At 40.6% G+C, this 72,089-nt stretch overlaps 1 protein-coding gene and 1 pseudogene across 1 annotated transcript; one reads left to right on the forward strand and one right to left on the reverse strand.

Annotated features, from left to right (window-relative positions):
• The first annotated feature begins 13,860 nt into the window (after positions 1 to 13,860).
• On the forward strand, positions 13,861 to 14,349 carry LOC140245860 (uncharacterized). Its single transcript, XM_072325348.1, has one exon. The coding sequence runs from the start codon at positions 13,861 to 13,863 to the stop codon at positions 14,347 to 14,349; it is 489 nt and encodes a 162-aa protein (XP_072181449.1).
• An 18,412-nt stretch (positions 14,350 to 32,761) lies between these two features.
• On the reverse strand, positions 32,762 to 33,747 carry LOC140245862 (uncharacterized; annotated as a pseudogene).
• Between the last annotated feature and the right edge of the window lie 38,342 nt (positions 33,748 to 72,089).

Here is a 72,089-nt window from a genome sequence, read left to right on the forward strand (position 1 = left end):
TTGTTTTGCTTGTCAGCCAACTTTCGGAGGAGAATCAGACCTTAAAAGAGTGAAGACTTTTTTGTTGTTGTTTCTCTTGTCTTTTGATGTTCTTTCTTCTTGACTGACAGGCGATTTTGATACCCCCCCTTTCAAAAACGTTTCGCAGCCCTGAAGATTGCCCAAATAAATTCAATAAAATGGTTATATAGATATCCATTTCTTTGTATGTAATAACGTAGTAGATATTTACCTGTAGCTATTAATTGTATTCTTCATTTTTTTTTTTTTTTTTGCTTGAAGTCAATAAAGCAATCATCCCATGGGCATCGTTCCGTTTTAATGATGGTGGGGTGGGGGAGGGACTTGGAGTTTCAATATCTCTGCGAAGGAGCGGAGCGACATAGCGGGGGGGGGGAAGGTGTGGGAGGGGGTATCCCCCCTCCCACACGAGGAAGATTTTGCATTTTCAGACCTGAAATTCAGCGATCTGGTGCACACTTTTGGTGAAATTTTGGATTTTTTTCCTATCAAATAAAAAGTAAGAAAAAGAAATATTTAAAGATAGTTGAATGACTACATCGTGGTATTTCAGCTCTTGCTCCGCCTGTGCGACATCACTGTGAAGATCTACTAAATATTGGGGCCTATCACCGGCGTGGCGAGGATTTGATCTTAAAAAGAGCGGTTAGATGCGAGGGAGAGAAGCGAGCGAGGGGGTGGGTGTGGGAAGGAGGTTTCCCCCTCCCACAGTGAGAACTTTTTGTTTTGCATATTGATGTTGTAAATGGTGCAAATTGATGTATCCTTTTGCGTGTTTTATCGACTTGAAACAGTCCTACATGTTTAAGGTAGCAGTACATTTTATGTTGATTGTTATTGAACAATTTTGCCTTTAGAATGGTATCATTTAAATAAACTTCTTGTATTAATTCTTACCCTGAAGATCATGAACGCGACCGAGCCCGAGCATTTTGATGTTGTACATGGTGCAATATGATGCATTTATTTCGAAACAGTCCCACTTGTTTAAGGTAGCAATATATTTTGACGTCGATGATAATTATACAATTTAGGTATAGAATGGTATCATTTGAATAAACTTCCTTTATTAATTTTAACACTTAATATCATAAACGCGACCGAGCCCGAGCGAGCGGAGCGAGCGAGGGAGGGGGGGGGGGTGGAGGGGGAAGGTGTGTTCCCCTCCCACGGTGAGAACTTCTTGCATTTTGATGTTGATGTACATGGTGCAATTTGATGCATGTTTTTGCGCCTTTTGTCAACTTGAAACAGTCCCACTTGTTTAAGGTAGCGATACATCTTAATGTCGATTATTTTAAAACAATTCGCCTATAAAATGGTATTATTAGGTGAATTAACTTCTTTGATTAATTCTTACACTTAATATCATGAACGTGACCGAATCCGAGCGAGGGGAGCGAGCAAGGCAGGGAGAGGGAGGATGTGGGAGGGGAATGTTTCCCCTCCCATGGTGAGAACTTTTAGCAATTTGATGTTGTAAATGGTGCAATTTGATGTATGATTTTGCGTGTTTTATCGACTTGAAACAATACCACTTTTTTAAGGTAGCAGAATATTTTCGATGTAGATTATTACTGAACAATTTGCCTTAAATGGTATCATCTAAATAAACTTCTTGTATTAATTCTAACACTGAATATCATAAACATAACCGAGCCCGAGCGAGCGGAGCGAGCGAGAGGGGGGGGGGGTGGGTGGAGGGGAAGGGTGTGTCCCTCCCCCCCCCCTCCCACGGTGAGAACTTTTTGCATTTTGATGTTGTACATAGTGCAATTTGATGCATGATTTTGCGCGTTTTGTCGACTTGAAACAGCCCCACTTGTTTAAAGTAGCAGTATATTTCGATGTCGATTATTATCAAACAATTTAACTATAAAATGGTATTATTTAAATAAACTTCTTGTATTAATTCTACACTTGATATCACGAACGCGACCGAACCCGAGCGAGCGGAGAGACAGAGAGAGAGAGAGAGAGGGGGGGGGGAGGAGGATGTGGGAGGCGATGTTCCTCCCACGGTAAGAACGTTTTGCATTTTGATGTTGTAAATGATGCAATTTGATGTATGTTTTTACATGCTTCATCGACTTGAAACAGTCCTACTTGTTTGTGGTAGCAGAATATTTTGATGTCAGTTATTTCGAGTGTGAATCATCTTTGTGTTACATGTACAAAGTCTAGTGAGGTAGAGCTTAGGGGGAGGGTGTGGGAGGGGGAACACATGGCGGAGCTTTTGCGATATTAGAATGGAAATAAAGCAATCTGAAGCACACTTTTTGTGGAAAATTCGGATATTGTCATTCCCCAAAGTATACTAAATCTATAGAGGGGACCAAGCAATGGCAGGGTGGCAAGATACGTCTCCCATATTCGAGGGAGCTTTTTTTTTCAGTTTGAGAACCAAAATTCAACAATCTGGTGTACACTTTTTATTGGAACATCTGGAAATATGTCAATCAGAGAAGGTGGGAGGGGATAAGCCCTATTCCCTATTCCCCCTTCCTATACGAGGGAGATTCTGTATTTTCTGATTGCATTTAAACGTTTTGGTGCACACATTTTGTGGCATATTTGAAAACTGTCTATGTTCAAAGTGTAACCCCAGTCTACTTGTATGCATAGGGGCGGGGAGGGGACGGGCGAGCAGGGAGAAGGCGTGGGCGAGTGTTAACACCACCCTTCCATTTTTCTTTCGAGAATCATTGGGGATCATAATGCTGTTTGCCCCTCCTCTCTTCCCCCGTCCGCGATCCCCGTCCTCCAGGATCGACGCCCTTGCATACGAGGGTTATTTTGCATTTTGAGAATTCAGATGAAAATATCTCGTAAACACATTTATGATGTAATCGTTGAAAAATTCAATTCCAGAAGTGTATATCATTTTTTTAAGGGGGGTTGACCCTCCGTTAATTAAAAGTATCTAGATATCTCCTCCCACTACCGGAACATTTTTATCATTATTTTTTTTTTTTAATCTGAAGTAACAGACCTGGTGCACACTTTAGATGAAACATTTTAAAATATGTCAATCTAAAGTGTATTAAGTAGAAAGGACAGAACGGGGAGGGTATGGAAGGGGTTAGACCTATCCCCCTCTTACGCGAGGGAACTTTTGTACTTTCAGAATTGAAATTCAGCCATCTTTGGGTGAAATATTTAGAAAGTTTTCTATCAAAAAAGTAGAAACATTTCCACATCTCGGTAGTTGCGAGGAAGAGCAAATATGTTCGTCCCCAATACTTTTATGAGGGAACCATCCCCCTCCCCTCCATCGACGCATCTGCGTATGAGGGAGCTTCTGTAAGTGAAAGATCTGCTGCATACTCTTTGATAAAATATATATACGGAAATACGTCAATCTCAAAAGTGTACAAAGTCTATCGAAAGGGACCCAGTGGCGGAGCTTTTACATATTTATGATTGCAGTTCAACGATCTGGTGCATACTTCTGGGGGTAGCTGGACAATTTTCCATAAAGAAAGTTCGAGATTTGCCCTCATCTCGGGAATTGCTTGGCGGACAAATGATTTGTCTGCCCCAACATTTCCGTAGGGGCGGGGTAAATGCCCTTTTGCCTCCGCACCCCCCCCCCCCCCCGCCCGAGATACATTCGACGCCCCTGATTATCCCTTGGTATGCCCATAGATGCACCAGAGTCATCATCGTTTCAGGAATGATTCAGGAAATGGAGGGGGTTAAATTATGACGGTATAGTTTTTGTTATTGCTTGTTTGTTTTCGTACATAATTTGCAGATGGTCCCGAGTTGCTCGCGTCATAGCATGTTTACATGCAAGCCTATGCTATTTGACGTTGTCAACGTCTGGACCATACCTTACGTAGATATTACTTTCTTCTCGAGCGAGCGAAGCGAGCATGCGTTCGAGAATATTATGTATACATTATCCTACAAAATAGAATACTGTTCAGCTCTGTTGCCTGTCTGAAGGCGGGCGTACGAACGTTATGCAATATGCTACAATCACATTTCTGCTTTATCCATTTTTTCTCAAATTTCAGGAGGGGGATGATTGTACAGGCCATTCCCCCTCCTCCATTTCAGGGGGGGGGGGGGGGATGGGGGATATATCCCCCCCCCCGAAATGGATTTATGCCCATGGTGGTAGTCCTGCATGGTACTGCTGTTTAGTATTGTCATGTGGTATTCCTGTGGTAAATGTCCAAAAATATACCATAGGTATATCCTGTGGTATTGAGGTCATCTCGCGAGACCGACATCCCCATGTTACACAGTCCACGAGGTCGGCATAAAAAATAGGTCCATGAGTCATACAACTCACGATTTATGTGACTTACGAGTCATACAACTCACGAGTTATGTGACTTACGAGTCATACAACTCACGAGTTATGTGACTTACGAGTCATACAGCCCATGAGTTCGACACTACGCAGAAAAGGCTCATAAGACCGACACTACGCCATAAAGGCCCCTCACACCTGAGCGAATTGCCTGAAATATGACTTCGTCGGTTGAGAATAAGAAGGGCGTTAAGTTGTCACTAAACCCATAGTGTTCGAGACAACTTAACGCCCTTCTCATTCTCCACAGACTTGCTATGGCTGGCGAAAGGCATTTTTTTTGAAAAATCGTTTTCAATGGTAATTGATATAGTAAATCATATTTACCCTTCGTGTTTGGGTTCGTACACCTTCTGAACTAACAGTTGCGATTATTCAAATTCGCACGGGATTTTTGAACATGTTTAAAATTTCCCGACGAATTGAGAAATCGTCTGTCATTTGCTTGAATTTGCATCTCTTATTTAGTCTGCAGTAATCGTTCGTTTATCGTTCATGTGCTATTGTCACGCATAGTCCCTCATCGCGCTTTTGCCAAGGTGGACCGATCTCGAAAGAACCCTAAACGAAGCAACACGATGACTAAATATGACTTGCGCATAGAAACGAAGATACTATGACAAACGTCTTTTCGCTTTCCATCTTCTATGTGAAGGGAAACCAAGATTGACTTTTACTAAATTTGAATAGCGATGCATACACGAAGGCAAGTCTGTTACGACCAAAATCACTCTAAGAATGATCGCACAAAAGAAACAATCGACTAATGTTCAGGCGGTTTATTAACAGTGATATTGTGGGTACAGACTCGTAATCGGGTTTTCACGTCAGTACAATAATGATCAATAAAACAATTATAAATCGGTAATGGAATCACTTACATGCATTACAGCCAAATATGTTAAATCACATAGTCCGTGTAATTCCCTTGAAGTGTCCGGATACGATGTTCGATGCAGAGATGAATAATCCTTGATGCACCGATGAATGATTCCTCCAATGTAAATCCAGAGGCACTGGTTGCAATAATCCACGTTATAGATCCAGGGTAAAGGTCCACGATATATGTCCACGGCAAAACGTGCAGAATCCAAACGTTATGACGACCACGTCCAGTCGATGCGTTGAATGATGATTCACTTTATAATGTCCAGCAAGGAATCCAGCCCGTCACAGCTTTGCCGTAACAATGTCCGTCGACACTAAAATATGGAGTCTATCTCCAATGTAGGTAAATTAATTCTCTGCAGGCAAAATGTCTCCCAGGCCTTACCTCCACAAACACAGTTTGTATAGCAGGTCAGCAGGTAACACAGGACTGACTATAACAAGTCGCTTCAGAGCCAGAAGTGACGTAACTCTCAGAGCAGAGGTGTTGGGTACTCTGCCTACCTCAGAATTTCTCCTTGATGAGCTTCAATGGGCCCCTAACTTCATGATCGTACACCAACTCAAATGGGCTGAAACCCGTCGACTCATTTGGGGAGTCCCTCGTTGCAAACAGAAGGAAAGGGATGCCCTTATCCCAATCCTCGGGATACTCCTCACAAAATTCCCTAATCATTGTCTTTAGGGTCTGGTGGTAGCGCTCCAACGCACACCTTGGGATTGGGGATGATAAGCTGACGACTTCAGCTGCTTCACACCCAAACGATACATCACCTCTTGAAATATGCCTGACATGAAATTTGACCCTTGGTCAGACTGCACTTCCTTGGGCAACCCATACCTAGTGAAAAACTGCACTAGCGCATCTACCACAGTCTTGGCAGTGATATTTCGCAATGGGATAGCCTCTGGAAACCGTGTAGACATATCCATGATTGTCAAGAGGTATTTATGACCCGACCTAGTCCTAGGCAAAGGTCCAACACAGTCGACTAGAACCCGACTGAATGGTTCTTCAAACGCAGGTATCGGAATCAATGGCGCCGGCTTCACTGAATGCTGTGGTTTACCAGCCACCTGACATGTGTGACAAGTCTTGCAAAACTCAGCCACATCCACATTCAACCCTGGCCAATAAAAATGCCTCATGATCCGATCCTTTGTCTTTCTGACGCCTAAATGGCCGCCAACTGGTAACTCGTGAGCAATCCTCAAGATCTCACCGCGGTAACAGGGAGGGACAACAACTTGACGGACCACCGTCCAATCCTCATCAGCTGGCCTATGGGGAGGTCTCCACTTCCTCATCAAAATGCCATCTTTGACATAATAGCACTCAGGGACCTTTTCAGCCTCAGCCTCAGAGCACGCCGTCTGAGACAAGCCTTTCAACTAAGAGTCTGCCTGCTGTGCTTCAAACAAGGAAGACTTGCTAAACAGCCCATCACTGTTAGCCTCGGAGCCTAATACAGCAACCCCATCATTCAAATCCTTGAAAAAGGTTTCTGCCAACCAAACACCGGAATTCTCCTCCACATCAACAGAATCCGCATCATCTTGAACAGCTCTACGAGCCTGAGACCTAGTCACAACACAATCTGGGAAAATCCCAGGAAACTCCTCCTGCAACTGCTCAGTTTCAGCAACCACCACTGGTTTATCCGAAACAACTGAAGACGCAACCACCTTGTCCCCAGCCAAGTCATTCCCCAACAGGAAATCAATCCCTGCCATGGGCAACTCAGGAACAACTCCAACAGTCACAGAACCAGAAACTAGGTCACACTTCAAATCCACTCTATACAGTGGTACTGACATATAACTGCCATCAACAGTTTGAATCAAGACTTTTGCATTCACTATCTGGTGGAAAAGTCATATCACCATCCACCATCAACGACTGAGAGGCCCCCGTATCCCGCAGGATGACTACTGGTTTACCTGCCTCACCAGAAGTACATGGGGTCACCTCACCATCAAACAAAAAGCTACGATAGCTCTCATCCACCTGCTTAGTCCTATCTTTGAATTTGGGAGATCGACTTTCAATGGCCTGTGTTTCACTGAACGGGACACTATTTTCGGGTAGGACACTTTTTGACATGACAAATCCCATGTCTTTCTTTGTTTTGTTTTGCAACTTCCAACACTGTGACTTTACATGCCCTGTCTTGTTAAAGTGAAAACATTTGATGACATTTGCACTTGTACTGGACCCTTTGTCAGATTGAGGCTTTGGTGCCGATGAAGTTTCAGAACTCGTGCCTTTTTCAGAACCAGCATTCTTTGGATTGCTCGACTGATTTTTGTCTCTTTTATTTCCAGAGAAATTCCTGAAAGGTGGTCTGTTGTCATTTCTGTGGGTCAGCTCATACTCATCAGCCATCAAGGCTGCTTTATGCAAACTTGTCACTTTGTGATCATCCAAATGCGACCTCACACTGAAAGCAGCACTCTTTTTGAATTCTTCCAAGAGAACAACCTCACGTAGGTTATCAAAATCCTGATCCACTTTCAGGGACCTGTACCACCTATCAAACATCACTTCTTTTTCACGAGCAAAATCAACATGTGTCTGGCCTGGTTTGCGGTACGAATTTCTGAATTTGTGTCTGTACGCCTCTGGCACCAACTCATAGGCATTCAACACTGCTTTCTTGACTGTAGCATAGTCACGTGATTGCTCTTTTGAGAGAGATGAGTACACATCGACTGCTTTGCCGACAAACACACTTTGAAGGAGCATGGGCCAAAATTCCTGTGGCCAGTTCAAACTGTCAGCCACCTTCTCAAATGCATCAACTCTGTTTTCCTCAAACTTTGGCACCAATCGAATGTTCTTGGCCAAATCAAATTCAGGGGGAGCCCTTTCACGATTTCCAACAGTCGGTGCATGAGCCATTTCCATCTCACGCAATTTCACTTGTTGCTCCACTTCGAATTTCTTAATTTCCAGTTCCTTTTCTCTCAATTCCATTTCTCTAGCCCTTTGATCTCTTTCTATTTCTAATCTCATCTTCTCTTTCTCCATTTCCATTTGTTTCTCCTTCATTTGCAATTTAGCAAGCTCAAGCCGTGTTTGATCTGAAATTTGAGCTTGATCTGAAGTGTCATTTTCTTCTTTGAGCTCCATGTGACCAGCTACCAAGTCAAGAATCTCTGCCTTTCTTACACCTAGTGGAACATCAACATTTAAATGCTGTGCAATAGCAGTCAAATCATATTTGCGTAACCTTTGCAAATCTTTGAGGGACAAATCTGTCCTCTGAACAAATGCCTGAACATCCATTGTACTGATTGACATTGTCACAATGTATTACACACAATGTACAATTGAGCAATCAACTCAACTGGTATTTTGTCTGTACCAATATTCTAGGTTCCGGAACGTTCCAAATTCTAAGTTTTGGCTTTAAATTCACTTCCCGGACAAGCCCCCAATTTTGTTACGACCAAAATCACTCTAAGAATGATCGCACAAAAGACACAATCGACTAATGTTCAGGCGGTTTATTAATAGTGATATTGTGGGTACAGACTCGTAATCGGGTTTTCACATCAGTACAATAATGATCAATAAAACAATTATAAATCGGTAATGGAATCACTTACATGCATTACAGCCAAATATGTTAAATCACATTGTCCGTGTAATTCCCTTGAAGTGTCCGGATACGATGTTCGATGCACAGATGAATAATCCTTGATGCACCGATGAATGATTCCTCCAATGTAAATCCAGAGGCACTGGTTGCAATAATCCACGTTATAGATCCAGGGTATAGGTCCACGATATATGTCCACGGCAAAACGTGCAGAATCCAAACGTTATGACGACCACGTCCAGTCGATGCGTTGAATGATGATTCACTTTATAATGTCCATCAAGGAATCCAGCCCGTCACAGCTTTGCCGCAACAATGTCCGTTGACACTAAAATATGGAGTCTATCTCCAATGTAGGTAAATTAATTCTCTGCAGGCAAAATGTCTCCCAGGCCTTATCTCCACAAAAACAGTTTGTATAGCAGGTCAGCAGGTAACACAGGTCTGACTATAACAAGTCGCTTCAGAGCCAGAAGTGACGTAACTCTCAGAGCAGAGGTGTTGGGTACTCTGCCTACCTCAGAATTTCTCCGGCTTATATACTATCCATTCACCCCTTTCTAGTACATTCTGTAATTTTCTCCAACCTGGGGCCACATACTTGTATACTAGCAAGTGCAAGACTGTTCCAGAAATCCCGGATGACTCACTGCCTAACTACGTGCATAACATCATTGCCAAGAATAACTGCCAATCACATTGGGCTACAGGGACAGTGCCTCACTCAGCCAAATATGTAAGCACTTCCTAGAATTTTCTGGAATGGGTTAAATCATTCTAGATTGAGTGACCTATAATGTATTTCCTGTCACATACATACATGTACTGTAGCTACATTGTATACCACGTAGAAAATTCTCCACTGATCTGGTCAGCCTGTATGTACTATATCTATATCATATAGAATGTTCTCCATTAATCTGGTCACCCCGTGTACATACACATTAAAACAACCATGCATACAGCCTTGATACATGTACATAACTACTTGTGTGTACATTTGTGACAAGTCTAAGAGATACTATGACAAACTATGGATTGCAAAGTGATACGAATACGAGCGAATGACCTGACGAAAAAATTGGCGAATGCTGAGCTGCTCTCTGTGACCAGCCACTCATCACGCTACTCGTATATAAACATTCCACCCGAAAGTTTCAAAGTTTCTTCAGAAAAATGGAAGATACAGCCCGCCTCAGAGTCAAGTATTTACTGGAAATGGCTCAGAATAAAGTTATACATCAGTAGCTGAACCTACACCAGTTCATCAGAGGCCGCATCAGATGGAGACAAGGCTTCAGACGACGTCGTATCTGGAGAAGGACGTGGCTGAATCCTGCCAGAAGAAGGGCTTTTGGAATCTACGGGTTCAGAAGAAGGGCTTTTGGAATCTACGATCAGAAGAGAAGACCCTTCGACTTTCAAGAAATTTCTCTGCATGCCCCCTGAACTCTACGATGAAATCCTGGAGAGGGTCAGAGGAAGAATCAGGAGGCAGTACACCTGGTACAGGGAGCCGCTGGAAGAAGGTCTCAAGTTGGCAGCTACTCTCCGTCATCTTGTGTCTGGCACCAAGTACTCCGACATACAGTATGGGTGTAGGGTGCCTGAAAACACCCTATCTGTAGTGGTCAGGGAAGTGTGTCAGGCCATATGCGACGAATATGCAGATGAAGTCATGACAGCCCCTTCAACCCCTGATGGATAAAGACATCTTGCTGGGGGATTCTACAAGCGGTGGAATTTTCCCCACTGTATGGCAGCTATTAATGGCAAGCATGTGGCCATCAGAAAGCCTCCTCTGTCTGGCTCGCTATACTACAACTACAAGAGCTCTTTTAGTATAATTCTGTTGGCTACTATTTATAGTGAACAGTGACTACAAATTTGTCTGGTGCGATGTTGGTGGTAGGTATGATACAATAGGGGAAAGGGGGTAAGTCGAGTCAATTTAGGGGTACGTCAGATTTGTTATCACCTCACCTCCATTGTTACTGTTTCAATATTTATTTTTTGCTAAAATGATACCAGTTGGGGCAATTCATCTCAGTTTTTGCTTGATACCCTTTTTCTTCTTCAAAAACGTGCTTTAAGAATAACTAGACTTGGAATTTGTCAACACTGACAAATTAGGTGATCCGATCTATTCTGAAATCAATGATATGAGTCTTAATCCCAATAGGCATGACCATACCGGTTTCATTTGTGTTGAGGGGACATTGACCTTGTGATGTTTGGATTGTCATTTAGAAAAGGGAGTCAGACCTGCCGTCTTTGGTACCGAATTCCGTGTACACTAACGAAGATACAGAATGAAGTATATTTGACCTTTGCCCCCACTTTGCGCACCTAACATGGCATTTGAGCAAAAAGTTGTTATTTATGAAATGATTCATGCGACATGGTCTATACGTGTGCAAAGTATGGCAAAGATAGTACAGGTATTCACCAAGACACAGGACGAAACATTTATGACCTTTGACCCTAATGTACCTACAAAAGACGGTGTCTGATGAATTAATTATTTTATAAAGTGATGTGCATGACATGGACTAAACATGTGCAAAATGTGGCTGTGAAAGGGCGTGTTTTTCTTGAGCTATTGCAAAGAACACAGAAAGAAAGACACATCTCCCGACATTGAAGCTAAGCGTCAATTTCAACCAGGTCTTTGGACGTAATCCCGACTTCCAATAAGAATATGGATTACATGAACGATAGCCCAAAGTTTCATCTATAACATATTGATTCTGGGAGAAATTCACTGAAGGATAAATTAGCTAGTTTTCGATAAAGACAGTCATGTCATTTTTCATTTCCAGAAAAAAAACTAGATATATCGCTACGGCGACTGATATGCCTCCGCCATAATGCCTGGTTCTCCTAATAGGTCTATAGTACAATGTCTTGACAATGTGTGACGACAGTTTCACACAATATTGGCAAAATATTAAAATGACAGGTTTGCCACAAATGTGCTGAATGTTCACTTTCCTAGAACTAGGTTCAATTGGATGAATGATTAAATTGTCAGAGTGCAGGTATTTGGGGAAATGATGATTTTTGCTTGACTTTTGACCCTTTTCTAAGTTTATGCATTGAGTAATTTTCAAGGTATTGAGAAAAAGTATAATTTCAGTATCAAATGGGAAAATAGCATTATCTAAACCTGGCCTTTGACCTTTGACCTCACAGTTCCAAAGAGAATCACTGTTAGGTTGAACATGCAAAGATATGTAAGTTTCATGATGATACCTTGAGTTACTTTTGAGATATGGAGGAAAAAGTGCAATTCAGCACTTTCACTTGACCTTTGGCCTTTTGACCTTTGACCTTTTGGCAAGAAACTTTCCACAGAATATATATTGGGTAATACATGCATACATCACGTTAAAAAAAAAAAAACCTTCAGGCATTGCATAAATATAAGGAAAGTAGTGATATTTTGAGGAGTTGACCTTGACCTTTGACCCCCTGACCTTTGAACCATGACCCCGAACTTCCCTAGATAATCACTGTCCATTGGAACAAGCATATATACTAAGTTCCATGAAGATACCTTGAACCATTTGCGAGATATGGAGAAAAACATGAATTTTCAACCTTTTTTTTTCACAAAATAACCTGTGACCTTTGACCTTTGACCCCGTGACCCTAAAATTCAAACAAAGTATTATCCCCCCAGGATATACCCTCATACCAAGTTTGATGTAAAACCACCACACGGTTCTTGAGATATCGACAAAAACCAAACGGGACGGACGTACGTACGGACGGACGGACGGACGGACGGACGACCCGAAAACATAATGCCTCCGGCCACTTCGTTGGCGGAGGCATAAAAATGTACTCCCATAGAGATAATACCTCATTCACACAGCCAAAATGGCGTCCGATCAAAGCGTCGTTATTTTACAAAATGATCCATCTATCGAGGTCCATGTGTGTGCAAAATATGACGGTGATACCATATGCACTAATGAGATTACAGAATGAAGTATATTTGACCTTTGACCCCACTTTACACAGCCAAGATGGCATCTGAGCAAAAAGTTGTTATTTTGTGAAATCATTCTTGCAACATGTTCCTTACGTGTGCAAAATGTGGGAAAGATAGGACGTGCATTTACCAGGATACAGGATTAAACACTTTTGACCTTTGACCCTAATTTAACTACCCAAGATGGTGTCGGAGGAAGTAGTTGATTTTTTGTGAAATGATGTTCGTGACATTAGCTAAACATGTGCAAAATATGGGGTTGATAGCCATAGTTGTTGTTTGCCCTATGCACTGACCTATTTCATCCTCCATAGGCCCTGTGTATTAAGCAAAATGATGCTGCATCGAAGCCAAGTGCCAATTTTAACCAAGTTTTTCGACGTGATGCCGACGTCGTATGAAAAAAACGAAGGGCACAATAGCAATAGCCCAAACTCTCAGCTACAACATATTATAATCTGGGAGAAATTTCCCGAAGGATTAGTGAGCTAGTGCTCGAAAAAGATAGTCATGTCATTTTTCATTTCCAGAAAAACTGCACCCCCGTAGAGATAACACTGGTCAAATTTGACAAAATTACTTTCAATCCAGTTTTACGAGGTGATGTCGTCATCCAATCAAAATTTTGTAATTACAGGAATGAAAGACCATTTAATAAGCTGTTACATACTGAAATCTGGGTGAAAATCGGCAAAGGATAAGGGAGATACGCTCGAGTGAACTTGAAATTTGATGACGTCATTTTGAAAATATGACATTTCAGACATCTGATCCAAGAAAAAAAAACGGGAAATTTCTATTGCAAATGAGCTGTGCGTGCGCATATGCGCGCGCGTACGCGTCCGTCCAATGTTTTTCAATTTTTCGAAAAATGCTGCAAATCGTCTGAAACGTGTGCAAAAAAAGGACGTGGCTGAATCCTGCCAGAAGAAGGGCTTTTGGAATCTACGGGTTCAGAAGAAGGGCTTTTGGAATCTACGATCAGAAGAGAAGACCCTTCGACTTTCAAGAAATTTCTCTGCATGCCCCCTGAACTCTACGATGAAATCCTGGAGAGGGTCAGAGGAAGAATCAGGAGGCAGTACACCTGGTACAGGGAGCCGCTGGAAGAAGGTCTCAAGTTGGCAGCTACTCTCTGTCATCTTCTGTCTGGCACCAAGTACTCCGACATGCAGTATGGGTGGACGGTGCCTGAAAACACCCTATCTGTAGTGGCCATGGAAGTGTGTCAGGCCATATGTGACGAGTATGCAGATGAAGTCATGACAACCCCTTCAACCCCTGATGGATGGAAACAACTTGCTGGTGGATTCTACAAGAGGTTGAATTTTCCCCACTGTGTGGCAGCTATTGATGGCAAGCATGTGGTCATCAGAAAGCCTCCTCTGTCCGGCTCGCTATGCTGCAACTACAATTCGGGCTTTTTTAGTATAATCCTGTTGGCTATCATAGTGGACAGTGACTACAAATTTATCTGGTGCGATGTTGGTGGTATAGGTACGATACAATAGGGGAAAGGGGGTAGGTCGAGTCAATTTTAGGGGTACGTCAAATTTGTTACCATCTCACCTCCATTGTTACTGTTTCAATATTTATTTATTTTTTGCTAAAATGATAGCAATTGGGGCAATTCATCTCAGTTTTTGCTAGATACCCTTTTTCTTCTTCAAAAGCGTGCTTTAAGAAAGGTTAATAACATTGGATATTTATTTCACACAAATGATCTTTTGTGTAGAAGCAAAAATCTGAAATTGATTGATTTGTTTCATTATAATGTTGGTATTTTTATGTATAAATTTTCAATTGATGAGCTTCCTGACATTTTTGCACATGTTCATAAGAAATAACTCTCTTCATATCTACCCAACTCGTCATTGTGATGACTATCACCTTCCACGTACTCGCACAATGATTTTTGCGAAAAAAAAAAATTAATGTTTACAGTGCCAAAAATACTGGAATCTTCTGGCTGATTTTACTGTTTATCTTTGTCGTCCTTTAAATGTAAATGTTGATTTGATGATTTCTCTGGCCGCACTGAAATCTGGACGGACCTGGTCGCTTTTATACTCCCCACGGAGCGCACACATACGTACGAGAACGCCTGATCTATTCTTTCTTCTTCGTTTCCAATCGCACGCCATATCAAACGATTGCTCATTGTTCGTTCGTCTTATTGGGTCATATCAACCCTTCGCACGCCTTTGGCCGCAATTTACTCAAAGAAGTGAACCGAAAAATCGTTATCCTTCGAATGTCACAATTATCCTTCGCTTACCGTTCGTTGATCATATTTGACTTTAGTTTATAATCGGATGATTTGAAGGCAACTTTATTTGAAATCGTTGAATTCGCGCGCATTTCGTACGTTTTTCTCATTCCGTCGTTGACACCACGAAGTGGCACTTTGGCGCGGGGTTCACGAAAACCGCGTTTCGAGAAAAACGCAATTGAAGTTTTACAATTTTTGAAATCGTCAAATCGAGTAGATTTCTGTAACTAAACATGATAAATTGTACCTGAATGGAAAGAGGAGAACTTCTTCTTTACAGTCACATACCAATTTTAAATAATGAAGGTGAAATATTGCGACGGCGAGGCAGGAAACAATTGTGCCGGTTCGTGGAATAAATCATACGCGTAAACCGCGGTTCGATTGTTTCCACGAAGTGGCGCATTGGGTCGCGCCCCATTGTGTCCTGTGTATTCTCGAGTACAAGACGAGGTTTTCTGAGATGCGATCTTGAAATTGCTCTTACGATCGGTTTTAGGGGATATATGTATGGTTTATTGACCAGAAAAGCAAGAAGGGTATTTTTCTCACCGGCTACTATGATTTTTTCAAATCGAGGAGAAAATATATTAACACAATAAAGTTGCAAACATATGTGCCGCTTCGTGAACGAAATCACACGCCCAAATCGAGGTTTCATTAATTCCACGAAGTGGCACATTGCACGCGCGCACGACGTACCGTACGTGCGCCTTGTTCACAACAATGAGGTATTCGCGCGTGTTGCAATTTCCGAAATTACATGTACTTGCAATCATTCGTGCAGCCTTTACAGTAAAAATGTAGACAGTTTCGCCATTTCATTATAAACCCCAAATGTCTTCTTGGCTGTATATCACAAGAACAATTCCATGTAATAAAAAACAAGCAGTGTTGCTGTTATGTTCAGGGCTTTCTGTGTTTATATAATGACAAGGGGTTGATTCCTAATCAGCATTATTCACTTCTGTACATTTACTGTAATGTATACTGATCTTTTTTCTTGCTTAATTCTATGTTTCTCGATGCTCACGGTTATGATTAACGTCTCATAACTTCACATGCAGACTTTATTTTACAGTTAAGTCTAGTTTCTCTCTCTCACATTTCTCTCTCTCTCTCTCTCTCTCCCTCTCTCTCTCTCCTGGAAGCAATCTCATGCCCTCCTCATACCCCATCAACTGCCCGTATTCAGTCTCTTTTTATCATACTTATTATTCTGATAGAATACTCACTACTTTCATTCGTCTATACAAGAAAAAAAAAAAACTAGCAAAACAAACCAAAATCCACATGATAAAGGTTGAATAAAGAATGTACGAAAGAAATGATAAAATCGATCCCCACAATTTTTTTGTTAAGTGCTGAAACACTTCATATTTTATTTCGTTCTTCACTGACAAAGAAAAATGGTCAGTTGATAAAGCGATGAAAATGATCTTTTACACCACTTCAGACTTGAATAAGCGCTTACATTTCAAACATGTATAATCGAAATTTAGTATTACAAAATTCACAGTTCATTTGTAAACTACATTGTCCGCTTATTGTTATAACATAATCATATTCTCAAGGTATTTGACAGAATAGATGATTATATTTCTATACACACGTTGTAGGAAAGGCTAGCTGCGGAACGGGTTAAAATAACAATACAGTGTAGTTTTTTTCTTTTTTCTCTGCCAGATTAAGATTCAGATAAGCGGAAGAAAGTTAATAATTCTGTGGAACACATACCTGCGTCCCCTTAATTAACACCAACGTCCATTACCCTGCATATCAGCACTTTAAAACGCACCAACGATCACTAATTCTACGTTTAATTAGATCTCTGACTTTGAGCAGTGTATAACGGCTCAGGAGGTGAAATAATCAAATGAATAAATCAACCTTTTTTTTTTTGAATGTCAAATATAAACGACAACCTTAAAACCAGAACAATTCCAAGAAAGTGACTATGCCCCTTATTACCTAACAAATATTCTTTTTTTTTTTTAGTATATCAGTTGGACCCTCTTCGTGCACTTGGATATGTAATTATTCATTATACCTGTTTCAGAATGTTTGTCAAAATATGAATCGATAAGCACTAAATCAATAAGAATGGTACGGAACGGTATATCGAATGGCATAAGTAAATTCGAACTTTACGAAGTTTCGTTTCTTTTTTTTAACAAATGAATTATTTTTCAATGTGGAAATAAAGGCAAAAAGATGAAATGATTCAAGGAATGATTTTTTTAACTTACTGAAATACACAAGAGATAATATACAATGTATATCATAATATATAATAAATATTATGGATACTATCATTAAGCTAACTGATTTAAAATATGGAGTTAACTGTAATGTGTTGCGCATTCTATATTACATTGTGACCCTGCATCACAAAACCGACAAAAAGTCGCCAGACATTGATTTTCAGTTGAGGGCAGATTCTTTTAGAGCAGACTCTGAGCTTTAAAATGATGTATAACTCAAATCAAATGGTCTTCCCTAACCTATCTAAATACTAGAAAGAAAGCACACACTCTGAAAAAAGATTGAACTGAGAAAAGAGGCTTTGAAGAACAGAGTTTATTCAAGCAATTAATCTTTACCAAGTCGTGCTAGCTATGCAATGAAAGGGACAAACGCAGGATGTAATCTACCGGGACAACAATGAAGGAATTATCAGATTGAACTGAAATTGCGCATGTTCTATTAACACATTCTGCCCTCAATTAATGCCGATTTTCAAAGCAGTACAATTATCCTTTCAAAAGTTATTAAACTTGAAAGTGAATAGTAAGTAAAGGATTTCAGGAAATGAAAAGAGGACCCTAAGACATACCTGATCATTCTGTTACCCCCCCCCCCAAAAAAAAAAAAAATGGTTGTAGAAAAACTGCTGAAAACACACTCTCCCATTCATGTTATGATCCAAAACTGAAGAAGAATGTACAAGGATTGCTCTTTCAGAAAATATGAAAAACTCAAGACTGACTCGGTTGACCCATTTTACTTTTTTTTGAGTCCTCGCGTAAAATCAAGGGGTGCGACTTTTAGTTCGCTTTGTGATGCACGGTCACATTTACAGTGGTGAAACATAGTACCAAATTTTGTTTGATTCATAGTTCTTCGAATATTTTTAATTAAATAAGAAAACCACATTGCTCCAGGTATGTGCTTTTGTTTGCTAAACATGTCACTCATCATCAATCTTACGACAAGAGGATAACTATAAACCTAAAGACCATTTGACATGATTACATGGACACATGAGTTCAAGTAAGGCCTGACATCACTGTCAAACATTGGTGGTAAAGATGTTAGGGAGGGGTGTTTATGCTTGAGAGTCTTGAGAAAAAAAGAAAAACATTGCAACGATTGGCATGTATAATTTCTCCACTTGTTGCTGAAGTACACTTTTGTTACACAGTACTGGCGGTGAAACATTGTCCTCTGAATCCGAACTGCTTTCTGTAGAGGTGTGATTCTGGAGATGAAGTGCCCTGCACTGTTGGTACAGTGTATCTGGATTAATTAAATTGCGGAAACACAGACATGTAAATTATTACATGAATAATGTGACTTGGTGACCCTGGAAATCTTACCACATCCAGGGCCTTTTCTATCCAAAAAACAAAAAAAAAAAAAAACAAACAAAAAAACCACAATTTCAAATTTGCTCTGAATTGCTCTGTTACGTTTCAAATTGGTAAATGCATTGCCAGAATTGCACAAAATGTATTCAAAGATGAAGTAGCACAAGACTGTGAAGATGTTTCCCTGAAAACCTGAATGCATAATTCTCTGAACACTAGGAATCCATCTTTCTCCGGGAAACAGCCCTGTGATTTTTTTTTTTTTGCTTCATTTTAAATGGGTGTCTAGAGTTTTCTTTCATCGTGCTATAGGGTCTATCTACATCTTGATACTAAGTCAAATGAGGGTGTAGGCCTAGATAATCATATTATGTTTTGCTCCCTGGCATATTAGTTTCATGTCTATGTAAATTACAAGATTGTGATCCGTTTCATGAAAGCCTATTAAGGAGAGACTTTTCACTCATAAGACACATCTATGAGAGATTCAAATATGTAATGACTCCATAAAACGGACCCCTCTGAGCCCTTCTTAATAACAGCGTAGGACTACAGCCCGTACTACAGGTATTGATACTTCATCTCGGCCTAAAAACTCATCTGAACTAGACGTTTCTACACCAACATCATACACAATTACTTCTACGCAACTGACAAGCAAATAAAGAGGGGAAAGTCTAAATGGGCACACGTTTGTCCAGGGGAAAAAAAAATGGTAATGCTGGCAAAGCGTGAATTTAATACATGTTTTCTGGGGGGGGGGGTTGTTGATAACTCATAGCATACAGGGATAGCAGTACGTGGGCCCAGGTTAACTTGAAAGTTGCGTTGTACAGTAGGAACATCAGACACTTGTCTTGAACGTCTCTAATCTTACGTTATAGCGTTGCAATGTCAAGTCAAATATTTCAAGTATGACAAAATAAACACCCTTATCATAGATGACTAAAATCTACCCAGAGTTCTTACCTTCTTATGACATGGTACTTGGTATTTCATTGGATATTGACGTATTATTATCGTAGCTTGGCTGGAAGTGGTCCGCGTACGATGCGCGTAGCACGTCTTAACACAGGGCGTCTACGTAATGTGCCGCTTCGTGAACTAACCAACACACAGAGCAATTAATTCCACGAAGCGGCACATTCGATAGTGCCACCTTTGTGAAATTACTGATCTGCGTTTTTGTGCCTTGTGCCACTTGTAGAAATACCAGTTTTTGCATAAATAAGCATAATTCTGACCTGAGATTCTGTGAAATGATAGAGAATAACTAATACATAACAAAAATGAAGAAAACAGAAAATTGATTTTCTACGCGATTTTGGCCAAAGTGCCACTTCGTGGTGTCAACGACGATTCGTCCCCATTCGTCCCCTACATTCGCTCAGGTGTGAGGGGGCTTTTAAGTTTATAATCGGATAATTTGAAGACAATTTTATTTGAAATCGTTGAATTCGCGCGCATTTCGTGCATTTTTCCCATTCGTCCCCCTTCATCCCCCTACATTCGCTCAGGTGTGAGGGGGCTTTTAAGGGTTCACCAGACCGACAGTATGTAAAAACTCTCACGAGACCGGCACTGGGCAAAGAAGGCTCATTAGGGACTTTTCGATTTGCACGTTGAGCCAGGCGTCACCCTGTTCTGACGTAGTTTTTACGTACTGCGCATGCGCGAGTGTCGACCCTCGGCTCATCGCACAAATTTCGAACGCGTTAACCCCGGTTATCACCGTCCACCCAAATCGGTTGCGCCGCGCTCAACCCACCTTGCTATGACGTCACACTAATCTCGGGTATCGTGCGAAAGAGCACGATGAATCTCGGGAAATCCGTGCTCAGTTCACCTGTTTTCCTTTTTCTTTCGAGAGAATATTTATATTCTAATTACATGAAAGCTTATGATCTTGATACGTCACAGCAGCAGCGCTGACATACAAACTACAGCCTCTGGTACCTACTTTATTTGCCCGTTTTTACTGCTTCGCACTTTGCAACTGCCTACCGTAGTCCCACACATGCACTTACACGTAATGCTGTACGCAAACAGATCTTGGTGCTTTTGGCCTAGCTAGTGCAGCAGTGCATTTGCCTAGTAGTCTTACCATGCATCATGTTTTAAAATCCACATAATTCCTCCCAGGATACGCATCTAGTCAAAGTCAAAATAAATATTACAAGTACAGAAACGAGTCACAAATTCCGCATATATGCACGCAAGGCACAGGTTGCCTCCTGCACACGCCACGAGACGTGACGCCGGCGCCCGAAATCGAAATGTGTTTTGAATCAGCGGGTCAACGTACAGACGTGACGCCTAGACTTACGGTTGCGCTTGGCGGCACGTCCTTCTCGTTCACCCAATCGAAAACTCCCTATTATACCAACACTAAGCAAAGAAAGCCCATGAGACCGATACTACGCAAAGAATGCTCACGAGAGTAAAGACCGATAGGATGAACATCCACTTGTTGATTACAAGACATGAACCTGTAAAGGGTGTTCCATAAGGGGGGAAATGATATACTGGAGGGTGCAATTTCGTCACGCTAACGAGCTAGAGATTGTAACTAATATTGTGCAGTCTTGTCCAGCGTCTGGGGTCCTTTTTGTGCGCATTTCACTTTTTTTTTTTCCTGTCAAAACTGGACCATTTTAGATTCAATGCTAACACCTAGCATTTTTTTTTCAGCTGTTGACTGTTTTTCTGGTGAATCAGGTCAGGATTTAACTGGATTTTAGATTGACATACTGACCAGCCCTCATCTGCTCAAACAAGCTCTCTTCCTTCTCAGTCCCACCTACTGCATTTAGAGGAGAATTGCACAAACCAGCAAGAACGAATCTGAAATGGCGGGAACAGGAGTTTCCATCCTCCCTTCATCTGGCCAGCACTAGCACTAGCATCAAACAAACACTGGAATGACCAAGAAGTAGGATTTTAGCTTCTTGTTGTTGTTGTTTAATGCTTTCTGTTTAACCAGTGCTCACAAGGCAGGCAGTCGAGTAACCTCCCCGCCTGCAACCACAGAGCCAAGTCTCTATCGGAGCAAATGGAGAGTACAGACCAACAACACCAGAAGACTTCATACTTCCTTTATCCTCTCTTCATGCAATCGTTGTGTGAGCAATTAAATAGTTGCTGTGCGAGTGTCTTCTTTTTTGATTGATTTTGATCATGAGACCAACTATTCAATTTCTTAAAGGTAGGGAATCCCATTTGCATGCCTTAAATGAAGAGTTGTATAAACACAGTGGTATGTTTAAGAGAGTATCATTTTAGAAACTCCCATAAAGTATTGAAAGTGGAAGGTAACATTTAGTACATTTTTATTGACCGTTAGATTTTAAATTGAATTCTTTTCGGAGCTCACCGTAAATTCCAGTACATTACTAGGCTACCTTTGCAGACCCATGCACTGCATGTGTGTCCATCATGTATATTTTGTGAATAAAGTTCATCAAAACTTACAAACACACACTATATGTTATTACATCAGCTCTTATACTTTTAGATTTGTGTTTATAGATAAAAAATACAGAAGACTGCAACAAAAAGGCTTAAGTGTGGCTGACACACAGAACTACTGAGTAGTTGAGTTTTGTGCATTATTCAAACTGTAGATAACTGTTGACTTCCAAATTTCTAAGCAGTGGCCTAAACAAGTCCCCTGAGGTTCATATTTAATGTTTTGCTGCATTTTGGGAGTTCTGTAAAAGGTATCCCCTACCTTTAAGTGATTGGCTATTTTCTAGCATACTGAGTACAGCAGCACCTCTGTTTTTACGTTTCTGTTTTGGTTTAATCTCTCACCTTGGTGGCCAATCGAGGCCGTTGGTCCCACGGTACATTGCCTTCTCATGCTCCTGACAGTTTTGAATGTAAAACAACCTGGGATACATGCACCTTCACAAACCTCACCAGGTGCTCAGGTTTACATCCAGATAAAGCAGCTATTTTTCCTCGGCATACCCAAGCAGGATTTACTAATAGAGACATTCAGACCTAGAGATACTAACAAACTCTCTCCACCATGTAGGAGTACACAGGAAAAGTCAGTTTCACATGCTCGGCTTCTGCTGCCAATGCAAGACTCTGGCTGAATCCTATATCACCCTGCTGTTTCTAATAAATGCATCAGACATCGAACTTATAACCCAGGCCCTGTGAGCAGGTATCCATGTCAGGTTTTCACCCTCCCAGTCACCTGGCAGCAGCGCGGAGTTACGTGTTATGATTGTAATCAGTGTTACCATGTGGAGTGCATAATATTCATGTCTACAATGGTCTACGAAGCTCGAGTGTTTCAAGGCAATGTGCCTCCTGTGGGATGCCACAGTTTTCCACCAGCCTATTCAACTCTAATGTTACCCCGTAGATTCTTCTGGTCCTGATATTACCCTGGGCACTGAAACCTGGCTCAACAGCATCTTCCAAACGCTGAATTATTCCCATCAAATCACGAGTTGATTCGGAAGGACCGCATCAACGGATACGATGGTGTACACATAGCGCTCAACAAACAAACATTTTTGGACGGCTGCCTCTTAATCTAGAAGTGGAAGCGATCTTCATCAAAGTTAGCCTTAGGTTTTTGAGTTTCTTCAGTTTGTCTCCCTCTACAAATAAAAATTTGTTAAGATCGCAACTGCTGATCTGTAAATTAACAAACCCGTCGGAAAAAAAAGAACCAGTGAACTCGAACCTGGCATCTACTGCTTTCCGGGCAGCGACACTACCACCAGGCTGTCCCTGGTTGCCGGCAGTGACACGATGAACATGGAACAAATACCCAAGCTCCGAAATTCCGACATTGTTATGTTAAGTAGTCCAAGGCGGACAAGGCATAGGATAAATGAAATGAAATGAAGTGAAATGAAATGAACTTATCCTCGGCAAAGGATAAGTGAGATACGCTCGAGTGAACTTGAAATTTGATGACGTCATTTTGAACATTTACTTTTTTTTATTTTATTAAGAAATTTGATATCTTTAAATCATTTTTCCGGCATTGCCAATCCATGAAATGACATGTACAGAATATGTAAAGAAAATGGGGGGTCACCGTCCATCCTGACGAGTAAAATCGGATTTAAAATTGGCGGTTTTTTGGCATTGTTGCACTGTATATCGCCATTGACGCGCGCGCGGAATTTCAACTTTGACGGGCCCGTATGACGTCATATTGAGTCGCATTGACTTGAACCTTGGTAGAAATATTCCTTGACATTTCAGGCATCCGATAAGTGTGAAAAAAACGGGAAATTTCTACTGCATATGAGCTGTGCGTGCGTATGCGTCCGTCCAATTTTTTCAATTTTTAAAAAAATGCTCCAAATGGTCTGAAACGTGTGCAAAAAAAAATTGAGCTCGATTTGAGCATACAAATATTTCAACGCGCGCGTACGCGCACGTTTTAAGGGTAGATATGAATTTTGAGAACATGAGTAGAATGCGCACAACTTGAAATATATGTGACGTAAATTTCATTGAAAAATTTCATTCCATTAATGAGATATGGTTGAGAATGTGTTTTCATATAATGACGTCATAGTGACGTCACGGTCGACTGATCACAATGATACATTAGATTTGTTGTCTTTGGGACATGATACATACATGGTGTGAGTTTGAAATTGATAGGCAGAGGACTTTCTGAGCTTACGTCTGCACAACTTTTGAGGAGAAAGAAGAAAAAGAAAAGGAAGAAGAAGAAAAACAAAGAATGAGTACAGATACAGAAGGTGATCCGAGAGGATACTCGGATCACCTAATAATTTTAGTTTACTGTACAATTACAGAGTTGACACTGAGTATAAAACTTACAGCAAATGGAAACATGCTTTCCCCCAGCATCACTATACTTAAAGACCATCATACACACCAAATTTGACCTTCATAGCTTGAATGGTTTATTTTGAAACAAAAAGAGTGGTTACCATGGCAACACATTTTCCTTAAACTAACACATTGGTGTCTTGCAAAACTACACTTCTAGATCATGATACAGACTACATTTGACTTTAATTGCCTGAATGATGGAAAAGTTATTCGATCTGCAAGGTTTTGGTAAAATTGTGGTTACCATGGCAACGGTTTGTGTGACAAACACAAAAATTATGTGTTCCACATCTATACCTCAGGGCCATAATGCCTACCTAATTTGCTTTCAATTGCTTGAAAACTGTGGAAGGAGTTCACTCCACAGGATTAAAAAAAACAACATGCGGTTACCATGGCAACGCATTGCCCGATACAAATACAAAGGACATTTTGCAAAACTACACTTAGAGAGCATCATACACACCAAATTTCACCTTCATAGATTAAATGGTTCAATTTGATACAAAAATGAGTGGTTACCATGGCAACACATTTGCTTATATTAACACATTGGTGTCTTGCATAACTACACCTCCCGATCATCATACATACTAAATTTGACCTTAATTGCTTGAATGATGTGGAAGTTATTCAATCCACAAGGTTTTGGTAAAATTATGGTTACCATGGCAACGCTTTGTCCGACAAACACAAAAATTATCTGTTCCACATCTATGCCTCAAGCCTGAAGGCCATAATGCCTACCAAATTTGATTTCAATTGCTTCAAAACTGTGAAAGTTGTTCACTCCACAAGATTTCAAAGAAAACATGCGGTTACCATGGCAACGCTTTGTCAAGTACAAACACAAAGAGTGTCTTACATAGCTACACCTATAGATCATCATAGATACCAATTTTGAAATTGATTGCTTAAATACTATGGAAGTTATTCAATCCACAAAGTTTTGGTAAAGTTATGTTTACCATGGCAACGCTTTGTCCGACAACCACAAAAAACACGTCTTGCACATCTGTACCTCAATATCATCATTTACCCTAAGTTTCATTTAAATTGCTTCAAAACTGTAGGAGGAGTTCGCGACGCAAGATTTTGCAACAGACCGACCGACCGCCCGCCCGCCCGACCAACATCGCGGTGATTCCTATATACCCCCTTCACACTATGTGTGGCGGGGGTATAATCAAGGCACTGGAACGATAGGAAGCTGACTGGTTAATGGAGCTCACCCCAATTTTATAGGTCCTCCGTGATACTAACAAACGTAAACCCATCATGAAGTCATACACCATTCATGGACAAACCATGGAGAAAGTAGACACTGCAAAATATCTTTGAGTCTTCCTCCATGAGAAGCTCAGCTGGAACCACCACATCGACCAATAGCAAAAAAAAAAAAAAAAAAGCCAATTTCACCAGAGCCTTTCTCCAGAGAAACATTAGATCATGTCCACACACAAAAAAGTCAAGGTGCTTTGCTACTTCACCCTGCTCAGACCAGTCCTGGAATATGGAAGCATAATCCGTTCAACCACGCAAACATCATAAAGCTGAAAATGATTCAGAGAAGGTATTCACGCTTCGTCTGTAATGACTATCAAAGAACAAGCAGTGTCACAGCCATTCTTCCAAAACTTCAATGGCCATCCCTGAAAGAAAGAGGAGCGCAGGCGAAGGTTGCAATAAAGTTCTGCATCAGGAACTCATTTATTCATTCACTCATTCATTTATTTTATTTTGTCACGGTACCGGGCTCAGCCGGAGGCTGCTTTTCAGCCAGTCCGTGAATTAAAAATATACACGATACGCAATGAATTGTACAATACAAAAGTTACATAACTGAAAATGAGTAAAGAAACAAGTCAAAACAAAACAAAACATTATAACATAAGTACAAAACTTAAGACCTACAAATATATACAGAAAAAAAAATTATCATGTATACAAAAATTAAGATAATTATCATAGTAAGGTACACAAATAAAATCAGCTAATTGCAGACTGATCCCCCCTCCCCCGCCCACTTATTTATACTAACACCTGACTAATCTTCGGTGTTTATTAAACTCAAATGTTTAATGTTATGAAATCATTTACCTGTATCCTGAAATCATTCTAACCAAACCCTTTTATCTCATTCGTTAAACTATTCCAAAGTCTTACCCTACTAAACAACAAACTTCTTCTTTTTTTTTTTAATTCAGTACGAACTTTTGGTAATTAAAAATTATTCACTTGGTGTCTAAGGTTGTGCTCATTATTCTTAAAATGAAAAAATGTACAAATAACATTAGGTAACATTTCATATGCGATCTTATACATTGTATAAAAAGTTCGCTTTTTTCTCCGAATTTCAAGTTTATCAATTGTCAGTTCACGATATATAGATTCGAAGGGAAATTCCCAGTTTACGCTCATAACTGTTCGGAGGGCACGATTTTGTTGCTTTTGAAGTCTGTTCTTCAGTCCTATCCCCGTAGTCCCCCAGACAATATCACAATAATCATTTAGACTGAATTACGGACTTATAAAACACCAATGCAACCTTTTCATTAATGAAAGCCTTCATCCTCTTAAGTAAATAAATGTCCTTATTCACCTTTTTGATAACAGATTCTGTTGAGTGTTGTTTAAGGTATCCATATAATTGTCCGAAAACGATTTTTTTCAAAAGTTTTTGTAAACACATTCAGAACTCATATTGGCCTATAATTTCCCAGATCTAATTTGTCTCCTCCCTTAAATATTGGAGTTACTCTAGATAACTTGCATGGCACAGGTACCGTTCCTTGAGTGAGAGACAAATTAATAATATGAACTAATGGTTTAACAATATAAGATGCTGTCTACTGCACCATTGATACAGGTATGTTATCTAATCCACTTGTTTTTTTTTTACTTGTAAAGTTTTGATAATATCTAAAACTTCGCTTTCACAAATTTCACTGACATAGAATAAGTTTGTATTTGCATTTGGAATTAACTCCATGATATCCATCTGCACAGTAGTTCTGACTCCATCGCTACCTCATTCAAATAGGGGCCATGACCAGAAACTCAAGTACCATTTGAAAGAACACAAGTACTCCAAAGAAGCTTCTTCCCAGATGCAACCAGGCTTTGGAACTCATTACCCCAGGCCACCATCCACCCCGTACCTCTCTGTCAAACTTTGAGAGAGACGTACTCAAGATCCAACTCCGTTAGGACACGGATGCCTCTTTTTCAGGTGAACACAGTTCCATGTAAACTTTTCTTAATCCTGACACTGTTAATATGCCTGCACAGCACAACAGTACAAAAATCTGGACAAATATACACCCGACGGTGGCCTGTAAAGGCCTACTTCATAGTGAAGAAAAAGAAGAAGAAGAACAACAACAACAAAAACAACAACAACAGCGTCATATACATACCAACGGCATCAAGTTCATATACACATGTGACTTTTAGGGGACAGTTCTGTCACGTTACGGGGAGAGACATTGTTATACCGATTATTTCTTCTTTTTATTCGAAATAAAATTGTACTCTTCATGGGACACCCCCCCCCCCCCCACACACACAGAAAAAAAAATGGATAAAAGAGGACAACAACAATGTATGGTTTAATTTTAGATCTTTGATAGTGACATCGTGCTATAGGCTTTCCCGATTTATAGCTAGAAGATGGACAAAATGTTTCCTCTTTTCTTTCTCGTTTTTTTTTTTCACAAACACACACACAAACACACGATCTTCAACATTTCAGGGGGTGAGGGCCAGTAAGGGCACCTGACGGGGTAACACCTAAGGAACTCTCCTTTTCCATCTCTCATATCTTCCTTCCTATACAATTAACTGGCCTATAGGTCGCGCTGCTCAGCCTGTCTGTCTGGTGGGTCTTTTTTTTTTAAACCCTCCCCCCGCCCCCCCCCTCCCCCCCCCCAAAAAAAAAAAATATTTAAACATGTCTTCCCTTTGGCCATGCAATCATCAACATATTATGAAAGTGTCTTAATTTGTGATTCCCGTACTTCAAAGATGACGATGACCAGCAACCAAAATCCAAAATCCAAAATCTTGGAGATGTACGAAAATGGGTTAGGATTTTGAGATCACGGGCTTTTGGAAGACAAGCCATCAAATTGCCCATGTACCACAGGTTTTTGAAGGGACGTCAGCAAAATTAGAGTGCCAAGCTGAAGGATGTCCACAATTTCAGCTCACCTTGCATGGACAGGAATATCTTAAGGGAATTCCTCTGGCATGGTAAAAAACATACCAGAAAGGACGTACTTTCCTGCGAAAAGAAAGCCAGCCCGGCATGCTTTACAGGAAACTGCGCACACTAGGCACATTCGGAAGAATCTTGGCAAACACCTAAAGGCCGCACCACATGCAGCTATTTTGGAATTTTGGAAGGCTTGTTAGGGAAGATTTGAAAACCACCCTAATCAAACATAATTAGGAAAAAATCCTAACAGACACCTTATTTGAATGGGGACTTACTCAGATCCATCAGGTGATGGTTCGCGTCGAGTGGTCGCTTTGCCCAACCTTTTGTTAATTACATGCAAAGGGTCGGGTAAGGTCGGGTAAAACAATAATTATAAGTTAATACAGATAATTAATAGTCCTTGACATAAGACTGTTCGTTCGTATAACGCGAGTATATGTAAAACTTTACCTTTAAATTTTAAGTATCGGGTGAATCAGGGATGGCGAATACGGTGAATAAATCAAACCAAAAGACAAAAAATAATAATAAAAAAACAAGTAAAAAAATATGGAATATTCACATAATATAAGTTTATGACTTAATGAAACAATTGGATAGACAAAATGATGCATTAAATCAATATGGGAAATCTTTCGTGTACTTCATATCAAATCAACAAATTTAAGCGTCTATATCGTCCTATCCCTGTTTACTCCTACCCAACAACTGGACACGTTATTTTCGACTGTTACCATGGTTTGTTCATTGTACAAATCGGGGTGAGAATAGATGTGAAGTCGTATATTTCATTTTTAAAATGAAAGCCCTGATATCGTACTCAGTAATGATGATTAATTCATAGTTTTCCACAGACAGACGAAGAAACAAAGAATATACTGACATATGTCTTCTGAATTCACCTTAAGAATCTGTGATCATTCAATCTTAGAGTTTTCATTTTGTACAACAGTGTATAATTAACAGATTAAACGAGATTTAAATGAAATTTAACATTGAAGTTTAATCATAATTCTACGAAGTACTAAGCCTAATATGAGGAATCATATCTGGGTTGTACACCTGCCACCGATCAGAGAACGCCACACATTCAAAGTATTGCGTCCTTATTCAGATGCAAATGAGTACATGTTCATGTAGTGTGTATAAGTAGCCTGCTCACATCCGTACACGTCAGTATTTAAAGTCAGACTTATTCAACCACAGTAAAAGGGGCGGGCAAGAAATTCATTCTCGCAATCACAACTCGATCCCATTCATGAATTACGTACGTAGCACTCATTCACGTCAGGAGACGGGATGAACCGTACTATCGGGTGGGACATGATTCCTCATATTAGGCTTAGTACTTCGTAGAATTATGATTAAACTTCAATGTTAAATTTCATTTAAATCTCGTTTAATCTGTTAATTCTACTTCGTCCTGCTTCGTCCTGCGAAGATATTCGCGTAACGTTTGGAGAACGCAGATGCGGTCGTCCTCTGGGTATGCTGACAGCTGTATCGCCGTTGCGAGTTTCCCGGGCCTGCTAGTTTTAGTGATGTGGTTGACTGAGAAGGTGACTGATGACCTCGGGACCGATGAGTCATGTGGAACTATGTAGGCTATAGTATGTGCTCTCTGACTGGAGACGAGGGCAATGAGCATGACGAGTTTGTGAGACAGCTGTTCTAGTGAAATCTTGTTAGGACTGAGCGTGCGAAGGTAATTCAAAACCACAGCGACGTCCCAGGTAGAGTTGTATCGAGGTCGCGGTGGTCTAGAGTTGAAGACCCCTCTCATGAATCTCGTTACGAGTGGGTGTGATCCCACTGGATGGCCGTCACACGGGAGCAGAAACGAAGATAATGAGCTGCGTAAACTATTCAGAGTGCTGTATGCTGCGCCAGCATAAAACTCCTCCGCCAGAAAATTAAGAACGATGCTTACATCCGAGCAAAGTGGATCGCTTTTCTACGTACGACAGAAACGGCGCCATCTCCTATATGCTGAGTTATAGCACCTCTGAGTTGACTGTCTCCATGACCGCATGATGATCTCGGAAGCTGCATGTGAAAGGTCTCTGATGCGTAGGCGTTCCCGGACACATGACATGCCGCTAACGTCAGGTGATGTGATAGCGGATGTTGGCTGTCGGAGGAAGGGAGAGATAAAATTTGGTTAGCAGGAGGCAGAATCACTGGGTAGTCTACTAGCATACTCATTAGCCTGGGATACCAACTTTGTGTCTTCCACAAGGGAAAATCTATGATGGCCTGGGCCTGATCATTAGATAATTTCCGTAGAATTTTACTCACTAGGCAGAAGGGGGGAAAGATGTAGCTGTGAAAGCGCCCCCAATCGAGACAGAATGCGTCGGTTGCCATGGCTTCGGGATCAGGGCGCCAAGAAACAAAAGGAGCCATGCGGAAATTCAGGCGCGATGCAAATAAATCTACCTCTGGTGTGAAAAATAGTTCAGAGAGTGAGTCGAAAATATGCGCTGCGAGCATCCCATTCAGTATTTAAATTAAATGTGCGCGAGTAGCCGTCTGCTATTGAGTTCTCAACGCCAGGAATGTGTACGGCGGACAGCCAGATGTTTCTGTCTAGGCACCAGAGCCAGATTGTGCGCGAGATATTATGTAACTCGGGGGAATGGCAAGTCCCGAAGTGATTAATGCACGACACTACTGAGACATTGTCTGATTGAACACGAATGTTAATACCGGATTCGTTTGAACATAGTGATTGGAGGGCAAAAAGGACTTCAAGCAATTCGAGATTGTTAATGTGGAGATTCTTTTCTCCGGAGCTCCATTGTCCGTGCGTGCTGCACTTGTTAGTCGGGCAGTAGACGCCCCAGCCTTCGAGAGATGCGTCTGTCTCGAATTCCAGGTCAATGTTCCGCATGATAGGTGAAAATGAGTTACTTGAATTTGATGCCCACCACTGGAGGGCATGACGTGCCTTATCTGACAGGGAAATGATAGCTTCAAAATCCCCTTGATTGCATTGCAAAGCAGTATTTTTCTCAATTTCAAGATCTCTCCGAAAAATTGCCCCATAAGGAACAGCGATTTCCGCTGCAAGGACGAGCCCAATAGCGCGAGATAGTAAGCGTATCTTCGTTGTCCGTTTATTTACCAAAGAAATGCATGCTTGGATAATGGTGTCGCTCCTTCTTTCTGGGAGGCTGATTGTCATAGTTACTGAATCTATAATGAGGCCCAGAAACTCAATATTAGTGCGGGGCTCGCGCACGGACTTTTCCTTGTTAATGACAAATCCAAGTGACTCGAAAAGTTCAATTCGGTTCTTAACGTTCGCCGTGCAGTCGTCGTAGCTACGAGCGATTAGTAGGGCGTCATCGATGTAGTTACATGATACATATCCTAAATTGCGGAGGGCAGCTATTGGAGGTTTTAGTACTTTTGTGAACACTCGGGGGGCACTGCTCAGTCCAAAGGGCAGAACGCGAAACTGAAACAATTTGCCCTTCCATTGAAAGCGAAGAAATTTCCTGTGTTCTAGTGCTATCGGTATGCTAAAATACGCATCTTTCAAATCGATAGAAGCGAAAAAACAATTTGGTTCTACAAGGAGGAGTGCCGATTCAAAAGTCTCCATTTTGAAATGATGATATGAAACAAACTTGTTCAGGCCTTTCAGATTAATGACGGGCCTGAAAGATCCATCTCTTTAGGCGTTATGAAAATGTTAGATACGAACTCCCCGTCTTGGTGGAGGCATGGCTCAATTGCGTTCTTATTGAGAAGCTTCGTAATTTCATGGTCGATAATGGTAGTTTCACGGGGTGAAAAACTTATTTCGTTTGGAACAAAATTTAGAAAAGGCAAATGGTCAAATTCAATATGGTGGTGTTGTATAGCGTCTAAGACCCACTGGTCAGACGTAGTCAGCTTCCAACTATCCGCAAATTGAGCCAGCCTACCTCCCACGACCGGGGCAGTCGAAGTCTTTGAAGGCAATTTACTCACTCCGTCCTGTGGACGAGTTACTTGTCCGACCTCGGGTTGTCTCTGGCTGGACGACCGCGATATGTCGGCGCCCGTCGGCCGCTGAAGTTTGGGTGCTGCCTGGGTCGAAAACTCGAACAGGAGGGACCGTCGTTCCTCCGTTGCGGGTACGGATCGTATCGTCCGGGGTGCCCGGGGTGTCTCCTCGGGTAGGCGCCCCTATTCGCCTGCCTGAAGCTCCTCTTAGGGAGGCTGGTGTTGCGAACACTCAGTCCCAGCTTCTCGGTGTCACGAAGTTCTTTACACTTTTGTGGGAGGTCGTCCCCGAACAGAAACGTGGATGGTTTCTGCGCTATGTCTTCGGAACACAGTGGGCGGAACGCCGGGCTGAGTTCGGGTCGGATGAAATCCCTGCGTTTCGCATTCAGCTCGACGTTTGCTGCTCCGATTAGGGCGATACCGTCGAGAATGAGTTTGGCCGCCCGGGAGGGAAGGGTTGTATTTTGCGATAGCAGCTCGTCCGCTGCTCTCGCAAGGGGCGTCGTTGCCGTCAAAAAAAGGGACTGCACCTTTTGTAGTTTCGAATCTGTCACTCGTGTTTGGGTTTTTACTACGTGCCATACTTCTGGGTAACCCTGCAAGTGGCAACGGCATCGCAGTTGGCAGGCCTTGGATATGACTCCTGCTTAGATTTCAGAGTGGGTTTTTTCAGTTTCAGCCGAATGAGCTTGTTCACAATGTTAGCGAGCTTGTCGCTCACTGCTGCTCCCACGGGTTCGCTCTGGTGTTCCACCATATCAGAGAACTTGCCGAGAACCCCGCTGTCCTGCTGAACCAGATCTTCAATTTCCATGTCGATGTCGTCGTCACGGGGTGGTTGCTCTTGCGGTGCTGGAGGGGCTTGGGTGTCCAGCAAAGACATGACCGTGGACTGCAGTGTGGAAACGGCAGTAGCGAGTTCCGAGAAGCGAGACGTGGAGCAGGACTCGTTGGAGGGTGCGCCCAACGCCGCTGGTGCCGTCATCTGGGCGGGGATCGCGCCCGCCAGGGAGCCAGCAGGGATCACGCCTGCTGAAAGGGTTGGGGCAGGGATAGCGCCTGCCGCTGTAGTTACAGCAGATGCTTCGGGGGGATGCCCCCCTGCCTGTGGGCGTGGCGTCTTCTTGCTTCGGCCCTTGGGACCTCTCAGCTTGCCGCCTGGGTTGTCGTTCACCAGCTGCATGTTGCCCGGTATTGGAGAGCACGGTTCGTTGAGCAGCCGCTCAATATCGCCTTGCAGGTCTTCCATCTCTAGTAGTTCTTCTGGTCGGCCACAACTGAATGTACACTGACGTGTACGGATGTGAGCAGGCTACTTATACACACTACATGAACATGTACTCATTTGCATCTGAATAAGGACACAATACTTTGAATGTGTGGCGTTCTCTGATCGGTGGCAGGTGTACAACCCAGATATGATTCCGAATAAATTAGGCTGTACGAAGTAGAATGTACAAAACATACATGGTAAAACAGAGAACATGCACTTCACCATTAACTAATTAAAAAGTTCTGCGGGTCTACACTCAAACAAAATCAGTAATATGAACAGGACTTCAGAAAGGGACTGAAGAAGTTGCATTATCTGATATCATAATTATTATTTTAAGGGATAAAGGATTGGTAACTAGATTCTTATCATATCTGAAAAGCCTTCCATATTGTTACTCAAATATGCTAGCATTCACGGTGATCTAAACGTTTACTACATGAAAACCCACAAGGGCCTACTGCCTTCAAGACCAAATCATAGTTTAATCCTACCCTCACTTCTAATAAAGTCCATGGAGGTGGAATGTTGTCACCAGCAGTGACAAAATGAGTAGAGACAGCAAAAACGATAAGCCCATAACAATGTTGTCAAGAGCTTCAGATAAAGCAAGGACAAGATCGTTAATTGTATAAATCCACAAATCGTTCCATGGTGATGGGATCCCACCTCAATGTTCGTACTTAACATAGCCTTCGTCACACATATTTGTACATGGGTACCGGGTGGCCGTCCACACATCATACCCACATCGCCTCATCGCACGCGAGCGCATCTCTGTGCCATTATATATAGTTATGAACGGTGAGCATGGTGACCTGTAGTGTGCTTCTAGTCTTGTCTACGACATTAAATGCTAGTGATATTTTTCGGAGTAAAAGCTTAGTAAAACAATCGCCTAAAACACGCGAATATTTGTAAATATTGTAGCGTAGCCGGGGAGCGGTCCAAGAGCCTTAATTATTGTGTCTACATAATGTGCACTATGTGTAGCAGCACATCATTTGACCAGCACCTTATTCAGACAGCTCGCACACAGTCATACTCCACGTCTATATACGGGCATTAGGACTCACTAGGCGCATTAGAAACCAGGCATTCTCCCAATCAACCATACAGCAACCCATTCACAGGGTCTAGTACCAAAGACTACCAGTTGCAAGAAGGAGGCTGGTGTGGAAACGACAGTCCGAAATACGGTTAAGTGCAGCATTGCTATATTGTAGTTCCTGCTCTTACAACCGATGGTTTTCTCTGCCAAGTTCTGTGTGGTTCCCCATTAATTCTATAGTTTATTACCAAAAAGGAGAGAGTGCTGTGGACCCGCACTTACCCCCCAACCAGGGAGGTGGTTTCCCTCCCTGCCCCAACCCAACTGAAAACTTCTGCAGTGAGCTCGCGGTATTTATACCCTCTCGAGCCAGAGTCACGTGACTAATCCTGTCTTATTAACCCATCATGTATCAAAATGTATTGGAATACTATACAACCCTACTTCTATGGTTTAAAATATTTTCCGGGCCCTTTTCCCTAGGGCTTCTGGCCTTTTTCCCTATTCAAAACATCGTTAACCTTGGTTTCTGCACAGGGTGTATCATAAAACTATAGGGTGTTCCAAAACCTTCTATACAATTTCTGCATTGGAAAAGCACAGGGGCAAACTTTATGGAATTTTTACACATGTTCAGAAATTAAGGGCATGAGCCGCATATTCTAAAGGTGCTCTATCGCATTTTCGTCACAATATCATGGGCATAAATCCCGGGGGATGGGGGATATATCCCCCCCCCCTGAAATGGAGGAGGGGGATGGCCTGCACAATCATCTCCCCCCCCCCCCCCTGAGTTTGAGAAAAAAATGGAGGAAGCAGAAATGTGATTGTATCAATTTGGGCATATTGCATGACGTTCGTACGCCCGCCTTCAGACATGTAACAGAGCTTAACAGTATTCTTGTATGGTAATGCATACATAATTTTCTCAAGCGCTCGCTCGCTCACGAAGAAAGTAATATCGACATAAGGTATGGTCCAGACGTTGACAACGTCAAATAGCATAGGCTTTCATGTAAACATGCTATGACGCGAGCAACTCGGGACCATCTGCAAATTATGTACGAAAACAAACAAACAATAATAAAAAGTACACCGCCGTAATTGAACCCCCCTCCATTTCCTGAATCATTCCTGAAACGATGATGACTCTGATACATCTTTGGGCATACCCATGGATGATCAGGGGCGTCGAATCTTTCTCGGGAGGGGGGGGGGGGGCAAAGGGGCATTTGCCCCTACGGAAATGTTTGGGGCAGACAAATCATTTGTCCCCCAAGCAATTCCCGAGATGAGGACAACTTGAACTTTCTTTATGGAAAATTGTCCAACTACCGCCAAAACTATGCACCGGATCGTTGAATTGCAATCATAAATATGCAAAACCTCCGCTACTGGGTCCCTTTCGATAGACTTTGTACACATGTGAGATTGACGTATTTCCTTTTTATCAAAGAGTGTGCAGCAGATCTTTCACTTACAAAAGTTCCCTCATATGCAGAGGCGTCGATGGAGAGGGAGGGGGATGTTTCCCCCGTAAAAGTATTGGGGACAAACATCATTTTGCTCCTCCTCGTAACTCCCGTGATGTGGAAATGTTTTTACTTTTTTGATAGAAAACTGTATAAATATTTCACCCAAAGATGGCTGAATTTCAATTCTGAAAATACAAAATCTCCCTCGCGTAAGAGGGGAATAGTTCTTACCCCCTCCACACCTTTCCCGTTAAGTCCTTTCTACTTAATACACTTTATACAGATTGACAGATTTTAAAATGTTTCCTCTAAATTGTGCATCAGGTCTATTACTTCAATTAAAAAAAAAAATGCAAATGTTCCGTGGGTGGGAGGAGATATAATAGTAGTAGTAGTAGAAGTAAGGTCTTATCTACCCAGGGTAGCCTCTTCAGTGTTGCCACTGCTCTACCAGAGGGTCCTGCTATTATTATTACCCTAGCATTGCCAGGTACCCATTTGTACTCTTGAGTCGAGAGGGACATAGTGGGTAAAAACATCTTGTCCAAGAACGTAAGCACTGGGCGGGATTCGAACTCCGGTCCTCCGATCGGGAGTCGGGAGTCTTATCCACTATGCCACAGCGTCCCATAATATCTAGATACTTTCAATTAACGGAGGGTCCCCCACCCCCCCCCCCCTTTAAAAAAAAAAAAAAATGTTACACTTCTGGGATTGAAATTTTCCCAGATTACATCATAAATGTGTTTACGAGATGTTTTCATCTAAATTCTAAAAAATAATGCAAAAGCATCCTCGTATGCAGGAGCGTCGATCCTTGAGGACGGGGAGCGCGGACGGGTGAAGAGGGGAGGGGCAAACAGAGCATTATGATCCCCAATGATTCCCGAAATTAGGAAAATTTGTCTTTTTTGAGAGAAAACTGGGTGGTGTTAGCACTCGCCCACGCCTTCTCCCTGCTCGCCCGTCCCTCCCCCCCCCCATGCATACAAGTAGACTGTAGTTACATTTTGTACAAAGAACAAAGAGAGTTTTCCAAATAATTATGCCACAAAATTTAATGCGTGCACCAAAACGTTTAAATGCAATCAGATAATACAGAATCTCCCTCGTGGAGGAAGGGGAATAGGAAATAGGGCCTATCCCTTCCCACCTTCCCTGATTGACAAATTTCCAGATAGTCCAACAAAAGTGTGCACCAGATTGTTGAATTTCAGTACTAAACTGAAAAAAAAAAGCTCCCTCGAATATGGGAGACGTATCTTGCCACCCTGCCATTGCTTGGTCCCCTCTATAGACTTAGTATACTTTGGGGAATGACAATATCCAAATTTTCCACAAAAAAGTGTGCTTGAGATCGCTCCCAACAACGCAAAAGCTCCGTCTTGTTTTCCCGGACTTACGCCGTTGGTAAGTATGCACTGGTATATTCGCAAAGATTCGGGTAAGCTGGACCCGATACTTTGTTTCTTTTTTTTTGTTTTTTTTTATCTTTTTTTTATGTGTTTTATTGGAGTAAAAAACAAATCAATACATACATGAACATGTATATAAGAACAATCATCGGGAAAAGGAGAAATACAATAAAAAAGGGAAAAAAAGGAAAAAAAGATACTTCGTAAATAATAGCGGTCTAAATCTCGGGCGTTCCACCCGACCCTTCGTATAAAGTCGTATAATCTACGAAAGGTCGGGTATAACGCGACCACTCGACGCGAACGCGATCACCCGATGGAACGAAGTAATCCGTTTTCGGGATGTTTTCCCTCGAATGGAGCCCCTAGAATGTACCAGTACCCCTTTTCCCCGAAGACTGGGGAACGTGTATTACGTGCAGATGACCACCTAAGTGAGTTTGTGATTGTGTGTGTATGTGTGTGTGTGTGTGTGTGTGTGTATGAGAGAGAAAGAGAGGGAGAGAGAGAGAGGGGGGGGGGGGTGATAGTCGCCTGTACGATCCTTGGTGAAATTTCAAATTGAATCTACCGCAACGCAAATAACTTCAGACTATGTTGTAGTAACAATGTGTTATACCTATCTGATTCATTTATTTTTAACTTTCTGTTTCTCTCTCTAAAATGACGTGGACAACAACCATATAGAAGGCGTTCGCGATTGTCACACAGAAGTGGTTTGGAACAGGCCCTGGAGTTTGGGAATTGTATCCGACATGAAAAACTACTACGTGACTCCAGACAAGAAGAAAGCTACCCATTGTGGGATCATCGTCTACGGGTAATGACACACTCTGTACAGCGTACCGAGTGTCTCATGCATGCATGAGAGAAAAAAACCGACAACATGCATGTGACTCACTTTTAATAAGTCCTTATTCAACTATTATACGTTTCCTGCATCACAAAACCAACAAAAAGTCGCCAGACATGGATTTTTAGTTGTTAAGGGCAGATTCTCAACTCAAATGGACTCCCCTAACCTATACCGGGTGTCCCAAAAAAAGCGGAACGGTGGATTTTCAGTACTTTGCGTTCGAAAAGTAATATATTTTTGACATCATTAGAAAGAGCATCTTCCGCAGAAGACAATGATACCAAAATCATCAAATTTGGTTCAGTACTTTTTATTCTACGCCAATTTCCGAAAATGCAGTCATTTTCAAATGTCGCCGGATTTTTGCGACTTATGAGATAATAATAATGATAATGAAAGGACATTTATATTGCGCAGCTACTATAATAATATACTCTATACTGCGCATTACAAAATGACATGCATACAAGAAATTCAAACAGAAAATACACTACTTCAAGAGATGACTTTTTAACCTGGCCTTAAACTCATTAATTGTGACTGCTTGTCTGACAAACAAAGGGAGATTATTCCATACTTTTGGTGCAGCGTACAAAAATGCCCTGTCACCAAGAGTAACTTTTGATTTCCCCGATGGATATTTCAATAATGTTTGATCCCGTGAACTCCGAAGATGATAAAATGTTTGAAGTGATGTTTTTAACTCTACAAGTTCCTGTATGTACACTGGTGCTGTACCATGAATAGCTCTATATACAATAAGCAGAGTTTTAAATATGATTCTCTGCTTTACAGGCAGCCAATGTAATGCACGTAGTAATGGACGACAATGAGAAAAACGAGGAGAATTACAAACTAATCTAGCACATGCATTTTGCACCCTTTGTAGTTTACCTGATTATCAGGTAAGCCATAAAATAAACTGTTACAATAATCCAATCTGCTTGTGACAAACGCATGGATGATTTTTTCAGTACTTTCCCGTGTCAAATGCTTCCGAATATGTGCAATATTAAACAAATGATAAAATGAATTTTTACATACTTCAGAGATATGTCTGTCAAAAGCTAGGCGTGAATCAAACCACACTCCCAGATTCTGTGCAGAATCAACAGGATAAATATCAACATCAATCACTTTCAGGCTTTCAGTGCGTAATTTTGAAACTTGCTGTTGAGTGCCACATATTACAAATTCGGTTTTCTTATCATTGAGTAGTAGATTGTTGGATAATAACCATTTGTGAAGATGCACAATACATCGCTCTATAATGGACACAGTATAATTCTCATCTGCTGCAGTAGGTGAAAAAGATATGTACAGCTGTGTATCATCCGCATAGGTATGACACATTACTTCTGGGAATTTGTGTTGGATTTCATGGAACAACCTACTAGCATACAAGGTAAAAAGAAGGGGACCCAGGCAGGAGCCTTGGGGCACACCCCAGGGTACATCAAACTCTTTGGACATATTGGAATCGACCTGAACCCTCTGTCTCCTATCATTCAAATAGGACTCAAACCATGACAATGCTCTGTCAGTTATTCCAAAATGTGTTTGGAGAATATTCACAAGAATGTCGTGTCTAATTAAATCAAAAACTGCACTCATGTCCAGTAGAACTAAAAATACCACCTGTTGCTTATTCATTGCTAACAGCAAATCATTCTTTACCTTTAATAGGGCTGTTTCTGTGCTTTGGTGTTGTCTATATGTTGACTGCATATAGACAATTTGAGTGCAACACGCGATCCATACGGTGACATTGTGTAAGCTCGGTGATCCGTCGTAATGTCAACAAAAGATACAGCTTTCACATTGGGCACGGGCCAGGAAAAAACAAGTGTGTGTGTGTGTGTGTGTGTGCGCGCCCAATATCAAAGCGTCATCTTTTATTGACATGGATCAACGAGCTCACACAATATTCACCGTATGGAACGCGTGTCGCGCTCAAATTATTATCTCATAGTAAGTCGCCAAAAAATGAAAATGACTGCATATACAGAAATTGGCGTAGAATAAAAAACACCGAACCAAATTTAATGATTTTGGTATCATTGTCTTTTGCGGAAGATGCTTTTTCTAATGATGTCAAAAAATATATCACTTTTAGAACGCAAGCTACTAAAAATCCACCGTTCCGCTTTTTTTTTTTTTTTTGGGGGGGGGGGGGGACACCCGGTATAAATACTGGTCAGAAAGCACGCACTCCGGAAAAGTGTGAACTGAGAAAAGAGGCTCTGAAGTACAAGCCGCGCTAGCTATGTGATGAAAGAGACAAAACACAGGATGTAAACCACCGGAGCAACAACAGTAAAGAAATTATCAAATTAAGGTGAAATTGGGCATGCTCAATGAAGAAATTATCAAATTAAGGTGAAATTGGGCATGTTCTATCAACACATTCTGTGCATGATTAATGCTGAGTTTCAAAGCAGTAGCATTACACCTTCAAAAGTTATTAGTCCAGAAAGTGAAGAGTGTGCGAAGGATTTCATGAAGTGAAAAGAGGCATCTAAGACATACCGGATCATTCTACCCTCCCCAAAAAAGGGTTATATAGAAAACTGCTGTAAACACACTTTCCTATTCATGTTATAATCCAAAACTAGAGAATAATGTAGAAGAATGATAGGTCTATCAGAAAATATGAAAAACTCAACATTGACTCGGTTGACCCATTTTCCTTTTTTTTTTTTAATCCTCGCGTAAAATAAAGGGCTGCGACTTTTTGTTTGTTTTGTGGTGCACAGTCACATACAAGCATAGTAGACATATTATTGTCCAGACGCGTTACTGGTCAGAGTTATAGTGAAGCCTATATATCGTCAGAAGTAGACTATCAAAAGAATACAAAAACGGTTCCCTTTGTAAAGTGTACTTAAGTATTTTACCTATTATTTCTGTTATATCAAAATTACCGAGAGGGAGAGACTTACATTTTTTTTGGGGGGGGGGGGGAGGGGGAGGGGATTCTTTATGGTGTTTGAATGAGTGAATCGTTTTCATTTATTTGTTTATTGAATGTGGTAATAAGTTATTTTCTCCTCTCGCAATATCAATAGCGTATTAGTCATGGATGTGTCGGAAGAAGTGAAACCACTGATCGATGTCATCAAGCGGAGCACAGGTAAGCTATTCTAAGACGGAACAAATATGCCCTTTCTTCTTCTTTTTATTTAGTGTGTTTAAATCACATCAGAGAAGCTGGGATCTAAACATGTCACTGTTGCTTTCACTGCCGTGCGCAAGTGGTTGCTCCAACCTCCCACTCCCCTTCCCGAGATTTTCAAACCCCATCTTCTTCATACTGGTATTTTCTATTATTTGATCAAAAAAAAAAATACACAGTAATATAATAGATAATCAACCGCCATAGTAGGCCTATATACAATGAAAATAAAACGATCGAATTTAGTGACAGAATACACGTTTTTAAGTCATTGGTATTGTAACAGAATATCTGTTTTCTCCTTTTCAGACCGAAAATTTTATAATTTCCCCCAAAAGTATGAACCGTATTTTTGAATTTCAATTCTTAAAAGATTCTGAAATCATGTGGGAGGTCCACCTCCATAGATGAACGCACACCGCACACGACGAACAAGAGATGGCACATTCCCCGATTTAATGTCCCTAAACATTGATTTTCTATTTTTTTCGAAATATTCCGCAAAAATGGTTTCATTATATTTGTTTCTTTAGTATTTAAAAACAAAACAAAATCATAAAAAAGAGAAGCAATCTGATTGCTCATATCTTCGCCAAGCAGCTTATTTTCAACACTAATCTTCAGTCAAACCGCAACGCGGCTGTTAATGAGCTCAAATAAAAAAAAAAAAAATTATCGTACGCGCAGATTTTTGCGCATGTCCTTTTCAGCACCCGAGATTTTGCGAGATATTCAGAGACGGAGATTATGGTCGACGAGATTCAGTTATTGACGACATGAAGATCTACTATCCGTGACTAATTGACATGGTTTGTGAATATTTGAAATAAATAATACCTTTTAATTCTAGTACTTTATACATTATATAAAATGAACTTATGATACCATTATTCTTATCTCTGCATTATATCGATATTTTCAAAACGACCCTAAGACAAATTATAACAAGGCATTCTATTTATTGTTCACCCGACCCGATCAAAGGTTGAATCACCTCACTAATGATATTCAACGTTCTAGAGATACTTGTTATAATAGCACAGTAAGAACTGAATTGGTCCCTAGATTAGAAAACTATAAGAATTGAAAGTCTCGTCGAGTAAAAATCATGGTGTGGCAATTTGAGATACATGAATGATCATCAGCTGATCATAGTACGCTCCCAGGGTATCATTAGATAGATCAAGGAGCTACTACAGACGAAGGCCCGTATTCTGCTATAAACTTAGACCCGAGTTTAAACCCACGCCTGGGTCTAAAGTGGGTTTTTGGGGTTTAAACCTGGGTTTAAACCACCAGTTTAGACCCAGGTTTAAACCCAGGTTTAATTTGTATTCTACTAAGTCCAGCTGTGGTCTAAATTGGGTTTAAATTAAACCTACCCAGGAGGAGGTTTATTTCGAGTTTAAATCGAGTCTAACGATGACTGGTAAGGGTACCAGCACACAGATCAATGCCAATGCAATGGCACAAACGAGTGGCTGCCTGGATACGTACGGTACGGCAGCTAGCTTGCCGGCCACACGCGTGTACAAAACGAGATACGCCTACTACGTTAGCATTTAGTTAGATCTAGTACTTGGACGATCTAAATGTTAGAAATACTACTACCTAGTACTACCTGTAGTTAGTCTAGACTTTACGATGAAAATAACCTGAAGACTAGACCAAGAACTCAATGTAGGAATAGAGGGTAGGTTGAGCCTGAGATCGATTTGGCATAGACAGACTGAGATCGAGAACCTAGATCGTAGGACTAACGTTAGGACTAGGAGTTGGGTCCTACTAACGTTAGAACCTATTCGAATAGCTAGAGTACATTATTGTAACGTTAGGACTAACGTTAGATCTATTAAAAGTTAGGTTAGTGTGGTACGGTAGGTAAAATATACTTCTAACACTAACGTTAATAGTAATATCGAGACAGGGTTGATATAGGCCTAGGTATCTATTTCTAAATGTTAGAATGGTTTCCATTTTTATTAAACGACAATCTTAAGAGAAAAGCTTTTATTCAATTTCCTACCTCCAAGTCCTGGTTTGTCAATCGCCAATCCATTCCGAACTCACGATTCAATCGACATAAAAAGCCATGTCCCATCCAGCGCACACAGCAACCGTGCCGCCGGCCGGCGCGGCGCGATGGCTCTGCTGGTAACTGAGCATTCAAAGCTAGCTAGTAGCCAGGAATATAATAGCGCTACGCTTACCATGTATCCTGTGATGTGCGTCGCACACGTACACACACTGTACAGTAATGTACAGTGCTTCACGAGTCGTCGCAAGCAAAAATACAGCATGCCCTTATTCGACATAAATACCCGTAAAAACTATTCAAAATCCAAGAAAGTCACGCTCATGTGGATGATACACTGCCAATAATAAATATAAGTGGATTTGTGGAGAGAAAAGTACTCAGAGAGGGAGAATTTCTTCTTCCATAGAGGGCACCATGGTGGCTTAACCCAAGACTATTTCGGGTTTAATTTAAACCCGAAATAGACTTGGGTTTAACTAAACCTCGCTAGCAGAATACAAAATTAAACCTCGGGTATAGCTAAACCATAGGTGAGTCTAAAATTGGTTTAAACCTTGGTCTACAGTAGAATACGGGCCATGGAGTCCCATCCAGCCAACCTTCTTTGATCTAGCTTCGATGCCGCTCCGACGAACGCGCGTATACGCAGCGGGGAGCCGAGCGTGATTTACGACATCTCTGTCCACGTCCGAATCGCACGCTTTGGCGGTTTCCGCACTGTGTAGTGATAAACATTACGGAGCGATCGCGTTTTCATCGGGGAAAACCCACTTGTAATCCGTAAATTCGGAAATGTGTGTTTGAAGGGGAAAGTGCGGAATTGGTTGATATTTGTGCGGTTTCTGGGAGACACTGCATAATGCATGCGATCGATCGCGTTCGAACTGCTTGATTTTGCTTGTTCAATTCGTTGTGTACCGTCCAAACATTGTTCGATATGGCGGGTTTTGACGACATTGCGGACAGTGTTAGAAATCGAACAGTTGGAATTGGTTCCCGATGATTCTGAGATTGATTCAAACAGTATGTCGATTTTCATTGTATTTTTGGCCTCCCCAAATCGGTCTTTATACACCAATTCTACACTACAGTACAGCACTACAGCTACAGGTACCCACCTGCATGTTTTCGTGTCCGTAGTTGTGAAAATATGAGGGAAAGCAAGGAGCTACTATACAGTACTATTACTATAAAAAAAAAAAATAGCTCCTAGGGGAAAGGAACAGACCATGGCATGGGATGGAAAGGCAAAGGAGAAAGCCGAAACGGCTTAAATTTACTGATTTAAGTTTTAACTCTAAGACTAAGATCTAGATCTAGTTAAGAGTTTCATTGGTGACTTGGCTTGGGAAAACATGACAAAATGAGATTCTACTGTATTACCTGAAATGTTCGCGATTTTATTTTCGCGAATTTCGTGAGTTAAGACATGACTGAGTATCACATATTTATTTTATCAAGCTTCTTACTCTAAATTTTGATCTATAGTAAACTAAGTAACAAGTTAGTTTTATTCATATTCTTAGACTTAAGTTAAATCTTAAGACTAAAGTTAATTAATCGTGATGAACGGATAATCGTATTCGTAATCAAGTCTGAGTCTGGGCAGAGATCAAAACTTTGTCATGAATTGACGACTAACACAAATATGAACACATGGGACTGTACGAAGACGTGAGCAGACGACAGTGTCGCCCACCGTCAGCTCACTTCCAATGCATTTTAATATGTGTTGGCACCTGTTGGTACTCTTATGCTCGGTTGCATTCGAAAGGTTGAAGTATCCTCTTTCGAACGAAATTTCTTTAAAAGTTCCCACAAAAGTCATGTTTCATGCAGAGGAATTTAAAAAGCGAAGGTAATATGGATCGTATTCGTAATCAAGTCTGAGTTTGGGCAGAGATCAAAACTTTGTCATGAATTGACGACTAACACAAATATGAACAAATGGGACTGTATGAAGACGTGAGCAGACGACAGTGTCGCCCACCGTCAGCTCACTTCCAATGCATTTTAATATGTGTTGGCATCTGTTGGCACTCTCATGCTCGGTTGCATTCGAAAGGTTGAAGTATCCTCTTTCGAACGAAATTACTTTAAAAGTTCCCACAAAAGTCATGTTTCATGTAGAGGAATTTAAAAAGTGAAGGTAATATGGCATGTTTTTATACATATTTCATCATAACTCACCCATCTCAGGTCCAAATTTCGCGAAATAACGACTACCAGATTCGAAATTTTGTTGTGGATTCGATGATTTCGATTGCGCATACTAAAATGGCTGACTTATGGACTGCGCATGCACAAAAGAGACGTGTGTTTGTTTCGACAATTTCCACTCTCCTCCACTAACGGACAGAGCTGCGGCATCGAACTTGATCTTGAAAGCGCGCTGCAGCTGTCACCGGGGGCAAGATTTTGGTGATAACGTCGCTGCGGCACTTTGAAGTTAAGCGCGTTGCGTAAAGAGTTCGGTCGTAAATTACTCTGTTGGGACTCCATGTCTGTAGTAGCTCCTTGGATAGATTACTCAGCGATGTATATAGCGGATTAATATGGAATAATTATTCTAATACAAAATAGAGAGCCCAAAAGAACTCATATGTGCAAAGTAAGTGCTAGATATCTTTTATTATTGATTTAAGCCCCCGTTCTACTATCACGATCTGGACCTCGATCTGTCCCGATCTATAACTGATCGGGAGAGCGCGGCAAAAGCGTACGGGGATCGGAAGCATCGTACCAGCAGCGTTTGGAGGTAGGGGTTGGAGCGCGCATTTTTTTTTTTTTTTTTCAGATCGGGAAGAAATTTTGAACCTGTTTAAAATTTCTTCCCAATCCCCCCGATCAAAATTGACCTATTTTTAATCGTACGGCAAGCGGGGAGAGCGTAGTGACAGCGTAAACACCGCGGGATGAGCGTAACAAGGTCTTTCTGAGCGTAGTAACATCGGCACAAGATCGGGAAGTAAACTTAGACACCAACGTGGTCCCGCTGCTGCACCGCTTTTCCCTGGTCAAAGCACGATCTTCCCGTACCTTCTCGTAGCTACATCGTTCTATAAGGCGTAACTGGAGCAGCAGAGATTGTAATGTCTCATTCCCTATTGATGTAAGAGCGTAGCAAGCACGTGGTAGTCGTAACTGCGGCGTTCTTAGAGCGTTCTAACATCGTACTGTGTCCAGATCGGCTCAGGTTTTACCCGATCCTTCCCGATCTGAGAAAATTGTCAAATTGTAGCGAGAACGACATAGTGGAACAGGGGCTTTTATGCTATCCATTAATGCACGGTACTGTATCAGATGGTGTAAACAAAATCCAAAAGTTGAGCTGTCGATCAGAGTTGAGTGTTGTTCCTGTCGTTTAAAGTGAAAGCATAGTTCTGGTAAGGGCTTGAATGAATGAATGAATGAATGAATGAATGAATGAATGAATGAATGAATGAAGGATCCGGGTTAACTCGGTCACAGAGACAAAGCGGCCCTATTTCAGGCAATTCTATTCTATACCAAAGACTACATAGGCGCCAAAGACGCTTAACTAAAAAACAAGAAAGTGCACGCTTATCCTGTACAAAACAAATGGACAGCGCGCGGTCCTCAAGCGTATTACGCACGTCACCTGAGACGCGCTGTCTTTGAAGTTAGTGGACAGCGTGCGGTCCTCAAACGTATTGACCGATTCGGGTTCGTTGAGGGCAGCAGACATTTTACGGCACAGGGCGCGGCGCGCGTTTTTTTTAAAGACGGCACAGATTGGGGCATGGCGCGTGTTAAACATATGGGAAAAACGTTGGGTTAGGGTTTTTGGTTATGGTTATGGTTAGGGTTAGGGTTGGGGTTAGGGTTAGGGTTAGGGTTTGGGTTAGGGTTTGATGGTTAGGGTTAGGATTAGGATTAGGGTTAGGTTTAGGAATAGGGTCCCCGATAGATTTTTAGTTTCCCCAATCTGTGCCGTCTAAAAAAAAACACGCGCGCGGCGCAGCCATAGTGGGTGTATCAGCCGACCCCCCCCCCCCCCCCCTGCTCTCCCCCACCCCCGGGCAACATGTTTATCGCGCACTAGCAAACATTCGCGCACTCAGTACGAGACGCCTATTGCCTAAAGCAGTTTTTCATTCTGCGCGCGTGCTAATGTAGGGAGAGGGGTGGGGGAGTGCGGAGGGGGGGGGGGGGGGTCGGCTGATACACCCACTGCTGCGCCCATGCCAAAAATACACATAGCGCGTCACAGAATCGGTCAATAGACCGATTGAAGCGACTGTTCATGGAAGTGCGCCCTCTAAAGGCGACGCCATAACTGGGGGCCAAACAGGCCGGGTCGGCAAGCGCCCTGCGTGCGTGGCAAGGGTGCCAGCGGCAGCCAGTGCTTTTACCACCCGGCGCCAGCCGGCCAGCTAGCTATCTCTGGCGCTGGCAGCGATCGACGCATCTGGCTTTGTGACAACTAGAGTCTACATTTTTTTTTTTTTTGCGCAAGCTAATTAAAAAGATAAAATAAATAAACAACTTAACACCGACTATGAGCGAATGGCTAGATGACATATGGCTGTAGCCAAAACTTGAATTTCAAGGTAAATATCGGTACGATCCGTGAATGTTTGTAGACTCTATTTCTTTGGCGATGACTTGGGTACTCGCGTGTAAGCCCCGTATATTCACATTTGTGTAAGAGAAGAAAAACCGCTGGGGAGAATTATTGCTAGGCACAGGCAGACGTCTTGCTAATAAGCCTAGGCTGTTGACAAGTTAACTGATATGATTAAATACAAATGAAGAGTTTGTTTGCAAAAACCGATAAGTCCATTTTTGAAGATTTTGAAGTACGGTCTCTGTCATAAAGTACAAAATAATACCTTTTAAATAATACATTGGTCACTACATATAAAGGTATACTTTTGAAGTTATGGTCAAAAGAAGCAAAGATTTTCTTATTATTCTCTTTATTTTTCTTGAGCTTTAATCGCAAATATCTCCATTTGACAAATATGGACTTATCGGTTTTTGCAAACAAACTCTTCAAAGCTTTAATAATGATTAAGAATCTTGAGCTAGATATGGTGCAATAAATTGCAAGCTATCAGTTAACTTAACCCTTTTAGGGCACGCTTTTGCCTTTACTCGGGAGTGTCGGGCCAGCAGGGTAGAATCTCTCTTCCGTTAGATCTTGTCTAGAAATCTAGGTAAGAGTCCAGACTAGATTTAGACCTATTGACTTCTAGAACCCTACATCCTATATCATTTTTCGGTTGTCGATTACTTCAGGCAAGCCTAACTAAGTAAACCAAACGGAATATATATCTAGGCGTTTCTAGGCAGTATATGCCTAAACTTAAGTTACGACTACGTCGCCTGATGTCTACAACCAAAACTTCTACTCTTTTAGGTCTAAGTAACCTTGCATAACATCACGCTAACGCCTAATACATTGTATTATAATCTACAAAAGTGATTTTCAAATCATACTTTCTTAGTATGATTATGAAACGGATGTTTGCCACCATCCATGGTTTCTTATTTTATAAGTATCACTTTATCAAAAGTCAAATTCAGAGTGCCAGGCCAAAATTGAATAGGCCTATGGTCAATTCAGTGCTGAACATTGAAGAAGTGAAAACAATATAAGAATTTAACGCATCTTGAAACATTTGATTTAGCTGTAGTGTATGCCGTAAAATGTTTGTCATAATAATAAAGTCTAGCCAGGAAGTGTATTCTAACTTTGGCAAGTAGGACACCAAGGATAAAAAAAAAAGTGAATTATCAAATTCTTTGATCTAAACTTGTCTTCTAAGATGAACAACATATTTTACGAATATTACATTATGCAGTGATAACCTAATTAAATAGAGAATCTAGTAGACATAGTTTGTTTCGAAATCTCTGCATTTTTATACCGTTGTATTTCACTTAATTATCTTTAATTTTGCCTTAATTTATCATGCGTCAGCGGTGTCTGAATTTCACACACTGCCGTGCAGCTTCCATTTCCATTTTTCTGTTATTTGTGCACCTTACAACTGCACAATGTGTTTTCCTGATCCTTCCTTTGAAGCTTTCAAAGTAGATCAATATGTCTGAATCACTCAATTTGTCCAAAAGAAAGGCATTAAAAGCCACTGAATGACTTTTCCACAGTGAGTAAACAATCACAATATTAGCGCGGCGCCGGCGGTTGCCGGCCGCGGCGCAGCGGCCGCGCCCGGCTAACTATGCGCGATGGGTACGCTAGGCTGCGCTGCTGAGCTGCAAGTGCAACTCGCTGGGTAGCTAGCTCGCTGGAAGCCCCCGTTTTGGCCCCCAGTTTATGGCGACCGTTATAGCGCCGCTAGCGGCGGTAGGTGAATAGGTCATCGAAATTGAATCGGTCTATACGCACATCATCTGAGACGCGCTGTCTTTGAAGTTGTTGTTGCTGTTTATCAAGTGTAGTTGATTGTTGTTAGATCTTGTTGTTGCCAAATTTTTACCTCCGCGAAATAATCCTTATTACTTTAAAATCTCGTTCTTCAAAATAATCCCCTCAATCGAAAAAAAGTTACGACTATAATTTTTAAATCTTTTTAAGATAATAAAAATAGCACCACTTTTGGAAATGAATGATGTTCCTAGGTGTACTGAGTTTGTACTTAGCTCTCTTTTGTATCGTCGTGTAGGGTAGCCATTTTGTGTCCATTTTTATTGCGCGCCTTCGTATCTTGTTATCTCTACTATCTTTGATAGGCAATGACAATGACAATGACAATGACAATGGGGTTTTTTTATTTTCTTATGTCACCCAACGTCAGGGTATTGAAGAAAATTCAAACAAACATCGTAACAGATAAAATCAGTTAATTAATACATTAATACATTGTAAATTACATATATATACAGAAAATTGCATATTTACAAAATATACAAAATATACAGAATGGTGCAAGACCCAGAAGAGAGAAAGAGAGTGAGAGAGAGAGAGAGAGAGAGAAGGAAAGAGAGAAGGAAGACAAACAAAACAGTTTAAAAAAAAGCAGAGCAACAATAACGCAGATAAAAGCAATGTTCATGTTCATTTTGCAGGCGCGCCAAAGAGGTTTTTGAAGCGCGCGTTGTTTTTTGATGCGCGCGTTGTATCAACACGGCCCATAACTGCGACAAGCCAGAAACAGTTGAACACGAAGCGCTCCCATAGTACATGGTATGGTAGGGGTCCAACCCACCGACCGGGTCCATAACGACCGACCGCGCATTATAATGGCATTGCGCGTACAGAAAGAAAATGTACGCATGGGACTACGCGCAACGGTGTTCGATTCTTCACTGGGCTACGCTACCGAGTAAAATGTGGCGAAAACAACTAAGTATTCCCTCTAAATTACCGAAATTTAGCAAAATCGAATAAGGTTTATCGTGTAACTACATATAACTAGGCCTACCTTTGCTGACTCGTTGTTATATGTAGAGTATCCTTCCGTAATAAATTTGACGATTTTGACCGCAAAATTGTCACCGCCGCTTGTACGATCGTGCACACACGTTACACATACACATGACATAAACATTTTGTCGCCCGCTACGACCGTACGAGTTGATGCAGAAACGAGAAATGAATGTGAAAAAACAACCGACTCATCTAATTTATTTCAATTACGATGAAAAGTTTCCTAATGAAAATCAAGTCAAATTCATCAAACAGTCCTTCAAAAGTAATATCGAAGGATTCAAAATATATTCAAATATAATATTGGGGAAAAAAATTACGACTAGAAAAAAAAAAACCAGCAGCTTGTCGAAAAAACGCGTTTAAGTACGCTTTATACGTATTGTCAATAGAGGGCGGGGTGGTCGGTCGATATGAGCCCGGCAACTGAGTGCGGAAAAAATGACACCCCACGCGTTCGAAGCCGCCATCTAGAGCGCGTACCTCAGATCGCATTTTCAGTGCGCGCTTGTGAATCCGGAGTATTTTCTCCACACGTGAGTAAAATTTCAGGCAAATTGTGAGATTTTTAACGTTTCTATTGATAGAAAAACGTTAGGTGTCCGATATTATGAACACCCAACCATACAACGCTGTACAATCTAGAAACACAACTTGGCCCCGCCATCAAAGTGAGGTCGAGTTGTCCTAGAGTCCGAGTTAGCCTGGCCCCGATCGGGTAAGTTTTGATTTCGCATTTTCGTCGTTACCCAGCGAATATCTTGTTATGACAGCGTTATTCCACAGATTTCTCAAGCATACGTGTACATTTGGGAACGAACTTTGACAATTTTTGCAGGCGTACCAGTCCAACTTCGCAAATTTACTGCCATTGCGAAGTTCACTATAGCAACTGTGACGTCAGTGCGAAGTTCACCTAGCAACTTTCGCAAGTTCAGCAGGAGAACCAAAGTATAAATTTAGCTCACTTCGCACAGTTAGATGCAAGATTATTACGCACTGTAACTGCACGAAGATAAAACAGTGATGGTATTACAATCACTGATCCGATGGCAAAAGCTGAAGCTCTGAACCAACAGTTCAAAAGTGTTTTCACCAAGGAAACCCCCATACCGAATGACTAACTACCGGAAACCTCAGACTTTAAAGAAATGGAGGATATTGTGTTTACATCAAAGGGTGTAGAAAAGTTGCTTTGTGGTTTAAAGATGTACAAGGCCCCTGGACCGGATGGTATAACTCCACGAGTCTTTAAGCAGCTGGCAAAAATTCTGGCTCCAATTCTTTGTAATATATTCCGGTTGTCATAAGAATTAAGTGAAATACCAAATGATTGGCGTGAAGCAAGTGTTGTATACCAGTCTACAAGAAAGGTAATCGATCTAGGCCTACTCCTGTAAACTACCGCCCCATTTCGCTGACATGTATTTGCTGCAAACTAATGGAACACGTTTTAGCCAGCAAAATCATGAAGCACGGGGACGAAAATAACATTATCTTTCCCCTGCAATATGGCTTCCGTAAGAACATGTCATGTGAACGACAATTACTAGGTTTCACAAGCGATCTACACAAGAACTTGGATGAAGGGCGTCAAACGGATGTTATAATCATGGATTTCTCAAAAGCTTTTGACAAGGTTGGACATGAGCGGCTTTTACGTAAACTGGACCACTACGGTATCAGGGGGCATTTCATGAAGGAACTTGTCGGATAAAATGTCCGACAAGTCAATTATATCCGACAAGTTCAGAGAAATCAGCCAATAAGACTAAAGAATTTCTTAGAACTTGTCGGATATGATTGACTTGTCAGATATTTTATCCGACAAGCTCCTTCATGAAATGCCCCCCCAGGGGGAAAAATCTGAGATGGATTCAAAGCTTCAGTGGAAGAAGTCAGAGGGTCGTTTTAGATGGTATTAAAATTTAATCTTCTCCAATAGCGGTAGGATCTGGAGTGCCTCAAGGGTCGGTTCCTGGGCCTTGCCTCTTTCTGCTTTACATTAATGACTTGCCTGTTGGTCTAGCGTCAAAGGTTTGCCTTTCTGCCGATGATGCAATTTCCTACATGACCAGTGACAATCAACATCATGCGCAAAATCTTCAAGAGGACTTAAACAAAATTGGTGACTGGGCGAAAAAAATGGATGATGGTTTTGAACACAGATATTAAGATTTTGACAATATCCAGGAAAAGAAGAAAGGTGCAACACGTGTATCATCTAAATAACGCCCCTCTTGAATCTATTGAATCCGTGAAATACTTGGGTGTAACCATCACTTCTGATTTGAAGTGGACCCAACACATCAACAATACTGTCAATAAAGCCAATAACGTCCTTGCATTTCTAAGACGCAATCTTCGCATGAAATTGTCTGATGTTAAAGCCACAGCTAACAAAACGTTGGTTCGACCAATTGTTGACTATGCTTCCACAGTTTGGGACCCATCTTCCAAGAACCTAATCCACCAAGTGGAAATGGTCCAGAGAAGATCTGCGCGATTCACTTTAAATCGCTACCATAACACCTCAAGTGTCACCAAAATGCTACAAGAACTTGATTGGACCACTCTGGAACAACGCAGAAAAAATAACAGGCTAATTATGATGTACAAAATACACAATAATTTTACTCCTCTTTCAGCACAGGACTATATTATTAAACAGGCTACTCAGTTGATGAGAGCCTCGCAACCACACTCCTATCAGGTACCGTACTCGAGAACTGAATCGCATCGCCATTCGTTCTTTCCAAGAACTGTAAGGAACTGGAATTCCCTGTCGTCAGAAATTGTTTCAGCGCCATCTGTGGGATCATTTCGAAACCGTCTAACGGTTGATTACGGTGGCTAGTTATTTTCGTCAAATTTTATATGTGCTTGTAAATATCTGTAAATAAATTGTATTATAATGTAAATAGCACAGTCTGCAAGAATCTTCAGTCTATTGAAGGAGGCAGACTTTATAATCGGAAGAAGAAGAAGATATGAGACAATGCACGCGCAATCCAAAAATTCGCTTACAAGTCAGTACAATGCGATATGCGGTTATTGGAGTACATGCGCAGTATCTCGCTCACTTTTGATTGGAGGTTGCTTGGTGAACTTCGCGATGTCAGCAATATCGCCATGTTAGACTGTCCGTTCCCACTGTCAAATCTAATTTCGCGATTTTACTGCCATCGCGAAGTTCACTATAGCAACTGTGACGTCGGTGCGAAGTTCACCTAGCAACTATTGCAAATTCAGCTCGAGCTAACTTCGCAAACCAAAGTGTAAAGTTAGCTAACTTCGCGAAGTTAGATCACGTGACTAAGCTTGGGGTTCAGTGCCCGCGCAATTCACATACACTGACAAGCGCATGAGTATTGTAAGTCGGTCTACGGCTCTATTGTTTTTTTTTTTCGCACAATTCATTACAGCTCATGAAACACTGTATGCGTCTATTGTGGTTCAAAACATACATTATTCGCATTGTCAGTATACGGATAATGTTGAGATGCAGATTTTATTGGGTTTATCTTTGCTGTAGGCCCTATATGGGTCATTTAATTCTAAGGTTTATTTTTTGTTATTTAAATCCCTCGACACACTGAAATCAAAATCAAAGTCACATTTATACTTCACAATATTGATTTCCACGCTTTCCTTCATGCGTTTAGTATACGTATCACTTACTGATATTCTGCTTTTTGTTAATCTAAATTTCAGATTCTGTGCAAAAAAAAAAGAAAAAAGAGAGAGAATAAAGTATACAATTTAATCAAACTTTAACGTCTGCCATATTAGTGTCAGTGTGTGCTGCCACCAGGGCCGGCGGAGCGTTTTCAAAAGTGTAGGGGCCACTTCCGGGGTCCATGAGCTAAGAAGCCCCCTCCCCCCCCCCCCCTCAAAAAAAAAAAGAAAAAAGGTCATCACCTCATCTCTCCCCTTCCATTTCCGGGTTTGTTCAGCTGACAAGCAAAAAAAAAAAAAAAAAAAAAAAAGGTCCTCACCTCGTCTCTCCCCTTCCATTCCAGGGTTTCTCTTTCAGCTGACAAGCAAAACACAAAAAGGATTTCAGTGGAAAAACATGACCTTACCGCGCTCACACTTCAAGATCTCTATCTCTTTCTATTTAGTGCGAGTTACCTACTTCCGGGTTAAAAAAAAGTGAGGAGGCCCAAAGTGATGACACCTTATGTATTCCTTTGTACGGTGCACAAAAAGTGTGGCCATTATACTAACAAGCTGTTTTCCAAAAGTGTCTGGGGATCTTAAGAGTGGGGTGAGGTGGGGCAAAAACTGTGATATGATGAGTTTTCTGAGATAATGGCCATATGATGGGTTATCACTTCAATGATGGTCCCATCACCTTCACCAACGTTGATTATTTGCTTATTAACCTAGGGGAATTTGCCCTCTATCGCGAAACTCGGGTATGCACCGACCCAGACCTGGTAGACGAGGTGGAGGCATTGGATTCCTTTACCGCAATGAACTAAACGTGAGTGTTAAACCATCTTCTGTCTATGACAGCTTTGAAGTGATGTCAGGTACTGTTACATCAAACAGCATCAGCACCGATATTGTCGTTATCTACAGGCCACCTGGGACTCGATCTTCTTTCACTAAGTTCTTAGATGGGTTCTCATCCATGCTTGATGATAACATTTTTCGTCCGACACCTCTTTTGATATGTGGTGACTTGAATGTTCATCTGGACAATTTGGCTTCTTCCAACACTAAGAAATTCAATGAATTGCTCTCTAGCCATGGTCTCATCCAGGTTATAGATGTCCCTACCCATGAGAAGGGACATATTCTCGATGTATTACTGTTTCGCTCGTCCGAGTGTGAATTTCATTCCAATGTTCAAGTCATACCTGGCATATCTGATCATTCTGCCATTACTTGCAACCTCCATCTTGATAAACCTCGCCAGACTAGGAGATACAAGGTTGTTCGAAATATCAGATCGATAGACAGGATTGCATTTGCTGCTGATGTTTGCAATGCCTTTAAGTTGTCTTCATCTGACTTGGATGTGTGCAGTGCTGTTGACAATTATAACTCGCATCTAGGCACCATTCTCGACACTGTCGCACCTACTAAGATGTGCATTAGGAGGGATCAGTCCACAAGTCCATGGTATACTCATGAGATCATCCTTGCTAAGCGTAGCTGTCGAAAAGCTGAACGGAAATGGCGTACCAAAGGCAAACTGGAGATAGATCGGCAGCTGTACTCCCATCAGAGACAGATTGTTCATTCTCTTGTTCGCAAGGCCAAGCGTAACTACTATGTTAGTCTCATTGAAGACTGCGGATCGGATTCGAAGCGTCTATTTAGTGTGGCTAATCGTCTCCTGAATCGTAAGAAGTCATCACCCCTTCCAGCTTATGTGAATGCTCAATCCTTGGCACAGCTCTTCATCCAGTTCTTCAAGTCAAAGATTAGTAACATATATAGCAAATTTCATGCAGATGTCACCCCTCAACCACCCATGCAAACAAGTGCATCTTTGTTATCATTTGAATCTACCACTCCAGCTGAGATTGAGAAACTTCTGCGCAACATATCACCAAAGTCCTGCGAGTTAGATCCGATTCCTACCATCTTAGTGAAAGATTGTGCTACAGTTTTTGCACCTATAATAGCCAGCATTGTTAATTTGAGTCTTCAGCAGGCATCAGTCCCAGTCTCATTGAAGTTGGCTTACATTCACCCTTTGTTAAAGAAGCCATCCCTTGATCCTGAGGCTCTGCAGCATTACCGGCCTGTATCGAACCTTCCATTTTTGTCCAAGATCCTTGAGCGTGTTGTCTTTTCACGATTATCAGACTATCTGCTGGAGAATAATCTCTTAGATAACCGTCAATCAGCATATCGGCCGCATCATAGTGTTGAGACCTTACTAGTTAACTTATCCAATGATATTTTGAGAGATATGGATGATGGAAAGATTACTGTTCTCTTACTGCTTGATTTATCATCAGCATTTGATACTGTTAATCATACGATTCTGGTGAATACTTTGAAGTCATTAGGTGTTGATGGTAAAGCTCTTGAGTGGTTCAAGTCATACCTATCTGAAAGGTTCCAGGTTGTTTGTGTTAATAATGCAAAATCTGATCCTGCTCCATTAGACTGTGGTGTCCCACAAGGATCTGTCGGGGGCCCAACGCTTTTCTCGATTTATCTGACTGGTTTGAAAGAGATTTTACATTGTCACTCTTTTAACTATCATTGTTATGCTGATGATATCCAGATATATACATCATTTCTACCTACCCAAACAAATGTCGTTGACATCATTCAGAAACTTGAGGCTTGCATCCATGATATCAATAAGTGGATGAGCTCGCATTCATTGAAGTTAAATCAGGAAAAGTCAGAGTTGTTATTTATTGGTTCCAAGGTTCTACTTGACAAGGTTAGTCTTCCTTCTTTGACGGTTGACAATGATGTGGTTATTGCTCCATCTAAATCATGTAGAAATCTTGGAGTATTATTTGATTCTACAATGTCCATGTCTGTTCAGATCTCTGCTGTCTGCAAATCCGTGAGATATCAGTTACGCAATTTGGGCATTATTCGCAAGTATTTAACTCGTTCAGCCACAGAAAAAATAGTTCATGCTCTTATATCATCACGACTTGACTTTGGTAATGCACTCCTATTTCAGCTACCACAATCTCAACTTTCACGGTTACAAAAATTGCAAAATACAGCAGCCCGCGTTGTTACCCTTACCAGGAGAAATACTCACATTACCCCTGTTTTGTCCTCATTGCATTGGTTACCTGTTGAATCTCGCATTGTATTTAAACTATTACTATTTGTTTTTCATTGCATACATGGATCTGCCCCAGAGTACAATGTTAATTTACTGACATTTTATAATCCTTCCAGATGTTTAAGGTCATCCGATTGTAGATTGCTTGTTGTTCCAAAAACGAAGAAATCATGGGGGGATCGGTCGTTTGCACATGCTGGACCTTACCTGTGGAATCAGTTGCCTCAAGCTATCCGTCACATTTCGAATGTTGACTCCTTTAAAGTTGCCCTCAAGACTCATTAGTTCATGACCATTTTCCAGTAGAATTGTATATTATGATGTATATTTTTTCATTATCATTATTGTGTCATTCATTTTAATGTGCATGTTTGTGTAAGGATTTTTGTATTTCATAACTTACTTCTTGTACTGCGCCTTGAGCACGTTAACTATGTGGAACTGGCGCATTATAAGTACCCTGTATTATTATTATTATTATGCGGCGCGCGTAGAAACAGCCAGCTCACCCAGCTACAGTAACGGCGATCATCCTTGAGTTTTACGTGTTATCCTATGAAATCTGCCCTTCGTCACAAAACCACTCCGCGAGAAACTGCCGTCAACATCAAATTTTCCTCCCCGGTTGCTCATCAAGTACCCGGACGTTATTTGCGTGTTAAAAAAGAGGGGAATGTTATTCCCCTCGTTTTTAACACGCAATTCCCATAGACGTTTGTCAAAGCGGGGAATATGGAAAATTTGCTCCTCTTCTCATCCTGCTGGCGCGTAATCCCGCGCGTATTACGAGGGAAACACAGTTTTGTAAAAGCACAGCTCAGATGCCTGATGAGGGTAATAATAATATAATATGGACTGGCCTTGAGGGGGATACATTTATTGCCCGAACTATGGCTCTCCAGTTGAACTTGCCATAGTTGCTAGGTGAACATCGCACAGACGTCAAAGTTGCTATAAGGCGCGGTCAGACTTGCAAAAGATCGAGAGGTTTAAAGGCACATTAACCCGGTGGTTTAGTTTAGTTTTAGACTGGTAGATATGTGGGAATTGAACTTTGTGATCAAGTTTGTAATTTATGTAATTCTTATAGACTCGGTGATGAATTTCACTATTCATTTGGCAATGAGTGCCATACATTGACTAATGCCAGAAATAAATTCATTAAGTCCTATTAAAGAATAAGACCGAACACTTTTAAAGGTAGAGAATCCCATTTGCATGCCTTAAATGAAGAGTTGTATAAATACAGTGGTATGTTGAAGAGAGTATCATTTTAGAAACTCCCATAAAGTATTGAAAGTGGAAGGTAACATTTAGTACATTTTTATTGACCGTTAGATTTTGAATTGAATTTTTTTCGGGGCTCACCGTAAATTCCAGTACATTACTATAGGCTACCTTTGCAGACCCATGCACTGCATGTGTGTCCATCATGTATATTTTGTGAAGAAAGTTCATCAAAACTTACAAACATTTCTATATACATTCTTGCCACACACTCTATATGTTATTACATCAGCTCTTATACTTTTAGATTTGTGTTTATAGATTAAAAAAATACAGAAGACTGCAACAAAAAGGCTTAAGTGTGGCTGACACACAGAACTACTGAGTAGTTGAGTTTTGTGCATTATTCAAATTGTAGATAACTGTTGACTTCCAAATTTCTCAGCAGTGGCCTAAACAAGTCCCTTAAGGTTCATATTTAATGTTTTGCTGCATTTTGGGAGGTCTGTAAAAGGTATCCCCTACCTTTAAGATGTCCCAATTATTCGATTCAAGAAATCGTAGTGAGTTGATTAATTTAGCTTAATTTTGTGATGAAGTAATGAAGCTCCACAAAAATAATTGTTGCTTATATCATTATTGGTTTGATTTTTTTGTGTTAATCTGTATTTACATTATTTTGCTTTATATTATTGAAATTGCTTTTATCTGCTTTATTGTTGCCCTGCTGTTTTAACTCTGTTTTGTTTGTCCTGCTTCTCTCTCTCTCTCTCTCTCTCTCTATCTTGGATTCTGTATATTTTGTAAATAACATGCAATTTTCTGTATGTATAATTCATAATGTAATAAAACATTTTATCTGTTAATTATGATGTTTGTTCACATTTTCTTCAATACCCATACTATCAGCAAAAAGATTAAAAATCCTTCAAAAATCGATAAAAAAATTCACGGATCACAACCAAAATTTACTCTTCCTTGTGCCATTAGCAAATTTTCAAGCAAGTTTCATCTCAATCCATCCGTCTACAACTTTCGTAATTATTTTTATTAACAAACGAACAAACTACATGTATATAGAAAAACAAGAGCGCAGCCCTCCAACAAGCACCTCATTTCCACCACTGATCGTGTTCTCCCATATAGAGATCAGTGATTTCCACTCATATGCATGCCGAAAATTGCCCCATTTCCCAACATAGAAGCCTTATGTTACGTCATTAACTTCCACCCGCGCGGCGCCTCTCCATGCAAACTTGATAATAGATAGTACCCGCAGCTCGAGCTCCCAACTTCATGGACCCTTTCTACCAAAAGATTAAAAAATCCCTTATGAAATCCATAAAAAATTCCCGGATCACTACCAAAATTTATTCATTAGTTCTTTCAGTTTCGCAACCTTTCCAGTAAGAATTGTCCCAATCCGTTCACAACCTTTTGAGTTATATTTTGAGGAAATTTGAGTTATATAGATATATCATATTCATTAGTCTGCAGTAAGTGATTCTGGTTTGTATGTCTTTTGCTAACAAATTATTAATAATCTTGGGCAATGTGGCATGTCTTACTTCTGGAAGGCTTTACAAGTCTGAGGTTTTCCTTAAAGCCCCCTCACACCTGAGCGAATGTAGGGGGACGAAGGGGGACGAATCGGAAAAACGCACGAAATGCGCGCGAATTCAACGATTTCAAATAAAATTGCCTTCAAATCATCCGATTACAAACTAAAGTCAAATATAATTAACGAACGGTAAGCGAAGGATAAATATGACATGCGAAGGATAACGATTTTTCGGTTCACTTCTTTGAGTAAATTGCGGCCGAAGGCGAGCGAAGGGTTGATATGACCCGATAAGACGAACGAACAATGAGCAATGGTTTGATATGGCGTGCGATTGGAAACGAAGACGAAAGAATAGATCAGGCGTTCTCGTACGTGTGTGTGCGCTCCTCGGGGAGTATAAAAGCGACCAGGTCCGTCCAGATTTCAGTGCGGCCAGAGAAATCATCCACGCAACATTTACATTTAAAGGACGACAAAAATAAACAGTAAAATCAGCCGGAAGATTCCAGTATTTTTGGCACTGTAAACATTAATTTTTTTTCGCAAAAATTGTGCGAGTACGTGGAAGGTGATAGTCATCACGATGACGAGTGGGGTATAGATATGAAGAGAGTTATTTCTTATGAACATAATAAATGTGCAAAAATGTCAGGAAGCTCATCAATTGAAAATTTATACATAAAAATACCAACATTATAATGAAACAAATCAATCAATTTTAGATTTTTGCTTCTACACAAAAGATCATTTGTGTGAAATAAATATCCAATATTATTAATTATTCTTAAAGGTAGGGGATACCTTTTATAGAACTCCCAAAATGCAGCAAAACATTAAATATGAACCTCAGGGGACTTGTTTAGGCCACTGCTTAGAAATTTGGAAGTCAACAGCTAACTACAATTTGAATAATGCACAAAACTCAACTACTCAGTAGTTCTGTGTGTCAGCCACACTTAAGCCTTTTTGTTGCAGTCTTCTGTATTTTTTTTATCTATAAACACAAATCTAAAAATATAGGAGCTGATGTAATAACATATGGAGTGTGTGGCAAGAATGTATATAGAAATGTTTGTAAGTTTTGATGACCTTTATTCACAAAATATACATGATGGACACACATACAGTGCATGGGTCTGCAAAGGTAGCCTAGTAATGTACTGGAATTTACGGTGAGCCCCGAAAAAAAATTCAATTCAAAATCTAACGGTCAATAAAAATGTACTAAATGTTACCTTCCACTTCCAATACTTTATGGGAGTTTCTAAAATGATACTCTCTTCAACATACCACTGTGTTTACACAACTCTTCATTTAAGGCATGCAAATGGGATTCCCTACCTTTAAAGCACGTTTTTTAGGAAGAAAAAGGGTATCAAGCGAAAACTGAGATGAATTGCCCCAATTGCTATCATTTTAGCAAAAAAAGTAAATATTGAAACAGTAACAATGGAGGTGAGGTGATAACAAATCTGACTACCCCTAAATTGACTCGACCTACCCCCTTTCCCCTATTGTATCATACCTACCACCAACATCGCACCAGATAATATTTGTAGTCACTGTCCACTATAATAGCCAACAGGATTATACTTTAAAAAAAAAGCCCTTGTAGTTGCAGCATAGCGAGCCGGACAGAGGAGGCTTTCTGATGGCCACATGCTTGCCATCAATAGCTGCCACACAGTGGGGAAAATTCCACCGCTTGTAGAATCCCCCAGCAAGTTGTTTCCATCCAACAGGGGTTGAAGGGGCTGTCATGACTTCATCTGCATACTCGTCACATATGGCCTGACACACTTCCCTGGCCACTACAGATAGGGTGTTTTTAGGCACTGCATGTCGGAGTACTTGGTGCCAGACACAAGATGACGGAGAGTAGCTGCCAACTTGAGACCTTCTTCCAGCGGCTCCCTGTACCAGGTGTACTGCCTCCTGATTCTTCCTCTGACCCTCTCCAGGATTTCATCGTAGAGTTCAGGGGGCATGCAGAGAAATTTCTTGAAAGTCGAAGGGTCTTCTCTTCGGAGCTCAACCAACAGCTGGTCGTAGATTCCAAAAGCCCTTCTTCTGGCAGGGTTCAGCCACGTCCTTCTCCAGATACGACGTCGTCTGAAGCCTCGTCTCCATCTGAATCGGCCTCTGATAAACTGGTGTAGGTTCAGCTGCTGATGTATAATATCATTCTTAGCCATTGCCAGTAAATACTGGACTCTGAGGCGGGCTGCATCTTCCATTTTTCTGAAGAAACTTTGAAACTTTCAGGTGGAATGTTTATATATGAGTAGCGTGGCGAGCGGCTGGTCACAGAGAGCAGCTCAGCATTCGCCAGTTTTTTCGGCAGGTCATTCGCTCGTATTCGTATCAGTTCGCAATCCATAGTTTGTCATAGTATCTCTTAGACTTGCCTTCGTGTATGCATCGCCTTTCAAATTTAGTAAAAGTCAATCTTAGTTTCCCTTCGCATAGAAGATGGCAAGCGAAAATACGTTTGTCATAGTATCTTCGTTTCTATGCGCAAGTCATATTTAGTCATCGTGTTGCTTCGTTTAGGGTTCTTTCGAGATCGGTCCACCTTGGCAAAAGCGCGATGAGGGACTATGCGTGACAATAGCACACGAACGATAAACGAACGATTACCGCAGACTAAATAAGAGATGCAAATGACAGACGATTTTTCAATTCGTCGGGAAATTTTAAACAAGTTCAAAAATCCCGTGCGAATTTGAATAATCGCAACTGTTAGTTCAGAAGGTGCACGAACCCAAACACGAAGGGTAAATATGACTTACTATCAATTACCATTGAAAACGATTTTTCCAAAAATGCCTTTCGCCAGCCATCGCAAGTCATATTCCAGGCAATTCGCTCAGGTGTGAGGGGGCCTTTAAGTAGACCTACATTGTTTACTTGTCATGCTTTGCACCATGTTCTCGTGGCGGCCACGGCAGCCTCGTTTGCCCAATACTGTGCCGTGGGATTTTTTTTTTTTTTTTTTTTTTTTTTTTTTTGGGGGGGGGGTTGGGGGTCTCCATATTTTTATTGCCACACGAATTATTTCGTCTTTGAAAACAGGCTCATTAAGGTTGCTGATTTGTCTTTATATAACTTAGGCACATTTATGTTTCAGTTATCAGCCAACCAACGGCTTGCCTATTTACCCACATGTTTCAGATCATGCTTACCCCACGAGACAAAGAGATTCATTTCATCTTCCACGTACTCGCTCGCACACTCCTTGCTCAGAAAACAATTGTTTTTACCGGACCCAAATTCTGGAATGATCTTCCCGCTGACTTAATCAAATGTTCTAATGTTTACATTAATACAAAAATTAAAATCAATGTTACTTAATGAATAAATCTACCTGATTATAATTTTTCAATATGTTATCTGCAGTATCCTCATTCAATGTATGGCGGATCATCCTGCAGTGCATGATCGATTTACCACTGGTTTATGCTCCCATTATAGTCACTACATCAGTACCTGTATTTACATTTTGAACTCGTTATGAACTTGATTCTAGATATGTGCTCCTACACTTGTGTATCTATATGCTATTTTTTTCACTCAGTTTTTATTTTTTGTGTTCTTGTTTTTCCTTTTTCTTTTTCTTCTCTTATATTTCTTCTTCCCTTTGCACTTTGATATTTTAGCTTTCATAAAGTTTCGTCATTATTACTTTGTTTCCTATCTCCATCGATTGCATAGCAAATTTACATTGGTATTTTTTCCTGGAACCTACGTTTACAAGCTTTGCTATTGCGGTTCCATTATATTTAACAAGTTATACAGATCGAATTGTTTTATGTACATTATGTACGCTGACACACTTTCTATTCACGACCCTTTTTATCATATTTTGTATCTTTCTTGGTTTGCATTCTTTTTTATGTATCTCTATGTCAAGTGAAATATGAAAATAAACATGCTGGAACTGTTAACTGTGTCTCGAGTGTAAGAACATTGCAGTTTCAGTCATTCAATTCAATTCAATTCAATTCAATTCAATTCAAGTTTTTGCTGGATGAACAGTGCAGTGTTAACACTGCAGAGAGAAGGCGAACTCGATATATGGGACGATACCATAAAAATGCAATTATTGCCGTTCATTATAATCATAACTATCACTGACTTCTTGCTACACCTTCCCGACCAGGTGAGCCACCAATCGCTGTTATCACACATGCTAACTCCCAGGACGAACACCATCTCGCCAAGTTCAAGAGTGTTCTCACTCAACGGGGTGTCAACCACGTGTTCACCATTGAAAATTACACCAGTGAAGATCACGAGTACAACCAGACGAAACATGAGAGCTTGATCGAGATTGTTTGGCGCGCCATGAATACTGGTGAGGCCAGTCTTAATAACAAGTAGTCACCAGGCACTATTTCACGTATGTGTTTTGGCATGTAGATGGCACACAACTCCAACTGCTAGTCTGCAACGCAATGTGGCGTCTACGAGGGGGTAGTGGGGGGAAACGGTTCTAATCACATGGTTTTCAACGGTAACATGACAGACATCAGTGTGAACAGTGTATTGATTATTTTCAATTTTCTCCTTCTATATAATTGTATTGTAGTCTAGTGACAATGCATTCGTAATCTTGCAATAACGGATTACTACATAATAACATAACCAGGTGACTGTCGTGGGTATTGCAGTTCAGGCGATGTGATGTGCTCTGTACTGGTAGAAGTGTTTGCAATGAGAAATTGCGCGAACTATACTCTTGGCAATTACTTTCGAATACATCCTAATAAACTGAATCAAAACAACTTTTCTTTTTTCCTTTTTCTTTCCTTTTTTATTGCGTGTCTGAATCACGTCTTTAGATTTGGTTGATTTGAATTGTATAGACTTCGATTAAGGGATTATTGTGCTGTGGCCTAAACCTGTAGCTTTTCGTCTGCAACGTAATGGGTTCGAATACTTTTTTTCTTCAATTCTGTTCTTTGATGAACACCCACAAAAAATGCATGGCTAATCACCCTAGTCAAGAATGAAACAAATCACCGTATTTGTAAGTTTTCACAAATTTCTAATGTGCTGTTGTTCAAAAATATGTTGGTGACTGTTGTAATCCATTGTGGTTTAGTTTACTGCTTGTCCGATTTGTTTATAGGCTGGTTGATGTGTTTAAGAGCCGGAATTAGTTTCTCACCTCTATAGGTCTAGACGTATTACTGAGTGCAGATATTCAAAAATAAAAATGTGTAGGTGACTGGTGTAATCCATTTTGCAAGGTTACTGCATATCTGAGTTTGTATGTAGGCTGGTTAATGTGTTTAAGTGCCGGAATTAATTTCTCATCTCTACAGGTCTTGAAGAATTACTGAGGGCAGTTGTTTAAAAAATTGTGTAGGTGACCGGTGTAATTCATTTTGCAAGGTTACTGCATATCTGAGTTTGTATATAGGCTGGTAAATGTGTTTAAGTGCCGGAATTCATTTCTCACCTGTATAGGTCTTGACGAATTACCGAGTGCAGTTTTGCAAGTTTACTGCATGTCTGAGTTTGTATATAGGCTGGTTAATGTGTTTAAGCGCCGGAATTCATTTCTCACCTCTATAGGTCTTGAAGAATTACTGAGTGCAGTTGTTAAAAAATTGTTTAGGGGACTGGTGTGTGTTCCATTTCGCAAGTTTACTGCATATCTGAGTTTGTATATAGGCTGGTTAATGTGTTTAAGTGCCGGAATTCGTTTCTCACCTCTATAGGTCTTGACGAATTACTGAGAGCAGTTGTTCGAAAAAATGTTTAGGTGACTGGTGTAATCCATTTTGCAAGGTTACTGCATATCTGAGTTTGTATACTATATATAGGCTGGATTATGTGTTTAAGTGCCGGAATTAATTTCTCACCTCTATAGGTCTTGACGAGTTACTGAGTGCAGTTGTTCAAAAAATTGTGTAGGGGACTGGTATAATCCATTTTGCAAGGTTACTGCATATCTGAGTTTGTATACTATATATAGGCTGGATAATGCATATCTGAGTTTGTATACTGTAAAGGCCGGTTAATGCGTTTAAGTGCCGGAATTAATTCCTCACCTCTATAGGTCTTGACGAAGTACTGAGTGCGGTTGTTCAAAAAATTGTGTAGGGGACTGGTATAATCCATTTTGCAAGGTTACTGCATATCTGAGTTTGTAAACTATATATAGGCTGGATAATGTGTTTAAGTGCCGGAATTAATTTCTCACCTCTATAGGTCTTGACGAGTTACTGAGTGCAGTTGTTAAAGGGATCGTACAGTTTTGGTTGATACCTAATTTCAGGTTTCTAACATTTTTTTGGTGAAATAATGAGAAACCTCTTATGAAATATGAGAGAGCATGTAATTCTATGAGAAATTCAACATTGATTTGATGAAAATTGGTTTTTAAATGGCTGAGATACAAAAAAAAAGGCGATTCTAACAAAGTGTGGGACCCACACTTTATTACGATCGTTTTGTTTTACTTTGCTTTTGGATGTTTCAGACTTTCCAAACCCGATTTTCATCAAATAAACTTTGAATTCCTCTTAAAATGGTATACAATGGTTAACAAAAAGTTAAAAGCCCAATACTCATCTCCACCAATTCTGTACTATCCCTTAAAAAAAAAAAAAATTGTTAAGATGACTGGTGTAATTCATTTTGCAAGTTTACTGTATATCTGAGTTTGTATATAGGCTGGTTAATGTGTTTAGGTGCCGGAATTCATTTCTCACCTCTATAGGTCTTGACGAATTACCGAGTGCAGTTCAAAAAATGGTTTAGGTGACTGGTGTAATCCATTTTGCAAGTTTACTGCATGTCTGAGTTTGTATATAGGCTGGTTAATGTGTTTAAGCGCCGGAATTCATTTCTCACCTCTATAGGTCTTGAAGAATTACTGAGTGCAGTTGTTGAAAAATTGTTTAGGGGACTGGTGTATTCCATTTCGCAAATTTACTGCATATCTGAGTGTTTAAGTGCCGGAATTAATTTCTCACCTCTATAGGTCTTGACGAATTACTGAGAGCAGTTGTTCAAAAAAATGTTTAGGTGTTTAGGAGTGCAGTTGTTCAAAAAATTGTTTAGGGGACTGGTGTAATCCATTCCGCAAGTTTACTGCCTATCTGAGTTTGTATATAGGCTGGATAATGTGTTTAAGTGCCGGAATCAATTTCTCACCTCTATAGGTCTTGACGAGTTACTGAGTGCAGTTGTTAAAGGGATCGTACAGTCTTGGTTGAGACCTAATTTCAGGTTTCTAACATTTTTTGGTGAAATAATGAGAAACCTCTTATGAAATATGAAAGAGCATGTAATTCTATGAGAAATTCAACATTCCTTTGATGAAAATTGATTTTTAAATGGCTGAGATATAAAAAAAAAAGGCGATTCTAACGAGGTGTGGGACCCACACTTTATTACGATCGTTTTGTTTTACTTTGCTTTTGGATGTTTCAGTCTTTCCGAACCCGATTTTCATCAAATAGACTTTGAATTCCTCTTTTTTCTCGTTTTCTTGGTATCTCGCAAAAAGTTAAAAGCCCAATACTCATCTCCACCAATTCTGTACTATCCCTTTAAAAAAATGGTTAAGGTGACTGGTGTAATCCATTTTGCAAGTTTACTGTATATCTGAGTTTGTATATAGGCTGGTTAATGTGTTTAAGCGCCGGAATTCATTTCTCACCTCTATAGGTCTTGAAGAATTACTGAGTGCAGTTGTTAAAAAATTGTTTAGGGGACTGGTGTATTCCATTTCGCAAGTTTACTGCATATCTAAATTTGTATATAGGCTGGTTAATGTGTTTAAATGCCGGAATTAATTTCTCACCTCTATAGGTCTTGACGAATTACTGACAGCAGTTGTTCAAAAAAATGTTTAGGTGACTGGTATAATCCATTTTGCAAGGTTACTGCATATCTGAGTTTGTATACTATATATAGGCTGCTTAATGTGTTTAAGCGCCGGCATCAATTCCTCACCTCTATAGGTCTTGACGAAGTACTGAGTGCAGTTGTTCAAAAAATTTTTAGGGGACTGGTGTAATATATTTCGCAAGTTTACTGCATATCTGAGTTTGTATATAGGCTGGTTAATGTGTTTAAGTGCCGGAATTAATTCTCACCTCTACAGGTCTTGACGAGTTATTGAGTGCAGTTGTTAGAAAATTGTTTAGGGGACTCGTGTAATCCATTTCGCAAGTTTACTGCATATCTGAATTTGTATATAGGCTGGTTAATGTCTTTAAGTGCCGGAATTATTTTCTCACCTCTATAGGTCTTGACGATTTACTGACAGCAGTGGTTCAAAAAATGTTTAGGTGACTGGTATAATCCATTTTGCAAGGTTACTGCATATCTGAGTTTGTGTATAGGCTGGTTAATGTGTTTAAGTGCCGGAATTAATTCTCACCTCTATAGGTCTTGACGAGTTACTGAGTGCAGTTGTTCAAAAATATTGTGAAGGGGACTGGTGTAATCCATTCCGCAAGTTTACTGCCTATCTGAGTTTGTATACGGCTGGATAATGTGTTTAAGTGCCGGAATTAATTTCTCACCTCTATAGGTCTGGACGAGTTACTGAGTGCAGTTGTTAAAGGGATCGTACAGTTTTGGTTGAGACCTAATTTCAGGTTTCTAACATTTTTTGGTGAAATAATGAGAAACCTCTTATGAAATATGAAAGAGCATGTAATTCTATGAGAAATTCAACATTTATTTGATGAAAATTGGTTTTTAAATGGCTGAGATATAAAAAAAAGGGATTCTAACAAAGTGTGGGACCCACACTTTATTACGATTGTTTTGTTTTACTTTGCTTTTGGATGTTTTAGTCTTTCCAAACCCGATTTTCATCAAATAAACTTTGAATTCCTCTTAAAATGGTATGCACTGTACTATATCATAAGTGTTTTCTTGGTATCTCGCAAAATGTTAAAAGCCCAATACTCATATCCACCAATACTGTACTATCCCTTTAAAAAAATTGTGTAGGTGAATGGTGTATCCATTTTGCAAGTTTACTGCATACCTGAGTTTGTATAGGCTGGTTAATGTGTTTAAGCGTCGGAAGTAATTTCTCACCTCTGTAGGTCTTCAAGAATTACTTAGTGCAGTTGCTCAAAAATTGTGTAGGTGACTGGTGTAATCCATTTTGCAAGTTTACTGCATATCTGAGTTTGTATACTATATAGGCTGATTAATGTGTTTAATCGCCGGAATTAATTTCTCACCTCTATAGGTCTTGACAAAGTACTGAGTGCAGTTGTTCAAAAAATTGTGTAGGGGACTGGTGTAATCCATTTTGCAAGTTTACTGCATATCTGAGCAAATATATAGGCTAGTTTATGTGTTTAAGGGTCGGATTGTGCTGGAGTTGATTTCTCACCTCTTATGTAATGACAACCTATTAATCGGGGTCATCCTTCTAGACCGACACCCACGAGTCATACAGCCAACGAGTTCGACATTGAAAACAGGTCCATGAGTCATACAGCTCACGAGTCATACAGCCCATTAGTTCGACACTAGGCAAATAAAGCCCATGAGTTCGACACTAGGTAAAAACAGCCCACGAGTGCGACAGATACAACACGGCGCGTAATGTGTCGGTCTCGTGGGCCTTGTTGGCTTAGTGTCGAACTCATGGGCTGTATGACTTGTGAACAGTTACTGTATGACTTGTTGGCTGTATGACTCGTGGGTGTCGGTCTCGTGACGTGCACCCTATTAATGTACCTACATTTTTATTCTCAACTGCTCTTACTGACTGAACACGAACCGATTCTTTTTAAAAACCTACGAGCTATACGTCCACAATCTCTTTTACAGATGTAGGCCAACAAAGTAGGCCTACCGAGATGTGTCTTGTCCCTTTCACGGTGACTCGACATTTGCTTCTGCGACAGTTGCTCAGGTCTTATTTTCTCCAAAGACTTAGGGTAAGAGTTAGGGTTGTGATGCAGTTTTAAGTTTAGTTTGATGTGACGATAGGAATTAGGTGTCGGTAGAATTTATGCTTGGCTTAGCTTGCAGACTTTTCATGGGAGCAATTGTCGCAGGAGCAAATGTCATGGAACCCCTACCAGTGTTTTCCACGAAGAGGTCGGGTCATTTCTATAGCATGCCATGTTATTCATTACAATTATGTATAATACTTGTCCTGTTGTGCAGGCAACTGCCGTGAACTCTGTCTCGATGTTTCTCTGTCTTGTTTTGTTTTTTACGCATTCTATGTTTTTGTTCCCGTTAAACAATACAGTGTTCAGACTGTGGGGACAGTCATCATCCTACTGTCACTGGTGCACTGAGTATTGTTTGTCATGAAGTGCACAGACTGCTTTCATCCATACCTTTGCAACTACACTTGATTACATTGATTATAGTTACAGTTTATAGCCTGGTGGTGGTATGTAGGCATATTTTTACTAGAAGTGATATTTCATAATATGTATACACAGAACAGATGTTTGCTTTCCTGATTCAATTCAAGACTCACCTTTTATTGAAATACCTATTCCCGGAAGTAAAAATATCATAGTGAGTGTGGCATATACATCAGACTCAAATTGTTCACAGTTTATTGAACTACCAGTATAGAGTTTATATGATAACTTCAGCTTGACACTGCATTTGAAAATAAATTTGAGTACATTAATGGATGTTTTAATTTCCATTCATTGAAATGTGAAGGAAGACATCATGTTCAAAATTTTAATGTGTAGCAATGGTTGTCTACCTGTTTTAATAATTTGTAGACGTATTCGCGCCACTGTATATACTACTTTTATAGACAATAATTATAATAACAAATGAATTTGACACAGGCTTGTGTAATGTGGCCTTTTATGTTCTAGGTAATTATGTCTTGTAATGAATTTGTTTTAGTCACGTCTACTCTTTATTATAAACATTTTCCTTAAAAAAAAAACAGCGTCAAAAAGGACATGTAACAATCTGTAAAATACAAAATTAAATAATAAAAAAAAATAACTTCTACAGTATCTGCAATCATCTTAAGCTCGTTGATCTGCACATAGATTGTACATAAATGAACTGATT

This window comes from Diadema setosum, unplaced genomic scaffold (assembly GCF_964275005.1).
Source record: "Diadema setosum unplaced genomic scaffold, eeDiaSeto1 scaffold_46, whole genome shotgun sequence".
Lineage (NCBI taxonomy): Eukaryota > Metazoa > Echinodermata > Echinoidea > Diadematoida > Diadematidae > Diadema > Diadema setosum.

What these genes read in the sequence shown, in the direction of transcription:
- LOC140245860 (XM_072325348.1), top strand. Translation starts at nt 13,861, where the DNA reads ATGCCCCCTGAACTCTACGATGAAATCCTGGAGAGGGTCAGAGGAAGA.